A 72,089-nucleotide genomic window follows, 5' to 3' on the forward strand; every position below is an offset into this window, starting at 1 on the left:
AAAACTTCAATTCCTTAATTTAATCTCCAAAACACTAATTTTCAAATTTAATTTTCCAAACTTTAATTCTCAAATAATTTTCCAAAATTCCAATTTTTAGATTTAATTTTTAAGAAATCTCATACCCAAATAATTTTTCCAAGTTCCAATTTTCTAATTTAGTTCTTAAAACTTCAATTTTCAATTGAGTTTCAAAACTTGATTTTCAAAATTTGTCTTTCAGATGATTTTAAATCTTTAAAATTTATTTATTTGATTTGTTTATTCGCCTAATTTAATTATGTTATTTATTCATCTTTCATATGATTATTTATTTATTTATTCTATTATTTTACTATATTTTATTTGTTTATTTATTTATTTATTTATTATTATTATTATTATTATTATTATTATTATTTTCTTCTTTCTTTCTTTTTTCTCTTCTTCATTAAAATTTTGATTCACTAAAACCTAATTTTTAATAAACGTGTTGTCATTTTTCATTTAGGCATGCATCTTGTGATCTTCTTTGGTTTTTAATTATTTTCTCGTTTTTCACTATTTTAATAAGCACGAAAAAAATTTTCATAATTCCAAAATAATGGAATTTTTGAGATTAATTCATGCAAGATCGAATGGGCTTTGGTGGGGGCCCTACATATGAGTTTTCTTTTTTGATTGTCAATTGTTATGCTTAATGAATTTTGCTCAATTTTTGTTTTGCTCTTTGATATGCATGTGATGATTTTATACTTGAGCTAACCCCATTTTCATGATAGCGCACTATTGTAGCCAAGGTATGCTCTCACTCCCACTTTGCTTACTCTTACGCGTGATTCATTTTATTATTTGATTATTTTATTGGTATCCATTGATTCCCTTATTAATTGTCACAATTGTTTCACCTTATTTAGTAGAGACCTTATTATAGAGCTTAGAGGGGTGTTATGGTCTTTCACCGTACCTTCCCAATAAATAACCTGACCCCAAACCCAAACTCGGTTTTTCATAGACTTTTCTTTTCCGAACAAGGAGTCACACTTAGGGTTTTCTTTCTCATTTCGTTTTCTCTTACAAAATAAAAATAAATAAATAAAATTAAGTGACAACTTCGAGTTATTTTCTAAAAAAAAAAAATGAATCATTTTCAAAAAAAAAAAAAAAAATGAGCTCGCCATCAAGTGGAAGCGCGTGAGTTGAAATGCGGGGTCCATAGCAGGGTTAAAGATTTAGGGATTTAGGGTTTCAGGATAATATTTTTAACCTTAAGATTAGCATTTTATATTCGTTAATTAGTTTTGAACGTTTTAAATTTTTTTAAAAGATCTCAATATAGATTAGGGCTTGTTATTAATTTATTTTTTTTAGATAAAAAAGATTGGAAATTTATGAACATAGGTAGATTTATTGATGAAGAACAACATGTCCCTAATTTAGAACCATAAGAAAGTTAGCTATGAAGGACATGTTGTTCCCTATCACAAGTAAGCTATCCACATAGACAAGAAAGTAAATGGTGATATTGTTGCAATTGTAAATAAAAAGAAAGGGATCTTCTCAATGAGACATGGGAGACTTGCACTATTTTCTTAGCGTCGAAGCTCTCTCCATGCCTCAAGGGTTACTACTCACTCATCATAGATGTATATGGGATCTTCTCACTTGCACCAAACTAGATGGTGCCAAGGATGTTACTATACAACTCTCTACCCCTACCTCCTTTACTCTTCATGATAGCTCGCCCAATTCATGCACTATCCAACTGAGATTCACTAGTCAACAGGTAAGCGTCTACTTCGCTATTTTAAGCACACTATCCATCATGGTCTTCTCCTTAAGTGTCATCAACCTTTGGCTCTAACGACCTTTTTTTATGTTGATTAGGCTAGCAAAAGGGATGACAGGACCTCTACTGCTACATATATTGTCTACCTTGGTGGTAATGTTATATCTTGATGCTCTTGCAAGCAAAAGTTTGTTGCTCAATCTTCCATGGAGATTGAATGTCATGTCCTTGCTTTCACAGCTACAAAAGTCCTTTGGCTCAAATATCTTTTGGGTGAATTTAGCCTTCAACTCCTTAAGACACCTATTATAAATTGTGACAACATTGGTGCAACCTACCTTTCTTTCAATTCTATTTTTTACTCAAAAATGAAGCACATTGCTATCAACTTTCACTTTGTGTGTGATCATGTTGTTAGTGGGAATCTCATCGTATCATATATCTCTACCAAAGATCAACTTGCAAGTGCTTTGATCAAGTCTTTGAGTTGACAACTCTTTCTTCAGCTTCAAGCAAAGATTGGTGTCTTTGATGGGAGCACCATCTTGCAATGGCGTAATAGTGCAAAATCCCATCCTTACGATCTTGCATATTCACATCCTAATATTCAAGCCTCACTACCTCAGTCAAAATCTCTAAATGGATGAAATTATGCAATAATCAATGACTAATTACATGGGTCAATTATAAATCATTCAGGCATAATTTATTGTATCATTTTTGTGTCTAATATTCTTACTATGTATTTATATAGTGTATTGACTGTTAATGAATACAAGCTTTCTAATCAGTATTATTTTTTTCTGTTAGCCCCAAATGTATGACTTTATTGTTTCTTTTATATGAAAATGACAGAAATCTAGAACCCCTCACTCTTGCCTCAATCTTCAACAAAGGCCAACCACAAATCATACAAAAACGACAAAAGTAAAAGAAAACAGATTGAACCAGCTAAGCCATGACATCAGTTTCTCGACCTCCAAGACTGTTGACGCGTGTTATGAAAAGTCGTTTATATCCCATTCAGCCACAAGTGTCACACCACCGCAAAGCCCTTAAAACATCCAATATTTCTCTCTTTGCAGTGACTGCTAGTTAGTGATGAAACAAACTGAGCTTGTCTTCATCCCACTTCCGATCATTGGCCACCTTTCGCCTACAATGGAGATTGCAAAGCTGCTTACTCAGCGAGACCCCCGATTCTCAATCACGATCTTCATCATGAAGTTTCCGTTTGGGTCCATTGATAGTATGACCACGGACTCTGATTCCATACGTTTCGTCACACTTCCTCCTGTAGAGATCAGCTCCGGAGCGACGCCGTCTGTTCCCTTCATCTCTGAATTCCTCAAAGCTCAGACACCACTCGTCAGAGACGCAGTCCACTAGCTCACTCGCTCCAACTCGGTTCGGCTCGCTGGGTTCGTTATTGACATGCTCTGCACCCACATGATTGGAAAGATGATTGGATGGGCTCCACAAGTAGAGGTTTTAGCCCACTCAGCTATTGGAGGATTTGTTTCTCATTGTGGATGAAATTCTCTCCTACAAAGCATATGATATGGTGTTCCAGTAGCCACATGATCAATGTATGCAGAACAACAAATCAACGCATTTCAAATGGTGAAAGATTTAAGGTTGGCAATAGAAATTAAAATATATTATAATAAGGATAATATTGTAAGTGCTCATGAGATTGAAAACCGATTAAAGAATTTAATGAGCATTAATAGTGAAGTGAGGAAGAAAATGAATGAAATGCAACAAATAAGTAGAAGAGTTAGCACTCTTTTTTAGGTCATTTTATTGAAAACATGATGACCAATATTCCATAACCTAATGTTTTGGATTATTACTTTATGAAATGCTTTATTTCAATGCTGATGTAATTTCTTTGATTTCAAAATTTATAAAAAAGTTCATTATCTTTTTATCATTTAATGAAAAAAGATTAAAATGACATAAATTTAATCATATGCAGATCTCGGTTGTTAACGAATGCACAATTAATTATCTTCGTGTAGGGAGTTAAAATAAATAATAAAACAAACAATATAATTAATAATTAACAAAACTATTAAAATTGTTTTATTAAGGTGATAGTAATAGTACCATTGGGAATTTCCCGATCCAATTTGAGCTTGGACTCCTAAAAGTCCATTTTATTATAGTGAGTGCTAGAATTTGTTCACTTGGGTCACTATTAATGTTGGAAAGAGAAATATCCAAGGTGGTATTAATTGTCTAACATACATAATTAAATAATAATTAATAGGGAAGGACTCTTTCAAGACCTATTAAATTAAAATAAAAATAAAAAAATTCAACAAAATTAGGTGAATAAACAAATTAAATAATAAATTTTATATAAACATAAAAAATATTTTTTTTAAAATGAGGACGTCACGTGCTTTTAAAAACTGAAATTCCATATAATAAAAAAGTTTTTAACTTGAGAATTTTAACCTATTTTTTGTTTTTATGGTAAATTTTTTCTATTTATATAAGAATTTTTTAGTTTAATTTTGTAGAACATTAACCATAAGTGAACTCTTCGGTTCATATTATTTTATTATTTTTCCTTTTTATGTTTCCTTTTCAATAGGAGTTGATATAAATACCCTTCCCTACATCGAACTACCCTTAATTGTCATGTAGTGTCTAATTTTTCATATCCTCACATGTGACATTCGGCAACCATGTGGTGCATCTAATATATTCCCAATAATTTTTATATCTCTATGCATGACATTTGACAACTCCAAAGTATGACATGTGACGCTTCTAGTATATTCCTAAATTAATACTTATAGTTTAGTTTATGTAATTTTTTTCTAGTCCATTTGCATAGTTTTGAGGTTATCCAACTTTTCTAATTATTTTAAATTATTGGAAACTTAATTATTTTACTAATGTTTTACTTTTTTTCTAATTATTTTAAATTTAATTGGATTTTTAATTGTTTTATTTGTTTTACTAAGGTTTTACTTTCTCTAATTATTTATAATTTAATTGAATTTTTAATAATTTAATTTATTTATTTTCAAAAATCGAAAAAAAAAAGTATCTAAAATTCCAAGATGTTACACAATCAATGTAAAGAAAACGAAAATGTAAAAGAAATTTTATATAATTCCAAATAACATATCATTTTTTTTTTCACGAAAATCAATACTAATTCCCCTAACCTCAAAGAAACGCACAATTTTTTTGAAAAATTTATTGTTAAAAAACTTAATCATCAACTAACATAATATAAAAAATAAATAAATAACCATTACTATTAATTATTTAGCTAAAATTATAATTTGATATTCCTTAAAATTGTATATATCATTATTATTATTATTATTATTATTATTCCTCATTATATTAATTTAATTAATCTATTCTTAAATTTAGGTTGAGTTAGTAAATTTCCCATTTACCTAAAATTATAAACTTCAAAACTTGATTCTAAAAATATACCAATTTAATTTCATTAAACCAAGATTTTATTTTATTTATTAATTTAAAACTAAACATTTTATTATACCATCCCATTACAATTTTATTTTTTTAATAAATCCTCACTGATTGCATTAAATTCCCCACCAACATTCAAACATCACTATAACTTTCTTTTATTATTTTATCATACCATCCCATCACTCCTCCTATATCTTGTTGGAATGGATCTTCGTTTGCAGCATCAAATTCTCCACTAGCATTCAAACATCACTGCCACACCTATGGTCATCACACGTTTTCCAACACCTACATCATACACTGTAACAGCTCGAATTAATTTCCAAGGTTATAATCGTAAATTAGAAATACAAAAAAAATAAATAATTTTAATAAGAGTAGAAACGTTTTTTTGTATTTAAAAACCCCATAAATTACATTTTTCTTCTCTTCTCTTTACATAAATCCTTTTTGTATAGAGATCAGGGGAATTAGAGAACGAAGGGTTGAAGATCAATTTTTTAAACAAGATTATTAACCTTGAGATTAGTATTTTATATTTATTAATTAGTTTTAGACATTTTAATTTTTTTTTTGAAAGTCTGGATATAGATTAAGGTTTATTATTTAAATTTTTTTAGATAAAAATGATTAAAAATTTATGAACATAGGTAGATTTATTAATAAAGAACAACACATCTCTAATTTAGCACCTTAAGAAAGTTAGTTATGAAAGACATGTTCAATCACAAGTCATCAATATAGACAAAAAATAAATAAATATGACATTGTTGTTGCAATTGTAAATAAAAAGAGATGAATTTTCTTAATAAAAGACAATGGAGACTTACATTATTTTCTTGTCATCTAAGCTATCTCCGTGCCTCAAGGGTTACTACCCACTCATCATATATATGTATAGGTGTAGATCCTAAAATTTGTCATAATTTTATTTTTATATTAATTTTGACCTTAATTTTGTTTTTAAATTTTAAATTTCGATTACATATAATATTTTTAATCCACTCATCATTTAATTTTTAATTTTTATTATTTTATATATTATTTTATTATTACTATTATTTTTTTCTTTCTTTTTCTTTTTTTCTTTTCCTTTTTTCTTTCTTTCCTCTCTCCTCTCTCATCATTGCCCCACGCCAAGCCTATAGCTCCCTCTCTCAGTCACTTCCAAATTCTCTCTCCTCTCACTTTTCTTTTTCTTTTCGATTTTTTTTGCTTCCCCCAAAAAAAGAGCTCAGAAAATTTTGCAATTATGTTGGTTTACAAATTTATGACACGAGGAGTATAGAATTTTATAAAAAAAAAAAGTGAGACTCGAAAAACTGTAAATAGAGTATTGAAGTTGTTGTAAACTTATTTGGGCACACATTTTATTACCTTCTTTTATTGATTTCTATAAATATTTTTTTTGTATATATTTATTGAGTGTACATAATTGAATATTGAACAAATTAAAAATTTTGTTTAAATAAAAGGATTAATTCAGTAAACATGTTTTAATAAAATAATAATTTTAAAATATTTTTCTTAATAAAAGAAAATTTTTTATTAATAAAAATTTAGAAAAATGCTTTTAGAAAAATCCAAAAATTTTATTTTAATAGAATTTGAAAATTTGTTTTTAATAATGATTGTCCAAAAATTTATTTGTTTAATAAAAAGTGCCCAAAAATTATTTTGTAAACAAAATTGTCCCAAAAATTCTTTTGTAAATAAAGTTATATTTTTTTTAATAATTTGTCTAAGTCACTTTGATGGTAATGTTATCTCTTGATTTGCAAACAAATGTTTGTTGCTCAATCTTCCACGGAGTTTGAATATTAGACCCTTACTTGCACAGTTGCCAAAGTCCTTTGGCTCAAATCTCTTTTGGGTGAACTTAGTCTTCAACTCCCTAAGACACTTATTATAAATTGTGACAACATTCGCGCTACTTACCTTTCTATCAACTCCTTTTCACTCAAAAATGAAATACATTGCTATCAACTTTCACTTTGTGTGTGATCATGTTGTCAATGGGTATCTCATCGGATCATATATCTCTACCAAAAATCAACTTGCAAATGCTTTGATTAAGCCTTTGAGTCGACAACTCTTTCTTCGAATTCGATCCAATATTGATGTCTCTGATGGGAGCACCATCTTGCAGTGGCGTAATTGTGCTGAATCTTATCCCTGCAATCTTGCAGCTTCACATCCTGATATTCAAGCCTCACAAACTTAACCAAAATCCCTAAATGGATGAAATTCTGTTGTAATCAATGACTAATTACATGGGTCAACTATAAATCATTCTGCCATAATTTATGATATCATTTTTGTAATTTTCTGTGCATAATATTCACTCTGTATTTATACAGTGTCTTGACCAAAAATGAACACAAGCTTTCTCATCATTATTATTTTTTCTGTTAGTCCCAAATGTATAACTTTATTGTTTGTTTTATATGAAAATGTTAGCCCTAAATGTATGACTTTATTGTTTGTTTTTTATGAAAATGACAGAAATCTAGAAGCACTCACTTTTGCCTCAATTTTCAACAAAGGCCAACACAAATCATACAAAAACGACAAGTAAAGGAAAATAGATTGAAACAGCTAAGCCATGACATCAGTTTCTCGGCAACCAAGACTAATCAGGCTGGTTAGGAAAAGTCATTTATAACCCATTCGGCCACAAGTATTAAGTATCACCCCACCGCAAAGCCCTCCAAACATCCAATATTTTTCTCTTTGCAGTGACTGCTAGTTAGCGATGAAACAAACTGAGCTTGTCTTCATCCCAGTTCCGATCATTAGCCACCTTTCGCCTACAGTGGAGATTGCAAAGCTGCTTACTCAGCGAGACCCCCGATTCTCAATCACGATCTTCATCATGAAGTTTCCGTTTGGGTCCATTGATAGTATGACCACGGACTCTGATTCCATACGTTTCGTCACACTTCCTCCTGTAGAGATCAGCTCCGGAGCGACGACGCCTGGTCCCTCCATGTCTGAATTCATCAAAGCTCAGACACTACTCGTCAGAGACGCAGTCCACGAGCTCACTCGCTCCAACTCGGTTCGGCTCGCTGGGTTCGTTATTGACGTGATGTGCACCCACATGATTGATGTGGCCGATGAGTTTGGGGTGCCTTCCTATCTCTTCTCCACTTCCAGCGCCGCTTCTCTTGGCTTCCTGTTGCATCTTCAGTTCCTCCATGACTATGAGGGCTTGAATCTTGATGAGTTCAAGGACTCGGATGCTGAGTTGCAGGTTCCGAGTTATGCTAACTCGGTTCCAGGTAAGGTCTTCCCTCCTATGATTTTTGACAAGGGAGTCGATGGCGCTGCAGGGCATATGTGTCATATGAGAAGATTAAGACAAGCCAAGGGTGTTATGGTAAATACATTTATTGATCTTGAATCACATGCTATTCAATCATTTTCTGGCAGTACAGTACCGCCAGTGTATCCCGTTGGACCCATTCTCAACACTAGAACGGGATTTGGTGAGGATCAACAAAATGCAAGTGCCATCATGAGCTGGCTTGATGATCAGCCTCCATCGTCTGTGGTTTTCCTATGCTTCGGGGGCATGGGAAGCTTTGGTGCGGATCAGATCAAGGAGATAGCATATGGGTTAGAGCGCAGTGGGCATCGCTTCTTGTGGTCCCTTCGCCAAGCTCCCCCAAAGGGTAAAATGGCATTTCCGAGAGACTATGAAAATATTGAGGAAGTTCTACCAGACGGGTTTTTACATCGGACGGCTAGAATTGGAAAGATAATTGGATGGGCTCCACAAGTAGCGGTTTTAGCCCACACAGCTGTTGGAGGATTTGTTTCTCACTGTGGATGGAATTCTCTCCTCGAAAGCATATGGTACGGTGTTCCAGTAGCCACATGGCCAATATATGCGGAACAACAAATCAACGCTTTCCAAATGGTGAAAGATTTAGGATTGGCAGTTGAAATTAAAATTGATTATAATAAGGATAACAACTATATTGTAAATGCTCATGAGATTGAAAATGGATTAAAGAATTTGATGAGCATTAATAGTGAAGTGAGGAAGAAAATGAATGAAATGCAACAAATAAGTAGAAGAGTTATAATAGATGGTGGATCCTCGCACTCTTCTTTAGGTCATTTTATTGAAAACGTAATAACCAATATTCCATAACCTAATGTATCGGATCGTTATTTTATCATATGTTTTTATTTCAATGTTGATGTAATTTCTTTGATTTCGAAATTTATAAGAAAGTTTGTTCTCTTTTTATCATTTAGTGAAGAAAGTTTAAAATGATATAAATTTAATCATATGTAGATCTCAGTTGTTAATGAATGCATAATTGATAATCTTCCGTATAGGGAGTTAAGTTAATAATAAAATAAACAATATAATTAACAATCAACAAAGCTATTAAAATTGTTTGTTTTATTAAGATTGATAGTAATAATACCATTGGGAATTTGATGGTCCAATTTGAGCTTGGACACCTAAAAGTCTATTTTATTATAGTAAGTACTAGAATTTGTTCAATTGGGTCTATATTAAGGTTGGAAAGAGAAATGTCCAAGATGATCATTAATTTTGTAACATACATAATTAAGTAATAATTCATAGGAAATGACTTTTTCAAGACCTATTAAATTAAAATTAAAATTCAAAAAAAAAAATGTTAGGCGAATAAACAAAATAATAACTTTTATATGAATATAAAAAAACTTTTATTAAAAAAAATGAGGAGTTCACATGCTTTCAAAAACTGAAATTCCATGTAATAAAAATGCTTTCAACTTCAAAATTTTAATCTATTGTTTTTTTGAAGGGAAATTTTTCCTATTTATATAAGAATTTTTAGTAATTTTTTAGTTTAATTATGTAGGACATGGTCCTTAAGCAAACTCTTGGGGTCATATTATTTTATTATTTTTCCCCGTTATGTTTCCTTTTCAAATAGGAGTTGACATAAATACCCTTCTCTTGTCATGTAGTGTCCAATTCTTCACATCCTCATATGTGACATTCGACAACCATGTGGTGCTTCTAATATATTCCCAATAATTCTTTATATCTCTATGCATGATTGTAGACCCCCATTTGGGGCTCACTTTCTGTAGCTAATTGTTGACAGGTGTCACAATCTCAAGGAACCACGTGTCACCTCGTAATTGGCCTTCATTGAATCAGGTAATGGAGTTGGAGGAGTCAATAAATGGTTGACACCTGGAGGGGAATATTGAGAGATGGGTACGTTCTGTTAGAGGGGGGGAGCGTCTCCTGCAGCTGAGAGAGGTTGCTTTTTGGACGTGTTTTGCAGAGAGGTGTGAGGTGTCTGGGAGAGCAGGCCGTTAGAGATATTTATTTTGGGGGATAGCGGCAGAGAGAGGGGGGTTTTTTTTTAGTGTGTTCTGGAGCTTGAGAGAAAAGCTACCAGAGGGAGGGAACCAGGGGGATTTTCGGGAGCTTGGAGAAAACCAGAGCTCAAGAGGGAGGTCAGCTGAAGAAGAGAGATGGCTTGCTGATCTCTGGCTAACCTAGCTGGAGACGATTATTTTCAGGTATGTTTATTGTGGATTTCTCATTCTCTTCAACCGGTAAGTTTTTCTTCTCTTGTTTTTGTTGATTCTTGGATGATTTTTGGTTGTTTGGGAGTAAGCATGCTCATATCTCTCTGTTTAATGTTTTTTGTTGAGGACCCGTTTAGCTCTGTTTCAGCTTCTCCATGAGATATCTATAACCATGTTTTGATTTTTGTTTGGTACTCATTTGATTTCACCCACCCTCATATGAGCTCATTGCAATATATATGAAATGAGGCTTGTATGAATTCATGTTGTTCCTATTGCTTGCACTCTGTTTTTGTTGTCTACCCTGTTTCTGGTACCCATACCTGGACTGTGTTATTTTCCTCATTTCCACCTTTGGAAGCAAGGAGTTACAGAGGATCATTTCCAGTAGGAGAGTGCTTGGTGAATACTTAGGCACAAAGACGACGTGTTCATCAGGGTAAGATGGTCCTGAGTGTGCAGTTGCTGGGTGGATGCGTTGCCTGATACTATTGCCATGTGACACCAGAAAAATTGTCTCCTCATTTGAAAAGAATCTTGCTGGGCAAAAGGTTCTTTGACTATGGGACTGACGAGTCTTGACCGGAGTTATGCTCATCCATGCACAGTTATGAAACACCAGATATGACTGTGTAATATTGAGATGTCCCACCGGTGGTATTGAAGGTGCTGGATGGGTTTTGGTACATGCCGGATGAGCAGAGAAATCCACTTCAGGAGTTTCAGGATGCCCACATTCCAGGTGCCCTTTTTCTTTGATGTTAATGACATATCAGATCAAACCCCAAATCAGCCACACATGTTGCCATCGGAGAAAGCTTTTGCAGTTACTGTTTCTGCCCTTGGCATTGGAAAATAAAGATGGAGTTGTTGTTTATGATGGAAAGGGAAGTATGCTCTGATAAACTGGAATTTAAATAAATTGAAGTGGGAACTGGTGGACATGGGTAGCCTTAAATGGAACACTCTTGAATTCTCAATCTGTCAACCATCCTGATTCTGGAAAGAGGCATTGGGGTGATCCAATTGAGCTTGCAAGTGGAGACATAATAGCTCTTAGGACAACCTCAAAAATACGTGTTCAAATTGTATCTGAAACCAAATGTCAGGGGACTTGGTATAGCATCATATCCCATGGCTTTGCGTCGCGGAGGAAAGAAGCTTCCTATGGAAGATGTGTGTTATTACCATTGGCCACTTCTTGGGATTGATCAGTTTGGACTGTTTGGCATCAGTGATGGACATGGTGGGGCAGCAGCTACAAAATCTGCCAGCAAAATTCTGCCCGAGATGGTTGCTTCGATATTGTCAGATTCATTGAGGAAGGTCCCAGAAAGCCTACAGCAGCTGCAGTGGCAGCAAAACTCATCGCCTCAACATCCTCATACCCATTTCTTTTAATTACACATAGCCTCATTCAACATACCCATATCTCCCTTTATTGCTTCATCACCTCTCCCATTCACTTTCATCATGCATGAGCCCTTTACGTACCTCTCTCATAATTCATTTCACTAATAAATTTTCATACTTACCAATACCCATCTCGCCCATTTTCTCATTGCCTTCCCTTGCAAACTCCATTTCTTACTTCTACCTCAAATACATGCATGGCCATCCACTCACTATACCCTTATGCACCATTTATCACACCCCATACACACTGAACTTATTCCCCTTCCACCGCATTCCTTCATACCAATCTTTCTCTTTCTACATCTTATATACCCCCCATACCCCATGCATATACCCATCAAACCTTTATGCACTACATGGTGATGTATCTCAGCATCAAAGGAAGAGGGCGTTAGATGGTTTCCATAAAGGAAAATTCACCATGCATGTTGCTACTGACGTTGCGGCACGTGGGCTTGGTATTTCCAACGTTGATTTAATTATCCACTATGAATTGCCCAATGGTTCGGATGCTTTTGTGCATTGCTTTGGTGGTATTGGCAGTGTAGGAAAAGAGGAGACTGTTGTGCTACACTCAGAAATGGCAAAGAAAGGGTGATAAGGGAACCTGTATTCTCTTTGGGGATGCTGCTGGTGTTGTACTGGTACAAGCCTATGATAGCGTGCAAGATGGTTTATCTGTTTTTGATTTGCATTATACTTCTGGTGGTCATTCCTCCTCACAATCGTAGTAAAATAACTATGGGGTTTTCCAAGATTTAGTCGTGATTGTGCCACTGGTCAGAGGAGATTTCATCCAGGAACCAGCTCAGATCAGAATGATGATATTACAGATACATGCTTCCAAATGATGCTTCAACTCCATGATGTTTACGACCCTGATGTGATAAATGTGAAGATAAAAATTGTCTCTAGCTCACGATGTGGAGTAGTGGCGGCTGAAGCCAAGAACTGCTCAATTTTACATGCTTCAGGTTGTGCATTCTGGACCCTACAAAAGCTGACCCATTAACATGCTCGCCACCACCTACCTATTTTCTTAATCGTCAAACAGCAAGCAAAGCTGTCCTCAAACGACGCCGGCGGCGAAACGCCTCCGCCATCATCAAAGCACCAGTCCAACCATTGGAACTTCTGGTGTTTTCTACTCTTCAGTGGAAGATGAATCCAGTGACCCCAACTCCGTTTTTTTTTTTTTTTATCACATTATAAGGAAGCTTGGATTGAAGACCCGCTTGCATTGGGAGTTTCTGGAGAGGTCCGACGGCTAGCAGTGGGGGTTAAGCAACAGGGTCATTTTACATTGTTGGGTCTAAGCCATTTAAGATTCCTTGCCACTGAAGACCAGATGAGAAAGAGCTACCGTGAAATTGCGTTGAAGCATCATCCTGACAGGCAGGCTGCTCTCATTCTTGCTGAGGAAACTGAAGCTGCAAAGCAAGCAAAGAATGAACGAAATAGAGGAACTCCTATTTTCTTGCCTACTGCCACTTATCCTATGTTCCCAGAGAAACTTGCCATGGAGGGAATGAGCTTGAAACAAGGAGAGTTTTGCAATGCTGTTACTGTATCTGTTGTACTGCATTCTGATGGCAGCATTGCAGAATGCTCAGTAGATAGCTCCGTCATCAAGCCAACCTATATGCTGACATATGAGAGTGCATCTGAATTTCTTCATTTGAACTTGGAGGAGGAGATTGAATTGGAAATTCTATCTGAGGTTACAGCTCTCCAGTTGTGATGGCGTCGAAATCAGGGTGTAATTGACACATCCACATCAAAAACATGTATCAAGGTGGCTAATCCAGGTGATCCAGAGCCATCAATAAATCTTTCTGTTGAAGACCAGGCTGATCCTGCAATGCGACATGCTAACTGAAGATGATGATGTCCCTCTACTGATGGCTGATGATGAGATAAAATTTGAAGTATGGTGTACTGGTAACAGAGAATTAGGAATATGCTATGAAGCGGGGTACAGTTGACTGTGGAGCTTAACATATGACTGATTCGAGAGTTGTTGGGCTTGGTGTTTCATTCTGCATTGAAAGCGGCCTTGAAGATGCTAATGTCACTCGTCCTATTCCAGTTGAGCAAGCAATGCTGAATGCTAATTCATCATCATATGGAGAATTGACGTCTCCCAATGGCTCCTTGATAGCTGCAGGCAGTGAAGGGTGAGCAGTCCTCATAACATGTGACTACTCAAGCACCCATTCCCACAGCATGGCCACCTTAGTATAACCACCTTCTGAGCCACGTGCCATCCTCCAAAGTTCTTTCCCCTTTGATTTCAAAAATAAATAAATTCCTAACCTCGTTTTCAAATAATTTTCCAACTTATGGTTTTTAAATGACTCCAAGCCATCAAATTTTCTTCCTTAGAATTTTTAGATACCAACATCTCATTTTTAATAAAATTTGGTTGCCTTTTTCTTTTTGGCGAGCCACTTTCAAATTTTCTTTGATTTTCAAAATGTTTTAAAATAAGTGTGAATTTATTTTTCGTAATTCTTGGTGATAGAATTTACGAAATTAATTCATACAAAAATAAACGGGCTTTGGTGGGGGCCCCACATCAAATAAATTTTCATCAAAATAAAAGTGAATTTGAAATAATACCATGCATGATATTGGTGTTTCTTTATCTGGTTGGGTGATATGAGTGATACACTTTATGTTCATTACTATGCACTAACCCCATTTTGTGATAGCACGTTGCCGTTTGCTGATCAGGTATGCATCCACTTCCACTTTGGTTATTCTCTTTGCATATTTTGATACCCATATGTGCATGATCGATTCGAGTGTTCATTGTTTTCCTCATCATTGCCATAATTGCTTCATTTTATTAGTAGAGACCCGACTTTAGGGACTTAGAGGGGTGCTACGGTCTGTACCGTACCTTCCCGATAAGTAACCTGACCCCCGAACCCGATCCGGTTTTTCGCAGTCCACCTTTTCCAAAAATAAGGAGTCACACTTAGGGTTTTTCTTTCTTATTTTGTTTACCCTTTAAAAATAAAACAAAAATAAGTGGCGACTCCAAGTCATTTTCTTTTCAAACAATAAAATCAATTTTTCAAATAAAAATCGAGCTCGCCATCGAATGGGAAACGCATTGAGCCGAAATGCGGGGTCCACAATGATATTTGATAACTTCAAAGTGTGACATGTGACACTTCTAGTGCATCCCTAAATTAATACTGATAGTTTAGTTGATGTAATTCTTTTCTAGCCCATTTGCATATGTTGAGATTATTCAACTTTTCTAATTATTTTAAATTGTTAGGAATTTAATTATTTTACTAATGTTTTACTTTCTCTAATTATTTTTAATCTAATTGGATTTTTAATTGTTTTATTTATTTTACTAAGGTTTTACTTTCTCTAATTATTTTAAATTAAATTGGATTTTTAATCATTTAATTTATTTATTTTCAAAAATTGAAAAAAAAAATCTTATCTAAAAATCCAAGATGTTAATCAATGTAGCAAAAAAAAAAAAAGTAAAAGAAATTTTATATAATTCCAAATAACATATAATTTTAATTTGTTTTTTTTTTCTTCATGAAATCAATACTAATTCCCCTAACCTCAAAGAAACACACAAATTTTTAGAACAAATTACTATTAAAAGACTTAATCATCACCTAACATAATATATATATATATATATATATATATATATATATATAACCATTACTATTAATTATTTAGTTGAAATTATAATTTGATATTCCTAAAAATTGGATATATCATTATTATTATTATTATTATTATTATTCCTCATTATATTAATTTAATTAATCTATTCTTAAATTTAGATTGAGTTAGTAAATTTCCCATTTACTTAAAATTATTAACTTCAAAACTTGATTCTAAAAATATACCAATTTGATTTTATTAAACCAAGAGTTTATTTTATTTATTAATTTAAAACTAAACATTTTATCATACCATCTCATTACTCTTTTCTTTTCTTTTTTCTTTTAATAAATACTCATTGATAGCATCAAATCCAACAATTAAACACCACTGTAACTTTCTTTTATTATTTTATAAGAAAGTTTATTCTCTTTTTATCATTTAACGAAGAAAGTTTAAAAGGATATAAATTTAATCATATGCAAATTTCGGTTGTTAATGAATACACAATTGATTACCTTCGTGTAGGGAGTTAAAATAAATAATATAATTAATAATTAACAAAACTATTAAAATTGTTTTATTAAGGTGATAGTAATAGTACAATTGGGAATTTTAAGATCGAATTTGAACTTGGACTCCTAAAAGTCTATTTTATTATAATGAGTACTAGAATTTGTTCACTTGGGTCACTATTAACGTTGGAAAGAGAAATGTCCAAGATGGTCATTAATTGTGTAACATACATAATTAAATAATAATTAATAGGGAATGACTCTTTCAAGACCTATTAAATTTTAAAAAATCAAAAATTAAAAAAAAGGTGAATAAACAAATTAAATAATAACTTTGAATAAACAAAATAATAATTTTTATATAAATATAAAAAAAAAAGTTATTAAGAAAAATGAGGATGTCAGCTGCTTTCAAAAACTGAAATTCCATGTAATAAAAAGCTTTTAACTTGAAAATTTTAACCTATTTTTTGTTTTGATGGTAAAGTTTTCCTATTTATATAAGAATTTTTTAGTTTAATTTTGTAGAACATTAACCTTAAGCCAACTCTTTGGTTCACATTATGAAGTGACATAAATACCCTTTCAAATAGGAGTTGACATAAATACCCTTCCCTACATTATGAAGTGATCGAACTACCCTTAATTGTCATCAAAATTTTAGGTATTTACCTCTTGTCATGTAGTGTCCAAGTTTTCATATCCTCACATGTGACATTCGACGACCATGTGGTGCTTCTAATATATTCCCAATTATTCTTTATATCTCTATGCATGACATTTGACTACTCCAAAGTGTGACATGTGACACTTCTAGTATATCCCTAAATTAATACTTATAGTTTAGTTGATGTAATTCTTTTCTAGTCCATTTGCATAGTATTGAGGTTATTCAACTTTTCGATTCTTTAAATTATGGGGAATTTAATTATTTTACTAATGTTTTACTGTCTCTAATTATTTTAAATTTAATTGGATTTTTAACTATTTTATTTGTTTTACTAAGGTTTTACTTTCTCTAATTATTTATAATTTAATTGAAATTTTAATTATTTAATTTATTTATTTTCAATTTTTTTTTTTTTAAAAAAAATCTTATCTAAAAATCCAAGATGCACAATCAATGTAGAGAAAAAAAAAGTAAAAGAAATTTGATATAATTCCAAATAACATATAATTTTTTTTTCATGAAAATCAATACTAATTCCCCAGCACAAATTTTAAAAAAAAATTATTGTTAAAGAACTTAATCATCACCTAACATTATATGATAAAAAAAATTAACCATTACTATTAATTATTTAGCTAAAATTATAATTTGATATTCCTAAAAATTGTATATATCATTATTATTATTATTCCTGATTATATTAATTTAATTAATCTATTCTTAAATTTAGGTTGAGTTAGTAAATGTCCCATTCGTGTTTAGGTTTAAGTTCACCTGTTGATCTTCCTTCAGCATCACCATCTTATAGGGGCGTAATAGTGCAGAATCTCATCCCTATAATCTTATAGATTCACATCCCAATATTATAGCCTCACCAACTCAATCAAGATCTCCAAATGGATGAAATTCTACAATAATCAATGACCAATTACACGGGTAAACTATAAATCATTTAGCCATAAGTTATGACATCATTTTTATAGCTTTCTGTACATAATATTCATGTTTTGTATTTATATAGTGTATTGACTATAAATGAATACAAGCTTTCACATTAGTATTATGTATTTATTATTTTTTTTGTTAACCCCAAATGTATAATTTTATTGCAAGTGTATAATATTCATACTCTGTATTTATATAGTGTATTGATTGTAAATGAATTCAAGCTTTCTCATCAATAATATTTTTTTCTATTAGCCCTAAATGTATAATTTTGTTGTTTGTTTTATATGAAAATGGTAGAAATCTAGAACCACTCACTCTTGCCTCGATCTTCAACAAAGGCCAACCACAAATCATACAAAAGCGACGAGTACTAGCTATAATAACATTTATATTAATATAAAAAACTTTTATTAAAAAAAAAAAAATGAGGACCTCACATGATTTCAAAATATGAAATTCCATGTGATGAAAAGATAATTTTTTTCTTATTTATATAAGAATTTTTGGTAATTTTTTAGTTTAATTTGTGGAAGCTTGAACAAACTCTTCAAGTCACATTGTTTTGTTATTTTTCCTTTTTTATGTTTCTTTTTCAAATATTAATTAATGTAAATATCCTTCTCTACATTATGAAGTGATCGAACTAATGAATTTTCGTTTGCAACATCAAATTCTCCACGAGGATTCAAACATCACTGAAATACTTAAGGTCATCACATGTTTTTCAACACCTCCATCATACACTATAACACCCCAAATTAATTTTTAAGGTTAGAAACGCAAATTAGAAATACAAAAAATAAGTAAATAAATAAATACTTTTAATAAGAGTAGAAAGTTCTTTTTGTATTTAAAAACCCTATAAATTATATTTTTCTTGTCATCTCTTTACATAAACCCTTTGTGCATAGAGATTAGAGAAATTAGGAAACGCAGTGTTGAAGATTCAGGAATTTAGGGTTTGAAGATTAGTTTTTTGGATAAGATTTTTAACCTTGAGATTAGCATTTTATATTAATTAATTAATTAATTTTGAATATTTTTTTTAAAAAAATTGAAAGATCTCATATAGATTAGGGTTTCTTATTTATTTATTTTTTAAATAAAAAAGATTGGGAATTTATGAACATAGGTAGATTTATTGATGAAGAATAACATGTCCCTAATTTAGTACCATAAGAAAATTAACTATGAAGGACATATTGTTCTTTGTTACAAGTAAGTTATTCACATAGACAAGAAAGTAAATGGTGACATTGTTGCAATTGTAAATAAAAAAAAAGGGATTTTCTTAGTGAGACATGGGAGACTTGCACTATTTTCATGGCATCGAAGCTCTCTCCATGCCTCAAGGGTTACTGCTCACTCATCATAGATATATATGGGATCTTCTCACTTGCACCAAACTAGATGGTGCCAAGGAGGTTATTATTCAACTCTCTTCCCCTACCTCCTTTACTCTTCATAATAGCTTGCCCATTTCATGCACTATCCAATTGAGATCCACTGGTCAACAAATAAGTGTCTATGTCGCTATCTTAAGCACACTATCCATCATGGCCTTCTCCTTAAGTGTCATCAACCTTTGGCTCTAACGACCTTTTTTTATGTTGACTAGGCTGGCAAGAGGGATGACAGGACCTCTACTACTACATATATTGTCTACCTTGGTGGTAAAGTTATCTCTTGGTGCTATCACAAGAAAAAGTATGTTGCTCAATCTTCCATGGAGGATGAATATCATGTCCTTGCTTGCACAGCTGTAGAATTCCTTTTTCTCAAATCTTTTTTGGGTGAACTTAGCCTTCAACTCTCTAAGACACCTATTATAAATTGTGACAACTTTGGTGCTACCTACCTTTCTATCAATTCTATTTTTCACTCAAAAATGAAGCACATTGCTATCAACTTTCACTTTATGCGTGATCATGTTATCAGTGGGAATTTCATCGTATCATATATATATCTACTAAAGATCAACTTGCAGATGCTTTGACTAAGTCTTTGAGTTAACAACTCTTTCTTCAGCTTCGAGCAAAGCTTGGTGTCTTTTATGGGAGCACCATCTTGCAGTGGCGTAATAGTGCAAAATCCCATCCTTACGATCTTACATATTCACATCCCAATATTCAAGCCTCACTGGGCTCAATCAAAATCTCCAAATGGATGAAATTCTGCAATAATCAATGACTAATTTACATGGGTCAATTATAAATCATTCCGGCATAATTTATGGTATCATTTTTGTAATTTTTTGTGCATAATATTCTTACTATGTATTTATATATATAGTGTATTGACTGTAAATGAATACAAGCTTTCTAATAAGTATTGTTTGTTTTATATGAAAATGACATAAATCTAGAACCACTCACTCTTGCCTCAATCTTCAACAAAGGCCACGACAAAAGTAAAAGAAAATAGATTGAACTAGCTAAGCCATGACATCAGTTTCTCGACCTCCAAGACTGTTAGGCGTGTTATGAAGAGTTGTTGCAATGACTGCTAGTTAGTGATGAAACAAACTGAGCTTGTCTTCATCCCATTTCCGATCATTGGCCATCTTTCGCCTACAGTGGAGATTGCAAAGTTGCTTACTCAGTGAGACCCCCGATTCTCAATCACGATCTTCATCATGAAGTTTCCGTTTGGATCCATTGATAGTATGACCACGGACTCTGATTCCATACGTTTCATCACACTTCCTCCTGTATAGATTAGCTTCAGAGCGACGCTGTCTGTTCCCTTCATATTTGAATTCCTCAAAGCTCAGATACTACTCGTCAGAGACGCAGTCCAGTAGCTCACTCGCTCCAACTCGGTTCGGCTCGCTGGGTTCGTTATTAACATGCTTTTAACCCACATGATTGGAAAGGTGATTATATGAGCTCCACAAGTAGCGATTTTAGCCCACTCAGCTGTTGGAGGATTTGTTTCTCATTGTAGATGGAATTCTCTCCTAGAAAGCATATGGTATGGTGTTCATGTAGCCACATGACCAATGTACGTGGAACAACAAATCAACGCATTTCAAATGGTGAAAGATTTAAGGTTGGCAATAGAAATTAAAATATGTAATAAGGATAACATTTATATCGTAAGTGCTCATGAGATTGAAAATGGATTAAAGAATTTAATGAGCATTAATAGTCAAGTGAGGAAGAAAATGAATGAGATGCAACACATAAGTAGAAGAGTTATAATAGATGGTGGATCCTCGTGCTCTTCTTTAGGTTATTTTATTGAAAACATGATGACCAATATTTCATTACCTAATGTATCGGATTGTTACTTTATCATATGCTTTATTTCAATGTTGATGTAATTTCTTTGATTTCAATTTTTTTTTTAAAAAAATTGTTCTCTTTTTATCATTTAATGAAGAAAGTTTAAAATGACAAATTTAATCATATACAAATCTCGGTTGTTAACGAATGTACAATTGATTATCTTCGTGTAGGGAGTTAAAATAAATAATAAAGTAAATAATATTATTAATAATCAACAAAGCTATTAAAATTGTTTTATTAAGGTGATAGTAATAATACCATTGAGAATTTGACGATCCAATTTGAGTTTGTACTCCTAAAAGTCTATTTTATTATAGTGAGTACTATAATTTGTTCACTTGGGTCACTACTAATGTTGGAAAGAGAAATTTCCAAGATGGTCATTAATTTTCTAATATACATAATTAAATAATAATTAATAGGGAATGACTCTTTCAAGACCTATTAAATAAAAAAATTCAGAAAAATTATATGAATAAACAAATTAAATAATAACTTGGTATAAACAAAATAATAACTTTTATATAAACATAAAAAAATATTTTAAAAAAATGAGGGGGTGCTTTCAAAAACTGAAATTCCATGTAATAAAAAAGCTTTTAACTTGAAATTTTTAACCTATTTTTTTGTTTTGATGGTAAATTTTTCCTATTTATATAAGAATTTTTTAGTTTAATTTTGTAGAATATTAACCATAAGCAAACTCTTCGGTTCATATTATTTTATTATTTTTTCCTTTTCATGTTTCCTTTTCAAATAGGAGTTGACATAAATACCCTTCCCTACATCGAACTACCCTTAATTGTCATGTAGTGTCCAATTTTTCATATCCTCACATGTCACATTCGGCGACCATGTGGTGCTTCTAATATATTCCCAATTATTCTTTATATCTCTATGCATGACATTTGACTACTCCAAAGTGTGACATGTGACACTTCTAGTATATCCCTAAATTAATACTTATAGTTTAGTTAATATAATTCTTTTCTAGTCCATTTGCATAGTTTTGAGGTTATTCAACTTTTCAATTATTTTAAATTATTGGAAACTTAATTATTTTACTAATGTTTTACTTTTTCAAATTATTTTAAATTTAATTGGATTTTTAATTGTTTTATTTGTTTTACTAAGGTTTTACTTTCTCTAATTATTTATAATTTAATTGAATTTTTAATTATTTAATTTATTTATTTTCAAAAATCGAAAAAAAATTCTTATCTAAAAATCCAAGATGTTACATAGAGGACAAAAATGGAAAAGAAATTTTATATAATTCCAAATAACATATCATTCTTTTTCACGAAAATCAAAACTAAGTCCCCTAACCTCAAAGAAACGCACAATTTTTTTGAAAAATTTATTGTTAAAGAACTTAATCATCACCTAACATAATATTATAATAATAATAATAATAATAATAATAATAATAATAATAATAACCATTACAATTAATTATTTAGCTAAAATTATTATTTCATATTCCTAAAAATTGTATATATTATTATTATTATTATTATTATTCATTATATTAATTTAATTAATCTATTCTTGAATTTAGGTTGAGTTAGTAAATTTCCCATTTACCTAAAATTATTAACTTCAAAACTTGATTCTAAAAATATACCAATTTGATTTCATTAAACCAAGATTTTTTTTATTTATTAATTTAAAACTAAACATTTTATTATACCATCTCATTACTCTTTTTTCTTTTTTTTAATAAATCCTCATTGATAGCATTAAATTCCTCACCAACATTCAAACATCACTATAACTTTCTTTTATTATTTTATCATACCACCCCATTACTCCTCCTACATCTTGTTGGAATGGATCTTCATTTGCAGCATCAAATTCTCCACTAGCATTCAGACATCACTGCAACACCTATGGTCATCACACGTTTTCCAACACCTACATCATACACTGTAACAGCTCGAATTAATTTCCAAGGTTTGAATCGTAAATTAGAAATACAAAAAAAAAAAAAAAAAAATTAATATGAGTAGAAACGTTTTTGTATTTAAAAACCCTATAAATTATATTATTCTTCTCTTCTCTTTACATAAACCCTTTTTGTATAGAGATCAGGGGAATCAAAGAACGGAGGGTTGAAGATCAATTTTTTAAATAAGATTATTAACCTTGAAATTAGTATTTTATATTTGTTAATTAGTTTTGAACATTTTTAAAAAAGTTTAAAAGATCTCAATATAGATTAGAGTTTGTTATTTAATTTTTATTTAGATAAAAAAGATTTGAAATTTATGAACATAGGTAGATTTATTAACGGAGAACAACATGTCTCTAATTTAGTACCTTAAGAAAGTTAGCTATGAAGGACATGTTGTTCCCTATCACAAGTAAGTCATTCATAGGGATGGCAATGGGGTGGGTTTTTTTGGGTACCCGCCCCGCTCCTAATGGGATGAGGTTTAATTTTAATAAACGGATTTGGGACGGGTTTGAGAATTTTTTTAAAAACCCGAGATAGGTTCGGACTGGTTCGAGTATTGCCCCACCCCACCCCGCCTTGCCCCAATTATATATAAAATTAATTTTTAAATTTAATTTAATTTAAAATTTAAAATTAATTTAATTTCATTTCTATTTTACTATTTTTAATATATAGATAATAATAAAATATTTTTAATAAAATAAGTTATAAAAAATATAATAATTTAATTATTTTAATATAATTAAAAATTTTAAAAGTAATTCAAAAAAAATTCAAAAAAGAGCCAAAATTCTTGGCTTGAAGGCATATGCAAACATGAGTTCCAAAAAAAACTTCTAGCAATCAAGATGCCACTACAATACGCTTGGAGGAAATTTCAGCCACACAACAATCCCATTAAGATGCTATAATACAACTAAATAGCAAACTTGATGAGATCATGAAGTTATTAGAAAAGAGTCAAGAAAAATGCCAATTGAAGAGGAGATTGCAAGTCATCAATTTAGATAGTCGTCAAGTCGATCACGCGAAGAACAAGACAATTTTATGATGGGGAATCAAAGAAGGGCCAAACTTTTTGAGCTAGATGATGATGTGACAAAAAATGTACGTCTTGAAGTTGCTGAATTTTATGGAAAACTAAATCCAACAGCTTTTCTTGATTGGATTATGTCAATGGAAGATTACTTTGATTGGTATGCAATGCCCGAAAATAGAAAAGTTTGTTTTGTGAAAGCAAAGTTGAAAGGAGCAACACGTCTATGGTGGCATAATATTGAGAATCAAGCTCATAGAACCGGCCAACCGCCTATTGACACATGGGACGAGATGAAGTTGAAAATGAAGGAGCACTTTCTCCCAACTGATTATGAACAACTTATGTATACAAAATTGTTTTCCCTTAAACAAGGTACCAAGTCCGTTGAAGAATATACAGAAGAATTCCATGAATTGAGCATTCGAAATCAAGTGTGGGAAAGTGATGCTCAACTTGCAGCCCGCTACAAAGCTGGACTTGGAATGGAGATTCAACTTGAGATGATAACTGCACACACTTATACCGTAGATGACGTTTATCAACTAGCCCTCAAAATAGAAGAAGGCCTCAAATTTCGGGTTTCCAGGTGTCCAAGTTCACAAATTGGGAACACTTTCTCCAACAGGACAGCAAGCAAACCTTTAAGCACATCAAACTTCAGAACTCCTAATCATGTGAATGGTGGGGACAACACTCAACAAACTTCGAATGTGGCTCATCATAATGGTAATAAGGGTAAAAATTCAATGAGCAATGGAGATAGAAAAGTAGACGCGACTCCTTTATGCTTTAAGTGTGGTGGGCATGGTCATTATGCTGTTGTATGCCCAACCAAAGGTTTACACTTTTGTGTTGAAGAACCAGAATCTGAATTGGAAAGTTACCTAAAGAAATAAGAGACCTACAATGAAAATGAAGTTAGTGAAGAATGTGACTACTATGATGGTATGACGGAAGGACATAGTCTTGTAGTATGACCTTTATTAACCGTTCCAAAAGTAAAAGGAGAAGAAGATTGGCGACGTATTAGCATTTTCCAAACACGTATTTCTTGCCAAAGGTGATTATGCATCATGATCATTGATGGAGGTAGCAGTTTGAACATAGCTTCACAAGAACTTGTTGAGAAGCTAAACCTTAAAATAGAGAGACATCCAAATCCATTCAGAGTAGCATGGGTTAATGACACCTCTATCCCAGTAAGTTTTTGTTGTTTAGTAACATTCCTTTTTGGTAAGGACTTTGAAGAGTCTGTATGGTGTGAGGTCTTACCCATTAAAGTAAGTCATATTTTACTTGGAAGACCTTGGCTCTTTGATAGAAGAGTTCAACATGACGGCTATGAAAATACATATGCTCTCATACATAACGGACGGAAGAAAATCCTTCATCCAATGAAAGAAGTCCCTCCAATGAAGAAGTCAGATGAGAATGCACAACCAAAAAAGGTACTTACTATGTGTCAATTTGAAAATGAGAGCAAGGAAACTAAAGTTATTTTTGCTTTAATGGCTCGGAAAGTGGAAGAATTTAAAGAACGAGATAAGGAATATCCAGCAAACGTACGTAAAATCCTTGATGACTTTTATGACTTGTGGCCTGCAGAGTTACCTAATCAACTCCCTCCTATGCATGACGTACAACATGCCATTGATTTGATTCCCGGTGCATCATTACCAAATTTACCAGCCTACAGAATGAATCCAACAGAGCATGCTGAATTGAAAAGGCAAGTTGATGAATTACTTACCAAAGGCTTTATTCGTGAAAGCCTAAGTCCTTGTGGAGTTCCTGCCCTACTAACACCAAAGAAGGATGGATCATGGCGGATGTGTGTGGATAGTCGTGCAATCAACAAAATCACAATCAAGTATCGATTTCCAATTCCAAGACTTGATGACATGCTAGATATGATGGTTGGATCAGTAATCTTCTCAAAGATTGATCTAAGAAGTGGATATCATCAAATACGTATTAGACCAGGAAATGAATGGAAGACATCTTTCAAAACTAAGGATGGATTGTATGAGTGGTTAGTCATGCCGTTTGGACTAACCAATGCTCCAAGTACCTTCATGCAGATTATGACGCATGTATTAAAACCTTTTATTGGACGGTTTGTTGTTGTCTATTTTGATGATATTCTTATCTATAGTCGATCTTGTGAAGATCATGAGGAACACTCGAAGCAAGTAATGCGCACTCTTAGGGCTGAAAAATTTTACATTAATTTGAAAAAATGTACTTTCATGAGCCCTAGTATTGTATTTCTTGGCTTTGTTGTGTCTTCTAAGGGTATTAAAACAGATCTAAAGAAGATAAAAGCTATTGTTGATTGGCCAGTACCAACAAATATCCATGAGGTGCGAAGCTTCCATGGAATGGCTACATTCTATCGACGATTTATTCAAAATTTCAGCTCCATTATGGCCCCAATTACTGAATGCATGAAACCTGGTTTATTTATTTGGACCAAGGCGGCCAACAAGGCATTTGAAAAAATCAAATCCAAGATGGTGAACCTTCTTAGCCCATGTCCTGAGATCGAGTATGTTCTTGATGATCAACTTGTGTCTACTCGACAAGGTGGATACCAAAAATTTTTGGTAAAATGGCGAGGCAAACCACACTCTGAGAATACATGGAGTACGACAACGGATTTTCAGAAGCTTAACCTCGATCTTTATGAGTTGTATCAAGCATCTAACTCGTCGAAGCCGAGTTCTTTCAAGTCGGGGAGAATTGATGGGGGAAAGCCTTTTAAAGTTTATTCAATGAAGAAAGGGAAGACCTAAGTAAATTTTAAGTAGGATTAATATTAATTAGAATTGAATTGAGATTGGTATTTGTTGGAGTCTAATTAGGATTAGCTAGTTGAGTTATAATATAATTAGAATTTGAGTCATAATAGGTTATTAGAGTCCTAGTAGACTTTGGATTTCTTAAAGAAGCCTATAAATAGACTAATCAATGTAAATCAAAGGAATGAATTTGATGAATAATATTATAATTTCTTTCATTGCAAGGTTGCAACCCTCAATGGTGAGATTCCATTGATTTTCTTCTAGGTGAGACTCCTAAAAAGCCTTAGTGAGACTCTAAAGTTTTTTCCATCTTTTCTTCATTGTTTCTTCTTTCTCTCTATTTTTTATCTTATAATTTTCTCTACCATAAAGTTTATTCCTTGTTCCTCTCCTTACATCCTAAAAATAAAACCCGCGGGTATGAGAATTTATCATACCTGCCTCGCCCTGCCTCGTTTAATTTTTTAAATGGGACGAGAATGAGAATTGTTTTGAATAAACGGGACGGGGTTGGGATGGGGGCGACCCGTCCCGAACCCACCCCGTTGCCATCCCTAGTCATCCATATAGACAAGAAAGTAAATATGACATTATTGTTGCAATTGTAAATAAAAAGAGATGGATTTTCTCAATGAAAGACAAGGGAGACTTGCATTATTTTCTTGGCATCGAAGTTGTCTCCATGCCTCAAGGGTTACTACTCATCATAGATATGTACGGGTGTAAACCCTAAAATTTGTCATAATTTTATTTTTGCATTAATTTTGACCATAATTTTATTCTTAAATTTTAAATCTCAATTACATATGATATTTTTGACTTACTCACTATTTAATTCTTAATTTTTATTATTTTTATGTTGTTTTATTTTATTTTATTATTACTATTTTTTTTCTTCCTTTTCTTTATTTTCTCTCTCCTCTCTCTTCCACCTACCCCCATTCCCCGCCATACCCCCCTCTCTCAGTCACTTCCAAATTCTCTCTCCTCTCACTTTCCTTTTTCTTTTGGATTTTTGATTCCTGGGAAAAAAGGGCCAAGCAGATTTTTTTTTTTTTGTTTTTTTTTCTGTCTCACTTTCTTTGCCTGCCAACACACAGCCGATGGCCGGTCCCATTTTTTTCTTCCATCTTTTTTCTTAGCCCCAACACCACTCTCCACTGCCACATGACCACACTCCCTCCCACTCTTCACCCTAGCCTTTTCTTTTTTATTTATTTATTTATTTTATTCTTCCATGCCACTTCCCATCTCTCCATCGCCATTGTCGATGGCGTAACACCAGAGCCATTTCCAACGCCCCTCCATCCCTTTTTTTCTCCCATTTTTTTTTTATTGTCTTCATTTTTTTTGTTATTTTATTTTGTTTTTGTTTTTCAAAAAGCCATCAACCCTTATCGCCGTCGGCGAAACCACCAGTCAGTAGCCATCAACGAGCCACTATCCGCCGATGATCCCCTCTTCTTTTCTCTCATTCCCTCACTTTCCCATCACACTCATTTTTCATTATTATTATTATTATTATTATTATTATTATTATTCAATATTTGATTTTAATAGTAATTATTGTTTGTGATATTTGAATTATTGAATTAATATGAAATTTTTGAACTTTGTTAATTAATATAGAATTTAGGTTAATTTGTTGTTGGTAAATTAATATGAAATTTAGAATAATTTATTGTTGGTGAATTAATTTGAAATTTGTTAATTTGGCTTTGATTAGTTGATAATTTATATGGTTGTACTCAATTGAATTATTTAATTTAGATATGATATAATATTATGATATATTTTGGACGTGGGTTTGCATATTAAATTGAGTTGATTTTGGTTGTGAATTTAGGTTTGTATATTAAATTAGGATTGGATTATGAGATATTAAATTTAAGCCTAGTAGAATTTATTTTAATTTATCTAATTTTAGGTTTGGTTGATTGTGTTTGTATTTTGGTTATTAATTTGGATATTTTGGGTTAAGACCTATAGTAATTTAAGCTCATTTTAATTGACGAAATTTATTAGACTAATTTGAAATTTGAATTTGGGTTTAAATATTTGTTTGAGATTTTGTACTTGTATGGATATTTACTTTGGGTTATTTTTGTTTTTGCATAGACTCATTCTGTAATTTTGTTGGTTGAATACAAATTTATGACATATGAAGTATAGAATTTCATGAGAGAAAGTGAGACTTGAAAAGCTGTAAATAGAGCATTGAACTTGTTGTAAGCTTATTTGGGTACACATTTTATTATCTTCTTTTATTTTATTTTAATTTTATTGGTTTCTATAAATATTTATTTGTATATATTTATTGAGTGTGTACAGAATTGAATATCAAACAAATCAGAAATTTTGTTTAAATAAGAGGAATAATTCAGTAAACATGTTTTAATAAAATAATAATTTAAAAATATTCTTTCTTAATAAAAGAAAGTTTTTTTTATTAATAAAAATTCATAAAAATGCTTTTATAAAAATCTAAAAAAATTATTTTAATAGAATTTGAAAATTTGTTTTTAATAATGATTGTCCAAAAATTTCTTTGTTAAATAAAAAATGTCCAAAAATTGTTTTGTAAATAAAGGTGTCCCAAAAATTAATTTTTAATTAAAAATTCTTTTGCAAATAAAGTTATATTTTTTTAAAATAATTTGTATAAGTCACCTTGGTGGTGATGTTATCTCTTAGTTCACAAGCAAATGTCTGTTGCTCAATCTTCCACAGAGTTTGTATATCAAGCCCTTGCTTGCACAGTTGCCGAAGTCCTTTGGTTCAAATCTCTTTTGGGTGAACTTAGTCTTCAACTCCCTAAGACACTTATTATAAATTGTGACAACATTCGTGCTACCTACCTTTTTATCGATTTTTTTTCACTCAAAAATGAAATACATTACTATCAACTTTCACTTTGTGTGTGATCATGTTATCAATAGGAATCTCATCATACCATATATCTCTACCAAAGATCAACTTGCAAATGCTTTGACTAAGCCTTTGAGTCGACAACTCTTTCTTCGGATTCGATCCAAGATTGGTGTCTCTAATGGGAGCACCATCTTGCAGCGGAGTAATAGTGTAGAATCTCGTTCCTACAATCTTGCAGCTTCACATCCTGATATTCAAGCCTCACAAACTCAACCAAAATCTCTAAATGGATGAAATTTCTGTTGTAATCAATGACTAATTACATGGGTCAACTATAAATCATTCGGCCATAATTTATGATATCATTTTTGTAATTTTCTGTGCATAATATTTACTCTGTATTTATATAGTGTCATGACCGTAAATGAACACAAGCTTTCTCATCAGTATTATTTTTTTCAATGTATGACTTTATTGTTTGTTTTATATGGAAATGACAGAAATCTAGAAGCACTCACTCTTGCCTCAATTTTCAACAATGGCGGACACAAATCTTACGAAAACGACAAGTAAAAGAAAATAGATTGAAACAGCTAAGCCATGACATCTGTTTCTCGGCCCCAAGACTAATCAGGCTGGTTATGAAAAGTCGTTTATAACCCATTCAGCCACTAGTATAATCACACCACCGCACAGCCCTCATAACATCAATATTTCTCTCTTTGCAGTGACTGGTAGTTAGTGATGAAACAAACTGAGCTTGTCTTCATCCCACTTCCGATCATTGGCCACCTTTCACCTACAGTGGAGATGGCAAAGCTGCTTACTCAGCGAGACCCCCGATTCTCAATCACGATCTTCATCATGAAGTTTCCGTTTGGGTCCATTGATAGTATGACCACGGACTCTGATTCCATACGTTTCGTCACACTTCCTCCTGTAGAGTTCAGCTCCGGAGCGACGACGCCTGGTCCCTTCATGTCTGAATTCATCAAAGCTCAGACACTACTCGTCAGAGACGCAGTCCACGAGCTCACTCGCTCCAACTCGGTTCGGCTCGCTGGGTTCGTTATTGACGCGCTCTGCACCCACATGATTGATGTGGCCGATGAGTTTGGGGTGCCTTCCTATCTCTTCTCCACTTCCAGCGCCGCTTCTCTTGGCTTCCTGTTGCATCTTCAGTTCCTCCATGATTATGAGGGCTTGAATCTTGATGAGTTCAAGAACCCGGATGCTGAGTTGCAGGTTCCGAGTTATGCTAACTCGGTTCCAGGTAAGGTCTTCCCTCCTATGATTTTTTACAAGGAACTCGGTGGGGCTCCGGGGTATATGTATCATATGAGGAGATTAAGACAAGCCAAGGGTGTTATGGTAAATACATTTATTGATCTTGAATCACATGCTATTCAATCATTTTCTGGGAGTAAAATACCGCCGGTGTATCCCGTTGGACCCAGTCTCAACACCCAAATGGGATATGGTGGGGATCAACAAGATGCTAGTGCCATCATGAGCTGGCTTGATGATCAGCCTCCATCGTCAGTTGTTTTCCTTTGCTTCGGGAGCATAGGAAGCTTTGGTGCGGATCAGATCAAGGAGATAGCATATGGGTTAGAGCGCAGTGGGCATCGCTTCTTGTGGTCCCTTCGCCAAGCTCCCCCAAACGGTAAAATGGCATTTCCAAGGGACTACGAAAATATTGAGGAAGTTCTACCGGAAGGGTTTTTACCGCGGACGGCTGGAATTGGAAAGATGATTGGATGGGCCCCACAAGTAGCGGTTTTAGCTCACTCAGCTGTTGGAGGATTTGTTTCTCATTGTGGATGGAATTCTTTGCTAGAAAGCATATGGAATGGTGTTCCAGTAGCCACATGGCCAATGTATGCGGAACAACAAATCAATGCATTTCAAATGGTGAAAGATTTACGATTAGCAGTAGAAATTAAAATGGATTATGATAAGGATAACAGCTATATTGTAAATGCTCATGAGATTGAAAACGGATTAAAGAAATTGATGAGCATTAATAGTGAAGTGAGGAAGAAAATGAATGAAATGCAACAAATAAGTAGAAGAGTTATGATAGATGGTGGATCCTCGCACTCTTTTTTAGGTCATTTTATTGAAAACGTAATGACTAATATTCCATAACCTAATGCATCGTATCGTTATTTTATCATATGTTTTTATTTCAATGCTGGTGTAATTTCTTTGATTTCGAAATCTATAAGAAAGTTTGTTCTCGTTTTATCATTTAGTGAAAAAAGTTTAAAATGACATAAATTTAATCTTATGCAGACGTTAGTTGTTCATGAATGCACAATTGATAATCTTCCGTGTAGGGAGTTAAGTTAATAATAAAATAAACAATATAATTTACAATCAACAAAGCTATTAAAATTGTTTTATTAAGGTCAATAGTAATAGTACCATTGAGAATTTGATGGTCCAATTTGAGTTTGGACTCCTAAAAGTCTATTTTATTATAGTAAGTACTAGAATTTGTTCAATTGGGTCCCTATTAAGGTTGGAAAGAGAAATGTTCAAGATGATCATTAATTTTGTAACATACATAATTAAGTAATAATTAATAGGAAATGACTTTTTCAAGACCTATTAAATTAAAATTCAAATTCAAAAAAAAAAAAAAAAAGTTAGGTGAATAAACAAAATAATAACTTTTATATAAATAAAAAAATTATTAAAAAAAAATGAGGAGTTCACGTGCTTTCAAAAATTCCATGTAATAAAAATGCTTTTAACTTCAAAATTTTAATCTATTGTTTTTTTGAAGGGAAATTTTTCTTATTTATATAAGAATTTTTAGTAATTTTTTAGTTTAATTATGTAGGACATGGACCTTAAGCAAACTCTTCGGGTCATATTATTTTATTATTTTTCCCCGTTATGTTTCCTTTTCAAATAGGAGTTGACATAAGTACCCTTCTCTACATACACTATGAAGTGATCGGACTGCCCTCAATTGTCATCAAAATTTCATGTATTTACCTCATGTAGCATCCAATTCTTCACATCCTCATGTGTGACATTCGACAAGTTTTTCAACACCTACATCATACACTATAACACCCCAAATTAATTTTTAAGGTTAGAAATGCAAATTAGAAATACAATAAATAAATAAATAAATAATTTTAATAAGAGTAGAAAGTTCTTTTTGTATTTAAAAACCCTATAAAATATATTTTTCTTGTCATCTCTTTACATAAACTCTTTGTGCATAGAGATAAGAGAAATTAAGAAACGCGGGACTGAAGATTTAGGGATTTAAGGTTTGAAGATCAGTTTTTTGGTTAATATTTTTAACCTTAAGCTTAGCATTTTATATTCATTAATTAATTTTGAATATTTAAAAAAAAATTGAAAGATCTCAATATAGATTAGGGTTTGTTATTTAATTTTTTTTTTTTTAGATAAAAAAGATTGGAAATTTATGAACATAGGTAGATTTATTGATGAAGAATAACATGTCCCTAATTTAGTACTATAAGAAAGTCAGCTATGAAGGACATATCGTTCCCTCTCACAAGTAAGTTATTCACATAGACAAGAAAGTAAATGGTGACATTGTTGCAATTGTAAATAAAAAGAGAGGGATCTTCTCAGTGAGACATGGGAGACTTGCACTATTTTCATGGCATCGAAGCTCTCTCCATGCCTCAAGGGTTACTACTCACTCATCATAAATATATATGGGATCTTCTCACTTGCACCAAACTAGATGGTGCCAAGGAGGTTATTATACAACTCTCTACACCTACCTCCTTTACTCTTCATGATAGCTTGCCCATTTCATGCACTGGTCAACAAGTAAGTGTCTACTTCGCTATCTTAAGCACACTATCCATCATGGTATTCTCCTTAAGTGTCATCAACCTTTGGCTCTAACGACCTTTTTTTTATGTTGACTAGGCTGGCAAGAGGGATGACAGGACATCTACTACTACATATATTGTCTACCTTGGTGGTAAAGTTATCTCTTGGTGCTCTTGCAAGCAAAAGTCTGTTGTTCAATCTTCTGTGGAGGTTGAATATCATGTCCTTGCTTGCATAGCAATAGAATTCCTTTGGCTCAAATCTCTTTTGGGTGAACTTAGCCTTCAACTCTCTAAGACACCTATTATAAATTGTGACAACTTTGGTGCTACCTACATTTCTATCAATTCTATTTTTCACTAAAAAAATGAAGCACATTGCTATCAACTTTCACTTTATGCGCGATCATGTTATCAGTGGGAATCTCATCGTATCATATATATACCTACTAAAGATCAATTTGCAAATGCTTTGACTAAGGTGGTGTTTGTTTTTTTGGCTTTTTGCTGAAAACCATTTAGTTTTAGAATTTAGGTTGTTTGTTTTTTTACTTTTTCATGACTTATTATAAACTTTTTACTAAATAGAAAAAGCCAAAATATGTGGCTTTTTCTAAATAGAAAAAATAACACAATAGTTTTTCTTTACTTTTTAATACTTAATAGAAATAAAATACTACAAAAACAAACAACTTAATATTTAATACTATTAAGTATTAAGGTTCTATTTAGAATTAAGTAAAAAAACAAACACCACCTTTTGAGTTGACAACTCTTTCTTCAGCTTTCGAGCAAAGATTGGTGTCTTTTATGGGAGCACCATCTTGCAATGGCATAATAGTGCAAAATCCCATCCTTACTATCTTTCATATTCACATCCCAATATTCAAGCCTCACTAGCTCAGTCACAATCTCTAAATGGATGAAATTCTGCAATAATCAATGACTAATTACATGGGTCAATTATAAATCATTCAGGCATAATTTATGGTATCATTTTTGTAATTTTTTGTGCATAATATTCTTACTATGTATTTATATATATAGTGTATTGATTGTAAATGAATACAAGCTTTCTAATAAGTATTATTTTTTTCTGTTAGCCCCAAATGTATGACTTTATTGTTTGTTTTATATGAAAATGACAGAAATCTAGAACCACTCACTCTTGCCTCAATCTTCAACAAAGGCCACGACAAAAGTAAAAGAAAATAGATTGAACCAACTAAGCCATGACATCAGTTTCTCGACCTCCAAGACTGTTAGGCGTGTTATGAAAAGTCGTTGCAGTGACTGCTAGTTAGTGATGAAACAAACTGAGCTTGTCTTCATCCCATTTTCCAATCGTTGGCCACCTTTCGCCTACAGTGGAGATTGCAAAGTTGCTTACTCAGTGAGACCCCCGATTCTCAATCACGATCTTCATCATGAAATTTCCGTTTGGATCCATTGATAGTATGACCACGGACTCTGATTCCATACGTTTCATCACACTTCTCCCTATAGAGATCAACTCTGGAGCGATGCCGTCTGTTCCATTCATCTCTGAATTCCTCAAAGCTCAAATACTACTCGTCAGAGACGCAGTCCACTAGCTCACTCGCTCCAACTCGGTTCGGCTTGCTGGGTTCGTTATTGACATGCTCTGTACCCACATGATTGGAAAGGTGATTAGGCTCCACAAGTAGCGATTTTAGCCCACTCAGCTATTGGAGGATTTGTTTCTCATTGTAGATGGAATTCTCTCCTAGAAAGCATATGGTATGGTGTTCATGTAGCCACATGACCAATGTACGTGGAACAACAAATCAACGCATTTCAAATGTACAATTGATCATCTTCGTGTAGGGAGTTAAAATAAATAATAAAGTAAACAATATTATTAATAATCAACAAAGCTACTAAAATTGTTTTATTAAGGTGAGAGTAATAATACCATTGGGAATTTGACCATCCAATTTGAGTTTGTACTCCTAAAAGTCTATTTTATTATAGTGAGTACTAGAATTTGTTCACTTGGGTCTAGGGATGGCAACGGGGCAGGTTTTTTTTTTGTACCCACCCCGCCCCGCCCCACCCCTATCCTAATAGGATGGGGTTTAAATTTAATAAACGGGTTTGGAACGGGCATGAGATTTTTTTTAAACCCGTGGCGGGTTCGGGTATTGCCCCGCCCCGCCCCGCCCCGCCCTGCCCTAATTATATATAAAATTAATTTTAAAATTTAATTTAATTTAAATTTTAAAATTAATTTACTTTAAAATTTTATTTTACTATTTTTAATATATAGATAATAATAATAAAAATTTAATAAAATAAGTTATAAAAAATACAATTATTTTATTATTTAAAAAATATATTTATTTTAATGTAATTAAAAAATTTTAAAGTAATTAAAAAAAAAAAAAAAAAACTAAACGGGGCGGTGATGGGAATTGTTTTTAATAAATGGGGCGGGGTTAGCATGGAGGCGACTCGCCCTGTTGCCATTCATACTTGGGTCACTATTAATGTTGGAAAGAGAAATGTCCAAGATGGTCATTAATTGTCTAATATACATAATTAAATAATAATTAATAGGGAATGACTCTTTCAAGACCTATTAAATAAAAATAAAAATAAAAAAATTCAAAAAAATTATGTGAATAAAAAAATTAAATAATAACTTGGAATAAACAAAATAGTAACTTTTATATAAACATAAAAAAATATATTTTAAAGAAAATGAGGACGTGCTTTCAAAAACTGAAATTCCATGTAATAAAAAAGCTTTTAACTTGAAAATTTTAACCTATTTTTTGTTTTGATGGTAAATTTTTTCTATTTATATAAGATTTTTTTAGTTTAATTTTGTAGAACATTAACCATAAGCGAACTCTTCGGTTCATGTTATTTTATTATTTTTTCCTTTTTTATGTTTTTCAAATAGGAGTTGACATAAATACCCCTCCCTACATCGAGCTACCCTTAATTGTCATGTAGTGTCCAATTTTTCATATCCTCACATGTGACATTCGGCGGCCATGTGGTGCTTCTAATATATTCCCAATAATTCTTTATATCTCTATGCATGACATTTGACAACTCCAAAGTATGACATGTGACGCTTCTAGTATATCCTTAAATTAATACTTATAGTTTAGTTAATGTAATTTTTTTCTAGTCCATTTGCAAAGTTTTGAGGTTATCCAACTTTTCTAATTATTTTAAATTATTGGAAACTTAATTATTTTACTAACGTTTTGCTTTTTCTAATTATTTTAAATTTAATTGGATTTTTAATTGTTTTATTTGTTTTACTAAGGTTTTACTTTCTCCAATTATTTATAATTTGATTGAATTTTTAATTATTTAATTTATTTATTTTCAAAAATAAAAAAAAAAAAATCTAAAAATCCAAAATGTTACACAATCAATGTAGAGAAAAAAAAAGTTAAAGAAATTTTATTTAATTCCAAATAACTTATCACTTTTTTTTTCACGAAAATCAATACTAATTCCCCTAACCTCAAAGAAACGCACAATTTTTTTGAAAAAATTATTATTAAAGAACTTAATCATCATCTAACATAAAATAAATAAATAAATAAATAACCATTACTATTAATTATTTAGCTAAAATTATAATTTGATATTCCTGAAAATGGTATATATCATTATTATTATTATTATTATTATTCCTTATTATATTAATTTAATTAATCTATTCTTAAATTTAGGTTGAGTTAGTTAATTTCCCATTTACCTAAAATTATTAACTTCAAAACTTGATTCTAAAAATATACCAATTTGATTTCATTAAACCAAGATTTTATTTTATTTATTAATTTAAAACTAAACATTTTATTATACCATCTCATTACTCATTTTTTTTTTTAATAAATCCTCATTGATAGCATTAAATTCCTCACCAACATTCAAACATCACTATAACTTTCTTTTATTATTTTATCATACCATCCCATTACTCCTATACCTTGTTGGAATGGATCTTCGTTTGCAGCATCCAATTCTCCACTAGCATTCAAACATCACTGAGACACCTACATCATATACTGTAACAGCTCGAATTAATTTCCGAGGTTATAATGGTAAATTAGAAATACAAAAAAATGAAATAATTTTAATAAGAGTAGAAACGTTTTTTGTATTTAAAAACCCTATAAATTACATTTTTCTTCTCTTCTCTTTACATAAACCCTTTTTGTATAGAGATAAAGGGGAATTAGAGAACAGAGGCTTGAAGATCAATTTTTTAAACAAGATTATTAACCTTGAGATTAGTATTTTATATTTATTAATTAGTTTTAGACATTTTAGAATTTTTTTGAAAGATCTCGATATAGATTAAGGTTTGTTATTTAAATTTTTTTTAGATAAAAAAAAATTGAAAATTTATGATCATAAGTAGATTTATTAATGAAAAACAACACGTCTCTAATTTAGCACCTTAAGAAAGTTAGCTATGAAGGACATGTTGTTCAATCACAAGTCATCCATATAGACAAAAAAGTAAATATGACATTGTTGTTGCAATTGTAACTAAAAAGAGATGGATTTTCTTAATCAAAGACAATGGAGACTTGCATCATTTTTTTGGCATCGAAGTTATCTCTATGCCTCAAGGGTTACTACTCACTCATCATAGATACGTACAGGTGTAGACCCTAAAATTTGTTTTAATTTTATTTTTATATTAATTTTGATCATAATTTTATTCTTAAATTTTAAATCTCGAATAAATATGATATTTTTTACCCATGCACTATTTAATTCTTATTTTTTATTATTTTATTATTACTATTATTTTTTTCTTTCTTTTTATTTTCTTCCTTTTTTTTTCTTTCTTTTCTCTCTCCTCTCTCCTTTCTCCTCTCTCCTCCACCTACCGCCCATTCTCCTGCCCATACATGTGAAGTATTAAATTTCATGGGAGAAAGTGAGACTTGAAAAGCTGTAAATAGAGCATTAAACTTGTTGTAAGCTTATTTGGATACATATTTTATTACCTTATTTTAATTTTATTGGTTTCTATAAATATTTATTTTTATATATTTATTGAGTGTGTACAGAATTGAATATCAAACAAATAAAAAAATTTGTTTAAATAAGAGGAATAATTCAGTAAACATGTTTTAATAAAATAATAATTTTAAAATATTCTTCTTAATAAAAGAAAGTTTTTTTATTAATAAAAATTTATAAAAATGCTTTTATAAAAATCCAAAAAAATTGTTTTAATAGAATTTGAAAATTTGTTTTTAATAATGATTGTCCAAAAATTTCTTTGTTAAATAAAAAATGTCCAAAAATTGTTTTGTAAATAAAGGTGTCCCAAAAATTAATTTTTAATTAAAAATTCTTTTGCAAAAGTTTGTTTTTTTTTTTTTAATAATTTGTATAAGTCACTTTGGTGGTAATGTTATCTCTTGGTTCGCAAACAAAATGTCTGTTGCTCAATCTTCCACGGAGTTTGTATATCAAGCCCTTGCTTGCACAGTTGTCGAAGTCCTTTGGCTCAAATCTCTTTTGGGTGAACTTAGCCTTCAACTCCCTAGGACACTTATTATAAATTGTGACAACATTCGTGCTACCTACCTTTCTATCAATTTCTTTTCACTCAAAAATGAAATACATTGCTATCAACTTTCACTTTGTGTGTGATCATGTTGTCAATGAGAATCTCATCATACCATATATCTCTACCAAAGATCAACTTGCAAATGCTTTAACTAAGCCTTTGAGTCAACAACTCTTTCTTCAGATTAGATCCGAGATTGGTATCTCTAATGGGAGCACCATCTTGCAGTGGTGTAATAGTGTATAATCTCGTTCCTGCAATCTTGCAGCTTCACATCCTGATATTCAAGCCTCACAAACTCAACCAAAATCTCTAAATGGGTGAAATTTTTGTTGTAATCAATGACTAATTACATGGGTCAACTATAAATCATTCGGCCATAATTTATGATATCATTTTTGTAATTTTTTGTGCATAATATTCACTCTGTATTTATATAATTTCTTGACCGTAAATGAACACAAGCTTTCTCATCAGTATTATGTTTTTTTCTGTTAGCCCCAAATATTGTTTTTTTTTTATATGAAAATGACAGAAATCTAGAAGCACTGACTCTTGCCTCAATTTTCAACAAAGGCCGACACAAATCTTACAAAAACGACAAGTAAAAGAAAATAGATTGAAACAGCTAAGCATGACATCAGTTTCTCGGCCCCCAAGACTAATCAGGCTGGTTATGAAAAGTCGTTTGTAACCCATTCAGCCACAAGTATAAGTGTCACACCACCGCAAAGCCCTCAAAACATCCAATATTTCTCTCTTTGCAGTGACTGCTAGTTAGTGATGAAACAAACTGAGCTTGTCTTCATCCCACTTCCGATCATTGGCCACCTTACGCCTACAGTGGAGATGGCAAAGCTGCTTACTCAGCGAGACCCCCGATTCTCAATCACGATCTTCATCATGAAGTTTCCGTTTGGGTCCATTGATAGTATGACCACGGACTCTGATTCCATACGTTTCGTCACACTTCCTCCTGTAGAGATCAGCTCTGGAGCGACGACGCTTGGTCCCTTCATCTCTGAATTCATCAAAGCTCAGACACTACTCGTCAGAGACGCAGTCCACGAGCTCACTCGCTCCAACTCGGTTCGGCTCGCTGGGTTCGTTATTGACGCGCTCTGCACCCACATGATTGATGTGGCCGATGAGTTTGGGGTGCCTTCCTATCTCTTCTCCACTTCCAGCGCCGCTTCTCTTGGCTTCCTGTTGCATCTTCAGTTCCTCCATGATTATGAGGGCTTGAATCTTGATGAGTTTAAGGACTCGGATGCTGAGTTGCAGGTTCCAAGTTATGCTAACTCGGTTCCAGGTAAGGTCTTCCCTCCTATGATTTTTGACAAGGGAGTCGATGGCGCTGCAGGGCATATATATCATATGAGAAGATTAAGACAAGCCAAGGGTGTTTTGGTAAATACATTTATTGATCTTGAATCACATGCTATTCAATCATTTTCTGGGAGTAAAATACCGCCGGTGTATCCCGTTGGACCCATTCTCAACACCCAAATGGGATATGGTGGGTGTCAACAAGATGCTAGTGCCATCATGAGCTGGCTTGATGATCAGCCTCCATCGTCAGTTGTTTTCCTTTGCTTCGGGAGCATAGGAAGCTTTGGTGCGGATCAGATCAAGGAGATAGCATATGGGTTAGAGCGCAGTGGGCATCGCTTCTTGTGGTCCCTTCGCCAACCTCCCCCGAAGGGTAAAATGGCATTTCCGAGAGACTATGAAAATATTGAGGAAGTTCTACCAGAAGGGTTTTTACATCGGACGGCTAGAATTGGAAAGATAATTGGATGGGCTCCACAAGTAGCGGTTTTAGCCCACACAGCTGTTGGAGGATTTGTTTCTCATTGTGGATGGAATTCTCTCCTCGAAAGCATATGGTACGGTGTTCCAGTAGCCACATGGCCAATATATGCGGAACAACACATCAACGCGTTCCAAATGGTGAAAGATTTAGGATTGGCAGTAGAAATTAAAATTGATTATAATAAGGATAACAACTATATTGTAAATGCTCATGAGATTGAAAACGGATTAAAGAATTTGATGAGCATTAATAGTGAAGTGAGAAAGAAAATGAATGAAATGCAACAAATAAGTAGAAGAGTTATGATAGATGGTGGATCCTCGCACTCTTCTTTAGGTCATTTTATTGAAAACGTGATGGCCAATATTCCGTAATCTAATGTTTGGGATTGTTCCTTTATCATATATTTTTATTTTGAATGCTGATGTAATTTATTTAATTTCGAAGTTTATAAGAAAGTTTGTTCTCTTTTTATCATTTAGTGAAGCAAGTTCGAAAGGACATAAATTTAATTATATGCAGATTTCAATTGTTAATGAATATATAATTGATTATCTTTGTGTATAGGGAGTTAAGTTAATAATAAAATAAATAATATAATTAAGAATCAACAAAACTATTAAAATTATTTTATTAAGGTGAATAGTAAATTGGGAATTTGACTATCTAATTTGAGCCTGGACTCCTAAAAGTCTATTTTAATATAGTGAGTACTAGAATTTGTTCAATTGGGTCACCATTAAAGTTGGAAAGAGAAATGTTCAAGGTGGTCATTATTTTGTGTGACACACATAATTAAGTAATATTTAATAGGAAATGACTCTTTCAAGACCTATTAAATTAAATAAAAAAAGTTAGGTGAATAAATGAATTAATAACTTTTATATAAATATAAAAAAATAATTAAAAAAATTGAGGACTTCACGTGCTTTCAAAAACCGAAATTCCATGTGTTAAAAAAGCTTTAAACTTCAAAATTTTAACCTATTTTTTGTTTTGAAGGTAATTTTTTCCTATTTATATAAGAATTTTTAGTAATTTTTTTGTTTAATATTGTAGAACATGTACCTTAAGCAAACTCTTCGGGTTACATGATTTTATTATTTTTTCTTTTTATATTTTCTTTTCAAATGCGAGTTCACATAAATACCCTTCTCTACATTATGAAGTGATCAAACTGCCCTTCATTGTCATTAAAAGTTTAGATATTTATCTCATGTCATATAGTGTTCAATTCTTAGTAGCTTTATATGTGAAATTTGACAACTATGTGGTATTTCTGATATATTCCCAATAATTATTGATATATCTATATATGACATTTGACAACCCCCTAAATGTGACACTTTTAGCACATCCTTAAGTTAATACTTATAGTCTAGTTAATATAATTCTTTTCTAGCCCATTTCATAGTTTTGAGGTCATTCAACTATTCTAATTATTTTAAATTATTAGGAATTTAATTATTTTACTTTCTATAATTATTTATAATTTAATTGGATTTTTAATTAATTAATTAATTAATTAATTTTCAAAAATGGGAAAAAAAATTCTATGTTACACAATGTATGTAGAGAAACAAAAGAATATTTTATATATTTGGAAATAATATATAAAAGAATATATATATATATATTTCAAAATCAATACTATTCCCTTTACTTCAAAGAAACAAATTTTTTTGAAGATTTTATTATTGAAGAACTTAATCCTCACTTTACATAATATAAAGAAATAACCATTACTATTAATTATTTAATTAAAATTATAATTTGACATTCCTAAAAATTATATATTATTATTATTATTATTATTATTATTATTATTATTCATTATATTAATTTAATTAATCTATTCTTAAATTTAGATAGAGTTAGTAAATTTCCCATTTACCTAAAATTATTAACTTCAAAGTTTGATTCTAACAATATACCAATTTGATTTCATTAAACCAAGATTTTATTTTATTTATTAATTTAAAACTAAACATTTTATCATACCATCTCATTGCTCTTTTTTTCTTCTTTTTTTTTTATTAATAAATCTTCATTGATAGCATCAAATTCCCCACCAACATTCAAACATCATTATAACTTCCTTTTATTATTTGATCATACCACCCCATTACTCCTATATCTAACCTACATCATACACTGTAACACCCTTAAGGTTAGAATTGTAAATTAGAAATAAAAAAATTTAATAATTTTAATTAGAGTAGAAATGTCCTTTTTTATTTAAAAACCCTATAAATTAAAATTTTCTTATCCTCTTTTTTTTTTTCACAAAAATCCCTTTTACATAGATTAGAAGGTTGAGAACGGAAGGTCGAAAAAGATCAAAGAAAGTGTGTTTTCATACAATCATATGAGAATAATCACAAAATAAAAATCCTTTAAAAATAATTCAAGTTTTATGCATTCATCGATCAAAGGTAGAACTTAGGATGGTCAAATGTGGTACCTATATCATTAAAAAGGTAATATTTGAATAATCAATTGTAGTACTTTTGATCAAAAAATGTATAAAATACTAATTATTTTTAAATAACTAATTGAAATTTGCATTTTATAAATTTGGGTTCCTATTTTGTGGTTTTTTTTTTCATATGAGTGTATGAAAACACATTTTTTTCTCTAAATTTTAAGGAATTTAAGATTTGAAGATCAATTTTTTTTGTAAAATTTTTAACCCTTAAATTTATATTTTATACTTGTTAATTAGTTTTGAACATTTAAAAAAATATATATTGAAAGATCTCAATTTAGATTAAGATTTGTTATTTTAGATAATAAAAAAAGATTGGAAATTTATGAATATAGGTAGATTTAAATAGATTTAGACAAATAAATAAATACAATAAAATAAATTATAATTTCGGAAGTGAAAAAAAAAAAACGTGTGGATGTGTGTTGCATGGAAGTTGAGAGTTAAAAAAAAAAAATGTGTTTACATGTGATTTTTGGAAGTACGAATAGGGAGAAAAGAAAAGACAAAATAATAATAATAATAATAATAATAATAATAATAATAATAATAAGAGAAAAAAAATGGTTATGCGGGTTGAGATTGTATGGTGGAAATAATTTTCTTGTGTTTGAATGGAACTCTCAAAAGTGATGTAGGAAGGAGATCACCATCATGTTTATGATCTCGGTCAGGTAAGCATGGTTCCAACTCCCAAACATGTCAAACTACATAAACAATTTAGGTGGTGTTTGTTTTTTTAGCTTTTTACTGAAAATCATTTAGTTTTAGAATTTAGGTTGTTTGTTTTTTTACTTTTTCATAACTTATTATAAACTTTTTACTAAATAGAAAAAGCCAAAATATGTGGCTTTTTCTAAATAGAAAAAAATAATACAATGGTTTTTTTTTTTTTACTTTTTAATACTTAATAGAAATAAATTACTACAAAAACAAACAACCTAATTGTGGACCCCGCATTTCGGCTCAATGCGTTTTCCACTTGATGGCAAGTTTGATTTTTATTTTGAAAAATGATTTTATTTATTCAAAAATGACTTGGAGTTGCTACTTATTTTTGTTTTTTTGAAATGGTAAACAAAATAAGAAAGAAAACCCTAAGTGTGACTCCTTATTTTGAAAAAGGTGATCTACGAAAAACCGGATCGGGTTCGGGGGTCAGGTTACTTATTGGGAAAATACGGTAAAGACCGTAGCACCCCTCTAAGTCCCTAAAGTCGGGTCTCTACTAATAGAATGAAGCTGACATGGCAATCAATGAATACCCAAAGTGATCATGCACATATGGGAATCAAAACACTTAATAAAGAACGACCGAAGTGAGGATGGGGCATACCTTGGAGTCAAACGATCAATGCACTATTAAGAAAGAGGGTTAGCACATAATTAAAGAATAATCTCAAACATGTCATAGAGCAGAATGAATCAATCATGTGTGATAATCAAATCAATCAATCAATCAATCAATCATAAAATCACTTATGTAGGGCCCCCACCAAAGCCCGTTTATTTTTGCATGAATTAATTCCATAAATTCCATTATTCGGAATTACGGAATTTAAATTCATGTTTATTTTAAAATATTTTAAAATTATGAAAAATTCGAAGGTGGCTCGCCGAAAGGAAAATGACGGCCAAATTTTATTGAAAATGAGACTCTTGGGTGATCCTAAAATTTCTAAGGATGAAAAATGAGAAAATTGGAATTAGAGAAAGATATTTACAAAAATGAGATTTGAGAAATCATTTTCAAAAACAAAGGTGATGGAACAGTAGGTGGCATGTGGTCCAGAGATGACCATGCATGCCATGCGAGAGTAGGTCTGAGGGTAAGAGTACTGGAATTGGGGTGTAAGATAGCCAATAGGAATGGAGTGAATTAAAAGACCCAGCAGTAAACAACTTCATGAGGCCTTCCTTTGTGGACGTGTAACTGCCATTATCAGCTTTCTCACTACCTTTATCCTTTCATCTGAAGCAAAGTTCTGCCCTACAAAGTCAAACTCTTTGGGCACCATTATATCTTGCTGTAAGAGCATCATCAGGTGTATCAACACTCGCCATAACCTTGAGATGTCATATCTGATCAGCCCGAGACATGAAGGTCTCCAAATCATCGCTCAGAGCCAATGGGACAAGGGCCTGTTTTCCCAAGATCACTTTACCTATAGACCCATTGAGTGAAATCCAGTCATCTTCTTTGATTACTTTGTTTCCAACTATAATTACCTTCTCAATGTCATTTATACAGATTTCAGAGCAGCCAGAAACACAACATTTTCCCCATTCACAGGCTATAACAGCTGCGTGAGATATCATGCCACCCCTGGCTGTCAGGATCCCTACAGTAGCATGAAGAAGATATCCGTGCTATCATTTCCCATCGTTGACCACTCTTCATCAGTAAACCCATTGAGAGCCTCATTAAAACCTCTGCTCAGCCTCTGGCTAAGCGCTCGCAGTGCTGCAGGTCGACTACCCCAACCAGTGACATTAGACTGAGAAACCTCCTAGGCTTATCCTTGTCAATCCAATGAGCTCTGTCAATCATGGCCAAGCTTGAGAGCACCCGCTGGGAGTAACAGATATCAGGAAGCTTCTCTGGTCGGCCATTTAATCCTCTAGATTTGACTTGTCGTTCACATAACCACCACCTAAGGAGGTCCTTGTCAACATGACGTAGAGAACCCGTCAAAGCAAGAGCACCGACCTAATAGAATGACTGCCCTGCATGGGATTCTGCACCAAGTGTACATCCCAAACCCACCATCCGGATTTTTTGCAACTCATGATGTAATTCACAACCTTCTCAACATCAAGTAAGTTGGATAGAAGCCCACACCAAACTGTATAATCGTGCCCACATCAGTGCCAGTAACTGAAGCTTCCATGAGTTCCTCATGAAGGTTACGTGGTGTGAAAATATAGGCATGATGGGTTTCAAAGATATGGGCATCTTTAGTGGATCGGGTGGTAGGAGAGATGAATTGGCGACCATTGGAATATGGTGATGAAATTATGAGGGATGAATGGTGGGTGACGGGTATATGGAATGGAGAGATAAGTTGGATAGATGAGTGATAGGTAGGGTGGAGTGTGAGGCTGCAGGGAAAGAAGAGGTTGTAGTGGTGGGATTAGATGGGTATGTGCATGGGGATAGGATATGTGCAGGATTATGGGTATGTTCATGGAGTTAATAGAATGGGTAATGGGGATGGGTGTGAAGAGTAATAGGAATAATGGGAATGCATGAGGAGGATGGTATGGAGAATGGGATAGCATGGCAGTGGGTATGAAAAAAATATGGAGGCAAGGATGGTTAGGTGATTTGTATGGTTGGATGAGGATTTGTGGTTGAATGGAAGTGGGAAACATGAACACAGGAGTGAGCGTAATGGACGACAGTGAGCATGGAATTAGTGGACTGGTGGTGGGAGTTAATGAGGTGAGAACATGTACTGGATACGCGGAATTTCTGCTGATACCGAGCTGCTTAGCATTTGCCTTGGCTCTTCAAAGACTAACGTGGACTAAATACACTAAAGGATGACAAATTGGTAGCCAATACGGCATGGGCCCAGGGAGCTACTCGTCCTTCTTGGAGGATTTCATGTTAGTCCATGTCAGTCCCATGCATCTTGTTTTGGGCTAAACAGTGATCATCACATACAGCTAGCTACTGAAGAGCGTTCTCAAGGCCAAAAAAAATGTTGAACCCTTTTGCACTATTGCCTGGACTCCCATGAAGCCACCACCTCGATGAGAAAGGACTTTTGGGACCTTCATTCCCAGCATGTAGACTTGCAGTTCGCACCAGCCTGATTATCATGGAATAGAGTTCCTTCATAGAGGATGTAAGTAATGACGTGAAGGCGAAGAACTAGCCAAAGCTAATGGCACGCGCGCCAAGATGGCTATGCATGCGGATTCTGATGCCGAGTAATAGAATTTTCCTCACGCGTGCTAAGATATGCTTGTTCTTTCCATCAAGTGTTATTTTTACCAACCCGAAATCAGAACTTCAGTAGTAAAGCCATTTTCGAACAAGATGCTGCTGGATTTTAAATCTCAAAGCATAACACGATGACCTGAGTCCTTAGGCAAACACAACACCATGAGCTTAAAAGCTCTGTGATATTCTGGAAATACCCCTCGGATGTTGCTTAGAGACTAAGCCTTTATCATCATAGCTTTCGTTTCCTGAGCTTATATTATCAGATGAAGAGGCACCCACCAAAGCACACCACCCACAAACACCAAGTGGTATAAAATAGAGAGGAAAACTGATAAACAAAGCAGAAATAGGTGGAATGAGAGCTGTTTAAACAAAGCCTGGTTTCATGAGTTATCAACAGGCTTACAAGCTGGTGAGTGAGAGAATGGATTCAAGGTGAAATGATAGGATGAGTGACCTTCAGAACTTACCAGATTCATATTATTTCTCTCAACACAAACGAAGAAGCAACAAGTAGATATCTAGTCATAGCGAATCCAATGGAAGTATAAAGAACAATAGGAGTAGCCATATGATAACCACACACAAATAGCCAAATGATACCCAGCAATCAATAGAGGGGAGCATACAACAAGAGAATAATGGAGATAAGTAAGAAACATACCTGGAGATGCTCCTCCAAAAAAAATGAACCAAGAAACCCCTCTCTAAGGCGTCCTCTGTTCCTAGCTTTCTCTCTACAGCAAAACGAGCTTTTCTTGCTCAAAGGTCCTCCTCCTCCCAGTTACTCCCTGTTCTTTTTCTTTCACTCTCTCAAGATAACTCTCTCTAGCAGCCTTCCCCTAAGCTTCGGGAATCTCCCCCCTCCCCAAAGCTCTCTGCTACTACTCACAATGCTCTCCCCCCAAAATCCCAGCTCTGTTGCTTCCTCTCAAGAATCCTTCTTTCCAAAAACAACCAAACCAAAGCTCTGCCTCCTAAAGATTTTTCTGCCACCTTCCTCTTCTAGGCAGATATCCCCACTACCTGCTTTGCCCCTACAACAATATCTCTGGAAAAAGCCACACCAGCAGCCCCACTCTCCTGCAGCCCCCTTAATAGAAAAAGATCCCCTCAAAATATCCCTCAGCTGGCAGAAAAAGTACCCCTCTCCTACGCTCCTCTCAACAACCAAATATTCTTCTGATTCCCTTTTTTCAGGTGTCAATCTCTAATTGGTCCATCAATTCCACTATTTTGATCCCATATTGACTAATCCGGGAGTGACACGTGGCCATGCAAGATGGTGACACTTGTCAAGCATCAGCTGCAAGAATGACTCCCAAAATGGGGGTCTACACTAATATTTAATACTATTAAGTATAAGATTCTATTTAGAATTAAGTAAAAAAACAAACACCACCTTAGTTTCTTTTCTTTTTCAAGGCATAAAAAGGAAATAAATTGAGGTAAAGCACACCCCAACACAGAAAAGGGAAAGTAAAAGAGAAAGATTATGAACTTTGAACCTCATCACCTTTCTGGGCATAGTCACCTTCCTTTCTAGAGAAGGCCACCATTGATCTAATTGCTACCAATGCCTCCTGCATCTAAATTTTCCCAATGTTTCTCTTTTATACAGAACAGAGTGTTGATCTTTAACGTTTCTTAGTTGTCGCCTGTCTTGTGAGGTATTCACTGGGCAGTTCCAAGAGATCCCAGAACAAATGGTTATAGCTTTTGAGGGATTCAGCAGGGGCACTAGAAGTGCTTATGGTACTCTGCACTGCTAGCACCTCTTTGGGTGATCTAGATTGAATGAATGTTCTGCAGAGCTGAGGGATCATCTTTGTTGTTTAGCCTCTTTAAGGATCTCTCCCATTAAGGGGTTTGCTATCCAATTAGGAAGAAAATTAAAAATAATGAACCGGGATTTCCTTGCACTACCTGAGGAAATCCTAGAAATCAGATCAGCCGAGGTGGGAGAAAAGTGTTTCCAACAAAAGTTTGTACCTTGAGGGTGGTAAACAATAGTGGAAAGGGCAGAATGGAGATTGCAAGTGCAGGGCGGAATTTGGGTAAACCATGTTTCAGGACTGAGTGCATTACTTAAGTAACTCAACATGTAAGTTTCAAAGCCTAATTGGCATCAATAGGGATATCAGAGAACTTTCCAAAAACAAGAACCTAGAGAGAAGACAGAGAATGGAATTTATCTCACATTCTGACATTCATTAGTCAATCTCCGTTTTCTTAAAGGATCCTAGTGCTCTTCTCAGTCTTAAGAACCCAAAGGCTAGCTAGCATAGGACAATTCCACAAGACTGCCTTCAGGGCCCCTCCAATCAGCTGAATATAGCCATCACATCGAGGATGCCCCTCAAGGTCCCCCATACAATCCCAGCTAAGGAGAAAAACCTCTACAACAGCTCGAGAGCAACCTAGAATGAAGAAAACAATGATTTATTGTCTCCCCACACTCTGTTCAGTTAATGATCTTTACTAGCAGCTCTAAATAGGGCTTTATTGAGTGAGTATTTAATTATGAAGGTTCAAGGGAAATGGTATTCAGGGTCTCTAAGGTTGGTTGTCACGCACAAATTTTCTCCTCAATTTTTGCATGTTGTGATACACTTAGTCCTCTAAGCTAGCCTATGTTCACTCACATGAGATTGCAACAAGGGAAGTAAAGAAAAAGGACAAGACAACACAAGGTTAAAAGGTGACTCCCAACTTGTATTACTTCAACACAAAGTTTACAAGAACACTGAACCTTTCTCTCAAGCAAGGCCCCCACACTCTACCTTGGTGAGTTCATACTTTGAATGGCTGGTGGGCACACTATTTATAGGCTTCATCAACTAGTAACTTCCCATGTTTATGAGAACAACCTATTTGAATTCAAATTCAAACCCTTTTAAATTTAAATTCAATTTGCAATTTCAAATTTCTTCAGCCATCTCCATGCTTCAACCATTTGCCACATGTCCCTTAATCGATTCAAAGCCCTCTGTTGCTACCATCTATTAGCAACATGCAATGTTTGCCCCCTGATCAATGTCACTTGTCTCTAAGCTCAACAATCCATGCCACCATCTTAGGAACTACATACTTGCAAATGTGTTTGTCACTTAGTGCTTGTTGGGGAGATTGGTTTGGCTTGTACCAAGTATCTTCCTATCTCAATCTACATGTTGGCCTATTGTGTGACAAGCCCTTGTCAGTGGTCCCCTACTTGGGCTTACCCTAATGCCAAGGTGGTTTCCTTGCTTAGGTGGGTTCCAATGCCAAGGAGTCCTCCATGTATCATGCATTGTATTAGACCATACTTATTATCAAGCCCATGTGCCTTAGCTCACTCAAATGTCTAATTAGCTATTTGTGTGTCCAGCCCATTGCTTTTGTGTCTAGGTAACCCATGGGCTTGTCAAGCCCTCTCTTAGCCTACATACTTGCAACTTGCCTTGGTGCACTAAGCCCTCTCTTAGCTCATGAGCCATGTTCCTATGTTGGTCCATGTGCATGTCAACCTAACCAATCCTTCTAACTTGAGGCAACCATGCTCATCCATGCGCCATAGTTATGCCTACTATGTATGGTATTGTTCCCATGTGTGCATGCTAGCAAGGCTCATGTGTAAGGCACCCTCATGTTATGCTCTTAGTGTGGCCTATCTCGAGCCACCATCACCACCCTTAAGTCATGCTTAGAGCACCATTTTCAAAGTGCTTAAAGGAGAATTATGGGTGTTTAAGCAGGCATAATGATTTTTCTATAAAAATTAAAAATTTGAAAAATCAAAATTCCATTTGGAAATCCCATCTCAAGGTCTCCACTTCCAAGGACAAATACTAGTAACCCAAAATATCACACTTGAATTTTGGCTGTGTCAGGCCACACCACGTGCTTCCCACGCGTGCTTTCCTGTGTGCTGCGTGCTGTGTGCTACCCCCACATTCTAGCAAAGTGTGCTGCACCTCAAGCCTCCACATGATCCCCCGTAAGCCTTAGTTACCATCTTGCCTTGCTCAATAGGCACTCATAGGTGCAAGAAGCCACCCTGTGAGGCCTTGGTGCTACATTGTCCGAGTCAAGGTGCTGGTAGTAGTCCTTTGGCTGGAGTGTGTAAAAACCAATCAAAAAACGCAAGGATATTTTTCAAGGTTTCATTTTTCCATATGGATTGGGAAATTTACAAGGTATTTGCTAATGTTTGATGTGGGGAGTTGAGTTTGAAGACTTGCATTCCATCTCTTTATACCTTGGAAATCAACAAAAAGTATTGCAGCAAATTATTGGTGCCAGGAAGGTGGGTTGATGCCACACTAAACTCCACGTTCAATTAGGAGATTCCATGATTGTGAAATGGAAGAAATGAGGAGTTTTCGAGCCTACATTTACCTGAAGCATGCATGTGGAATGACAAACCTGTTTGGAATTCAATGAAGAAATGTTCTTCATTTTTTCTTTCTTTATTTTTCTATAATCCTTGGCTCAATTAGGGCTTCTCACATCTGCTATGTGGGGTTCTTGGGTACTGTTGAACTGGCATTACTCATGCTAAAAGGTGGAGTTGGTGACTCATATTCTTCTGCACTGTGAGGTAGTGAGGGATCTCTGTGCTTCAGTTTTTTTCTTTGTTCAAGATTTTTTTATCTTGCTTTGTCCTATGAAAAACTCTCAAGGTTTTTGGATAGGAAGCTGTACAGAAAGGAGGAAATTTTGGAGATGGTGCCATTGTGTTTTATTTTTTTTCCTCTTTTGTGGGTGTGTGGAATTGTTTATGGAATGAGAGGAATTGAAGAGCTCTTAAAGGGATAGAGATATCCATTCTGAAGTCAAAAGATATATTTCACAACTCTTGCCTATTGTGTTTGTTCCTGAGGAAGAAGGAATATCTCTTCTTGATTTTGTGGATAGGGTGTGGTCGGTTCCTTTTATTTGTTTTCCCTTTTTTTTTTCCATGCTGATCATTTGTTCTTCTATATACAGCCTGTGTGCTACTGCTAATCCTCCTTTTAGCACTTAATAATACATATTTTATCACTTAACAAAAGAATTAGAAAAAATCCATATATGCCTGAGTTGAACCCTATCATTTTTTTATAACAACTCTAAAGCAAGTCATTAATGTTCACCTTTTTAGTCGCTAGCCCAGTAAAGGTCCTGATTTGCAAAGGAGGCTTGCAAAGGAGCCTCCGATAGCATTTATTTATTTTTATCTTAAATCTAAATAGACCCTAAACTTAAGTCTAGTACTTATTAGTGTTAAGTATTAAGTTTATAGCAACCACCCCTCAGTCTTTCAAATAGACCAAGAAGTGGAGTAGGAGATGGGGCTCATATGATGGACGGCCTGTTCTACTCAGACAAGTAGGTAAACCTATTTGTTACATCATGCTAGCAAGGGGTCTCTGAGACATGTACACCTCATGCATTGCAGCACATGGCACAACAATGACAATGTTGGTATCAAATCTGTCTTCTGTTTTTGCATAAAGTGGCAATGCATAATGGAAATGAATTAGGAATCCATGACAAAACCTTGCTATCATGCTTAGGAACACATGGCAGCCCATGCCTCATTCAACATGATATTTTTTTCCAAGAACTTTGAATCAATGTATAATGAATGGCTGAGAGGGCAACAACCAACAGAAACCCAGAACAGCAGGGAGCCCATGTTATGTTGCTTCGGGTAGGATGGTCCTTGCCACCTGGTTTGCCCCACTTTGCCCAATTTTGTCCAATTTCAGTTCTGTGACTGCAATGACTCCTCAAGCTGCATATGATAGTTCCAAGCATCCAGTTGATGTTCATTAAGTCACAGACTCACAACAGAGCAATGGAATTTCATCTGACAAAACGTCAATAACAGTTCAGAACCAACAACTATCTGCACAAGAAGAACACAGGAAAGCAAGAATGTAAGGAATTTTATCATGTTAAAACTAATCAAGGGCCCATAAATTGACCACCAGAGTACCTCACTATGGGCCTATGGCTGCCTCAGTCACCCACCCTCATCAAGGATCCCTCAAGTGATGCTTCTCCTCATCACTTGTTTTGGCCCGACTACACCTTAATCTACTTCTAAGTTCTTTGGTTGTTCTCACACTCTTTGAAAAGCTTTTCAGTCCTCTTTAGTCATCAAATCACTGTCATGTCATCCAAAAGGACGTTGTACTTGTCCTTTAGATAGTGGGGGATGTAGTCCTATAAAGGAGGCATTACTTTAAATAATCAGGGCTCTACTTGGGACATAGTCAAATCTCCGCAATGAACTTCAAAAGCACAACAGAGTTTCTCATAAATTCATGAAAGTTTGTCAATAAGGCTCTAGCACCAATGCTCCTACATCATTTTGAGTAAAGGCCTGAGCCCTGTAATCCATTCAATGATCACTCTAGATCATCTGTGGAGCAGTTTCCCCTTATTAAGTCTCCAGTTTCAATTCAGAGTGCATCACCTACCTATGACAAACATTGTCAATGATTTTCTTCTTCTGCCATGGATATGCTAACAATCAAGGGATCTCCTATCATGTGTCTTTCTAACACTTGCCAAAATCTAATGATTCTCATTAAAGTATATTGCTTTGACAATGGCCGAAATGTTCCGGCATTGTGGTTGAGATGTACTATTGTCATCCAGTTGTATCATGGATAGTCACTATGCCGACAGTTGAGGGGGCTCTTGCCATTTATAGAATATGTTTGTTCCTATTGTTAACCCAAGATTTACTTTAACCTAATTTTAATGATAACAATACAAAGTTGTTGGATTTAATGTTTTAATCTCAAGTCTGATAGCTGAAATTACTTGGAAGTCAGCTTGGATCAATCAAGCAAAAGCAATCTCACCCAATGCTAGGGAACTGAAGGAGACTTGATAAAGACCCATGAAGACCTAGATTAGGTTTCATTAGTCTTAAGGCCATTGACTAGGACCTATGCAATCATGGGGCCATTTTTAAAATCAATTATGCACAACCTAGACTCTTTCAAAGACTTTTTTTATCACACTTACTTGAAGGAAAGCAAAACTGAGTCTTGAAATTCCTTTTGAAATTCATCATTAATGTATTGGTCCAAGTTTTAAAAGGTCATAAGACCATGTTTTGAGCCTCTTTACAAAGCTGAAAAATCAATTTTTGCAGGCATGAGTCATTAATTCAACTAGATGGTCAATCGGATTGAATGCATAAAAATTCTGATTCAAAAATTCTTCCTAAAATATCCCATACCTACCTTCACTTTGACCAAATAGTCGACCAGATGGTAATTAAGCCTCTTACAGCTTCCTGCAAGTGTATTTAATGCTAATGTCTAGTCATCAAGTTGACCACATGGAGAACTGGATGCTGGGCAGAATGCCTCTAAGAGCATGTTTCTTTCTAAAACCTACAAATATGATCCTAGGGATGCATATATAAGGCACAAGACATTTGCAAATCATTATTACTTTGTGTCCTAACTTTCTAGACCATCACTTGTAACCCTTATCGATTGCACCTAAGTTTAAGCATTTCAACTTGTATATCTACTCTTCAAGAGAGTTCCTCTCCTTCCTTTCTTCATTGTAAACGCGTAAGAATTGTGTGAGAAGCCTGTGAGGATGGGAGTATAGCATCAAAATCTATAAAGGTCCCTTGGTACTCAAAGAAATGAAGTGCATGAGATTGATTTTTGGTTAGAAAACCTTTTACAACAGTCAAATATTTCTCAAGGTTTGAAAGAAGCTTGGGAGTGTGGACGTATGAAGGATTTGTCGAACCACAATAGAACCCTTGTTCGCATTTTCTCTTTTTTGTCTCTTTTCTTTTCTGCACTTTACATTATTGTTTTGCGTAATTAGTTTAAATTTCATAAACTAAAACAAGAATTCAAAAAATCATTTCACGCAATTCACCATCATGTGTTTTTAGTAAGTTTGTTCATTTTCAAACATCACCCACAATTACGAGAGATCTATCACAAGAATCAAGTTAAAGTCAGCTATATATGTGAGAATTGTTATCAAATATGTGGTCATCATTTATGCAAGCATACATCCTTGTACTTGTTGCCAGCTTAAATCCCTATAGCAGGGACCAAGAGGTCTCCTTAACTGGCTCCATGTTTCCATGGTTAAGTGTTGATGTTGGGGCACCTTACTATCATCAAGAATTGTTCAAGCAGTCTAGGCTTGGTTCTCAATATGCGAGTGCTAGTCAATAAACCTAACAGAGCCAACCATCATGAATGTACATCCACAAAGAAAGTGATTAGAATAGGATTATAAGCTCAATGATAATTCTAACACTTCATCAGAAAACAAGATACAAAATGAACATTAGAAGGCACTGATTACTATTTGCCAAAATCCTGACATCTAGATCTGAACCTTTTTTTTAATAACTTGACAATGATCAAATCAAGTTTCAAAATGTTAGGTAGTAATATTAGAAAATAATATCATAACTCTTTCCAGATGCTATACAATTTACAATTACATTACTTAAGGCAAGTGAAAGAATTAACGATATATTTGCATTCCAAATTCATGTGCATTGCAGATAACTAATCCAGAGTGAATCCTCAGAAACTAGTAGAAGCTGTAGGAAGCTCGTGGCATACCTGCAACCGAGTAAAATCGACCTTCATCTCTCCTTGGCAAGCCCTTCATCTTTCCCTCAGATCAATATCAATGCAGACGTCTGCCTCATCCATCTCAGTCCTCAGGAAACTCCATTTCCTACTCCCATCACAACCCCTTTCCTTACCTCGCCCACGGTCCCAACTCTTCTCCCCAACTTCCGCAGCATCTTCAAAATTAAACCAACGCTCAACAACCGATGTAGTTGATTCCGAGACCTGCCTCACCATGCTCACAAGCGGTGTATCCATCCACACTGAGCCCAAGAACAGAACATAGCTCGGGCTCTTCAGCAGCCACCCCTGATGCAACCAAGTGGGTTCGACCCCATACGCTCCAACTCCCTACCCTGCTTACAAAACCAGAATATTCGCGGCCCATATCACTGTAATTTGGGTGGAATGTCACACTTCTTCATCTGTTTCACGAAATCAAACCACATTTTCGGATCCTCCATTACACCAGCCAACTCGCCGGACTAGGAACCGGTAAACGCAGCCTCATTAAGCTCAATTCCATCAAAACCCATTTGCCCAGAAATCTCAAAACCCTCCTCAGCCCCAAATTTACCATCAAAACACATGTTTCTGCTGCTGATAATGATTCAGGATTATGCAGGTTGATTTGTTGTGGAGAGACCCTGATTTCTTCATGGAAATTCAATGTTTCGATTACTGATTGTGGGTAGTGGGTTTAAAATAGTGATGAGATCAAAAAATGGGGAAATGGGATTAACGGCGTCACCATTAAGGGCTCTCGTATGAATTGCCGCATGGATTTCTCACTATGTCGCCTTTGTCCAATGTTTTGGGTCCTGTTTTTAATGTAACTGTTTTACGTGGAAGTGTTTCATTCGGAGAGTGTTTTGGGGGGAAAACATATCTATTAAGGTCAATTTGATAGCAATTCTAAGGAGTTTTTTTTACCAAAAAATTGTTTTTGAAAAAAAATAAGTATTTTTTAAAATTTGAAAAATCATTTATATTAGAAAATCACTTGTAATGTTTTCTGAATAAACATTCGATAGGTAATTCTCCTAAAAACATTATTGGAGTAACACTTCTAATAGAAACATTTCGAGTAAAAACATCGTCAAACGTACTTTTAAGTGTTTTTTCAAAGAACACTATAAGTAATTTTTTAATACTATAAGTGATTTTTCATATTTTTAAAAGTATTTTTTTAATTTTGTTAAACATCTATGTGTTTTCAAAAATAGTTTTTATGTTAAAAGCATTTTTTAGAATTAGGTTGCAAAAGTTGGATTTATTTTAACCCCAAGTTATAATAATAATAATAATAACCTACATATGTGTGTAGTTTATCAACCTCAAGAGTTTCAATTGTTCGATAAAAAGGGAAATCTAAAGTAACATGTTGCTCACTTCATAGAAACTTGTAATACTATAGGCACAGAGGGTGACCTCTTAGTCAAACAATTGGTTCGCTCCCTCTAAGGAAACGATTTTGATCAACATAGCGAACAATGCACCTAAGTACATTAATAGTTAGAACCAAATGGAACACTAATTCCTCGATCGCTTCTATATTATTTGATATAGTAAGCATGATGGAATTTATGAATACCAAGCAATGGAAAGACAAGTCATGACTACATCAACCGCTAAAATTCCTTAAGCCTTAACTCCAAGGATAGATTATCTAGGTGTTTGATTGATGTTATAAATTGCATAGTAATAAGGGCAAAAATAACATCCTTAGCTTGATTTACACATTAAAGAAACTCCCAAATTAGTCAATTTTGCACTACCTTGTATATGCTTATTTTTCTCACTTTTTCTTCTAGTTTTTTATTTTTACAACCTTATTATATGAATAATGATGAGCTTGAGATCCACTTGGGACATCCTAAATGCAAGGATGAGGCATCAATTGAACTAGAAAACTAATGTTGCATGGAGCTCTTATGTGTTGTCCTTGTTCGACAAATAAAATGTTTTGAAGTGGTTAAAGTGATTAGAAATGTCCAAAAAAAATATAAACTATATATATATATATATATATATATATATATATATATATATATATATATATATATATATTAGGATTTTTCACTTCTCAAACTTAAATCTAACCAAGTTTCAAAATTTTTGGAAGTCATTTTCTCAAGGAGCCAACTAGAGGAAGAAGAGTGATGCTCCTATCACAAAGGAAGCCACAAGGGCATCACACCTACAACTACCAACCTTTTCTCCAACGAGCACGTAAATTGAAGCCATAAGGGTGCCACATCCTGTGGTGACACCCTTGAGCCTTAAGTGGCACCCCTTAGAGTTAGCCTTGTAGGAATGGATTGAGCCCACTTGTTTTAACCAGTTCTAACCCACACTTGGATTTTCCACTTGCATTAGAGATGTTTCCACATGGCAAGAGACTTAAGACTAGTTTGAGAAGCTATAAAAGAAAAAGATTGGTAGTCATCTAAGGGGTTCGTTCAGATTTTCTTATTTGAGGGGAAGTTCTTAATTGTTCTTAAAGTCAACATTGGGATAAAAGAGATCTTGGGACCACTTTTAATTTTAAGTTTCTTTAAATTTGTGTTCTCATTTTAGATTATTCTCTTTCTTTTTTCTCTTGAATTGGTTTTCATTTAACATACAATTGAATCATTTTCTTTTTCATTGATTTTTGAAATTTTATATTTGAGTTTAATTTCTAATGTTCAATTTCTTGTTTTCTAATTTATTCTTTCAATTTAATTTTCCTTCAATGATTTGTGAGTAGTTATTTAGGTTGAGGAAAGGGTGTCTTAGGGCATCTCTTTCTACCATTTGAATAACCCTTTGCTCATGAGGTATTCATAGTTCAAAGCAACTTGTCATTTGGATCCATTTTATCTAATTGAAGGTACCATATCTTAGAATTTGCCAATTGGAGTTTAGGGGCCCCTTTAGGGTATTCCAAGAACTCAATGTTGAAGTTATTTGGACTTAGAATGGTCATTATTGAGCCCTTACTACTATAATTTGGCAAATAGATGAGGTATTGGGCATTATGAAATCATATTATTTTTATATATTTGGAAATTGAGGCTTAAGGGTCCCTTTAAGGTATTCTAAGCACTTATGGGAAAGCCATTTTGACTTGGAACAATCATTATTGAGCCCTTAATGTTGTAATTTGACAAATAATTAAAGTTTTGGGAAGTTTAAATATTTTACATGGGAATCCAATTGATAGATTGATGATTTCAAATTAATTTAAGTGTTTTTATTGAAAATATTCTAACTAAAGGAACCTTTAGGTGTCTTAGTTGTGATGATAGAAGTAAAGGTCATTCCATGATGAGAAAGGGAACCCAAAGAATTTTTCCTCTCCTCAATAGTTAGTTAGATTTAGTTAAGACACTTTAACTAGTTCTTATTTTCTACACAACTTTTCAACAACCTTCTAGTCAAAGCAAGATTCAAGAGAGAGTTTTCCATTAAATCTATCTTTTATCCTCTAAATCTCTCCTTTATACCTACATTCTAAGATCACATCCCTAAGGTTCAATGCTTGACTCACCAAGTTCTTTTTAAAGATACAATCACATCCTTGTGCTTTGGGAACCACCATTTTCTTTATACACATTTGAGAGCAATCAATGTCAATTGTGGAGATGTGTATATAGGAAATGCATTAAGGGCTTCTATACATTCTCCAAGGGACACAACCTCACACCTTCAAAGAGCTGGCTACTCGAGAAAATGACATGAAACTTAGCATAGCCAACCATGGTGTAAAGAAAGTTCTTATTGTTGACCTATTAAGGGAGAAAAATGATGGGAAGATGATTGATAAGACCTCAAAGAAACTCATCCAAGAGTCAATGATAGTGCATGCCACTCCTATCAAAATCTTAACATAAGATAAAACGAAAAAAGTAAGAGAGGTTGGACCAACCTAGGAAAAAGAAGGGTGTTACTTAATAGAGGAAAATAAATACCTTTTCCCCTCATTCTAATGTGCCTAGCATGTTGGAAAACCTACTCTAAAAAAAGGTTATCAAATTACCCAAGTATTAGCGCCTAGAAGAAATGGTTCATGTTGATGATTGAAAGTACTACCATTACCACCAAATCATTAATTACTAAGTGGAGAAATGTTTCATCTTAAAATATCTCATAATGAACCTTTCAAAACAAAGAAGAATTCATTTGGATCTTGATATGGTAGTAGAGTTAAATCATGCTACTATCATATTTGGGTCATTCAATCCTATTCCTTTGCACGCTCTACCTAGGACACCAAGAGCATGTAGGGAATTCCAGATTTCTCCGTTCTCAGGCCTTAGATCATTAAGGTGCATGAAATACTATCATAAGTTATTAGCATTTCAAGATTATCTCTATCATCCTTGATTTACATATTAGGAGGCAGTACATTATAGCCTCAAATAGATTGCCTAAGTTCATGAATTACCTATAAATAAATCATCTACTTGCAAGGAACCCATGACTTGGATCTTCTATGCAACTCCTAATATACCCAAGTCATGTATAATGCAAGAAATGTTAGGTTTGATTGCTTAACATATATAATACATAAATAAGATAAAGAAATGAGAACTAGAATTATAATATAAATATTAATGATTCCTTTTATTGTTACATCATGACATGCTTTTAAGGGCTCTATCATAACAATTTTCCACAGAGAGACAAGCCACCACAGATGAGTTAAAAAAGTTCAATTTTGGTATAATACCTAAGGCCAATCTTCATTAGTGTACTTTTAAGTCCTTTTGAAAAGAAAAGTTTTTGTGAATTATTATTCAAATATAAGAATGTCTTTGTCTGGAGATACAAAGAAATGTTTGGTCTTGATGCCAAGGTTGAAATGCCTTAACTCATGATTAAACATGGAGTTCGCCCAATTAAGTAAGCTTAAAGTCGATTTCAATAGGAATTTTTTTCATAAATAAAAACAAAAATCGACAAAAAAAAATCGACGTTGGTTTCATTAGGGAGGTAAAATACCCAAAATAGATTGTGAACATCATCGCAATTAAGAAAAAGAATGACTAGATCCATATTTGTGTAAATTTTAGATATTTAAACAATTTATGTCCAAAAGGTGGCACTTACCAATCATGATACTCATGGTCAATGCAACTATTGGCCATGAAGCTTTATATTTCATGGATGAATCATTAAGGTATAATCAAATATAGATGGCACTAAGGAATGAAAAGCTTAATGCATTTAGTATTTTGAAGGCATTTACTATGACAAAGTAATGTCTTTTAGACTAAAGAAAGCAAATGCAACACTCCAACATGCCATGTAGAGAATCTTCAATGACCTACTTCATAAGAATGTTGAGTACTATGTTGATGATCTAGTAGTAAAGTCAAGGAAAAGAAAAGACCACCTACAAGATCTTCGTATGGTGTTTGATAGATTAAAAAGGTACCAACTCAAGATGAACCCACTCAAATGTGCTTTCAGTATTGCTTTTAACAAGTTTCTAAGGTTCATTGTTTGACACAACAACATTGAAGTTGACCAATCCAAAATCATGGCCATTTAAGATATGCCCGAGTAAAGGAATCTACAAGAGCTCAAAAGTCTCTAAAGATGTCTTGCTTTTATTTGACAATTTATTTCAAACCTTACAAGATGATGTGAACCCTTAAACTAGCTTATGAAGAAAGACATCCCATTATATAAGACTAAGAAAGTCATAATGCCTTCTAAAGCATTAAGAAGTACCTAGCTAATCCACCAATTATAGGCGTTCCTATGGCATGAATGCTCTCTTAGGGCATTACATGGACAAAAAAAATAAAAAATAAAAAACAAAGAAAAGACATTGCATTACTTAAGTCGAACTCTAATTTAAGTAGATCTAAATTACTCTTTAATATAAGAGACTTATCTCACCCTAATCTTCTCAACAAAAAAACTAAGACCTTACATACAGGTGTATATTGACATCTAATAACACATGTTGATTGTGTTAACTATGTGGTGTCAAATTTATTTTTTTTAAAGATGATTGGTGAGATAAGGGTTACTACTCATTAAGTATGAAATAATCTACATCCTTCAAAAGGCAATCAAAAGACAGACAGTTGCAAACTTCTTAGTAGATCATCCTATCCCCATAAATTGGGAAATCTTAGATGATCTTCATGATGTAGAGATGTTTTACATTGGCCTTTTTCCTTTATGGATGATGTTCTTTGATGTATCAACATGCTATGATGGAATAGGTGCAAGTGTTATGTTCATCTCACCACAAAGACAAATACTATCATATTCATTTATCCTTAGTAAGCGATATTGTAAAAATGTAGCTAAGTATGAAGCCTTGACTGTTGGGCTACAAATGGTAATCAAAATGAAAGTCACAAAATTGGATATATGTAGAGACTCTGAGTTTATCAATTAATTTTTAACTTTGTACGAAGTTAAAAGTGATAACCTAATTGCTTACTTCCAATATGCTACCCGATTAATGGAAAAGTTTGAGCAAATCTTATTGGTTCATATTTTATGAAAAAAAAAAAAAACAAATATAGATGTTCTTGCTAATTTAGCTACAAGTTTAGCACTACTTAAGTAAGAAACAATAAACATTCCAGTCTGCCATAAAAGTGTATTGCTGCCATTATCAATAATACTATAAGAAAAAGTGAATGCAATATCAGTACTCACTATTAACATTGAAGATTGGCGAAAATTGTTGATTGATTACTTAGAGCATGCGAAACTATCAAATGAACTAAGACATCAAACATAAATATGAAGCATGCTTTATTTATTATAAAGAAACATTATATCAATGCTCATTAGATAGAGTACTTCTTTGATGCTTAGGAGAAAAAAAGACGAGCCAAGCAATTGAAGAAGCTCATTGTATGATCTATTGGGTTTATCAATCAAGTCCAAAGCTTTATTTTTTTAAATCAAAAGAATGGGTTACTATTGGTTAATTATAGTTAAGGATTGCATGAAATATGCTAAGTGTCAAGAACGTCAATTCCATGCAAACTTTATACACCAAATCCTTGAGTAGATCCATCTTATAGTTGTGTCATGGCCCCATTCCATGCTTACATATTAGTAACAATAGATTATTTTTATAAATAAGCAGACTCACTTAAGAGAGTGAAGAAAGAAACTATGGTGAACTTCATTCATAGCAATATCATCTATCATTATGGGGTACTACTAAACACAATCACTAATAATAGGAAATCCTTCTATAAAATATTGATGAATAGTCTCTATAAAAAGTTTGGTTTCAAACAAAATAATCCATTAATGTACAATAAACCAACCAATGGTATTCCAGAAGCACTTACAAGACCTTTTGCAACCTATGGAAAGCAATTGTTGATAGGTCAAAAAGAGATTGGCATAAACGAGTAGGAAAACACTCTAAGCATATCTAATAACATATCAAACAAACCCACAAATAACCCATGGCGTATAAGCATTGCTACCCATTGAGTATTCAATTCCTTAATTAAGGATCGTTATACATGAAGGACTAACTTATGAAGATAATGTCAAGTTATAACTTCAAGAGTTAGAAGTACTAGACAAAAAGTAGCTTGCAGTCCAACAATACTTAGAGTGTTATCAAGTACGTTTTTAAAGAAATTTAAATAAAATGTTTGCCCTCATTCCTTCCAAGTTGGTGATCTGGTTCTTGCTACTCATAAACCCATTATTATCACACATAAGATTAGTAGCAAATTTACAGTGAAGTTGGATAAGCCTTATGTGGTGCTAGAATTTTATATCAATAGTCCTTATAAGATTGTTGTTGAAGATGGATTTTGAGTTGGCTCCATCAATGGAAAATTTTTAATGTTTTACTATGCTTAAGTCATACCATGCTCCTATTATGCATGAACATAAATTAAACCAAAAAAAATGTTTGTTAAGTTGAAAACCTGAAAATGATACTTATGCAAAAGTTATGAAATGCTCACAAGATTAAATTCTTTAGTCTTGACAAAAGTTCAAGCATTGAAAGAACTTTGAACTAACTTTGACTTGGTCCCCTATTTATGAAGTGTACATAGGCAATTAGGAAACTACCTAAGTTTAGTCACCACCACAAATAAAATAAAGGAACATCAAACATAATCAAATAGTGTCTCATTTTGTTAATGAGTTTGGATAGAAAATGCTAGGCTTATTACATCTTAGTAGAAAACAAAAGAAAGAAAGAAACATTAAAACTAAAGAAGAATGCAAAATAATCACACCCGCACTAAGCTCACAATCTCATCATGCTAATTCCCTAAGACTTCTCATAGTGTCTCTAAGGTCTTAGCATTAGCATCAGTAAACACAAGGGTTTAGGTGATGGTGACTTGTTCTTCCCTCAAATGTGAAATGACACCACTTATTAGCTAAATTCTCATCAATCTTTAGGATTGAGTCATGAAGTCACTAAATTTGTAAACCTCATTGTTCCAACTCCCTCTTAAGTGTATTATGCTTAGTCTTAAGAGTAGTTAAGTTAGTTTTTAATGATTGCTGTTGCTTTGCCTCTACAATCTTAAAGCTTAAAGCATTAGCAAGCTGAGGTGCAATAATAGCTAAATGTTAACTTTGTACTTTTAGAAATATCTTTATGATTTACACCCACCATGTACTTCTCAACCTAAAATTTTAATGGTGAAGAGTCCACTCTAGTTTTCACAATAGCATAAAAAATCTTATCAATTTTTCCTTTCAATGATGGGAGGCACTCATTAGAAGACCTAAGAATCATTTCTTTAATGTTCCCTCCAATCATAAGAGTTGTTTTATGATACACATTAAGAATGATTTATTCTAGGTCAAATGTATTAATAAACTCATAATAAGCCTAGGGTTGTAAGGTGTGGAGAGTGTTGATTGGAAATTAAACTTATAGTGGCCAAAATGGTCAATTCATCATACGTTGTTAATTGTGGTATCTTGACCTTGAGCTTCAACTAGAACATTACTAAAGATATTAGTAATACCTTTGTCACCTAAATGAGGATGGAGGAAAGGTTGTGGAATGACAAAGTGATTTTCTCACTGGATGGTCAAGTTAAAGGACATCAACCACCTAGTATCAGTACATTTTTAACAAACTAAACCTTAAGAGAAACCTTATTACCTTCATTAATGAGTTGATTTTCTCTCCTCATCTAAGGTAAGATATTAATTCTATTAGTGTCATTCCAAAAAAAAAAAAAAAGGATAATTAAAAAAATTAATAACCTTTTTACCATTGAGGTCCCTTGGCTATGTAGAGACTAGGACTTTAGAAAAGAAGATGTTTGTATCATGCAAATGAGAGTTAGCCTCACCATAGTACACAAAGTTAGGTCTAGTCTTTTGGCATTTGAAATGACATTTGCTTGTATCTTCTGACTTGCCATCTAGTAAATTGAAGATATTTTCATTGTCATCTTACTTAAGAGTATGGTTATAGTGATCATCAACATCATCAAATATGGTTCCCTCATGCTCTAAGTGTATAGAGGAATTAGCTCAATGGTCACCCATTGAGCAACCAAAGGAGGTTCTTGAGTCAACCAAGTGTTTTGTTGAAGTCCCCCTCAATATCAACCTTAGTACTCCTACTTGTAGAGATATCTAAGCTAATCTTGTGTGTTATGCTCTCTAAGGGTTTTGTGGGTATTTGTTGAGAAGGCTAGGAAGATACTCCATATAAATAGTGAGAGCTTCCTTCTCAGGCACTCTTGACCCCCAACAGGCATAAGCCTTGGTGATTGAGAACTCCTTAAGGTTGTAACAATTTGGTAAACTGACTATACAAAGGATACCAAGCTTGATGCATTACTCCTAATGCCAATACACCTCTTATAAAATTTTGATGCAAGAAACCTTTAGCAAACTCCTAGGAACATCTTGAGGATACCCAAACTACCTACTAAATTGATGAAAATAATACGATTGAATTGCTTAATAGTTGTCTTATCATAAATATAAATAACTAAAGTGGAGGCTTATAAGGTAAGCAGTTCACATAGCTGTAGTAGATTTTTCATCAACTAAGTTTATGAGCTCATTTTGTTGTACCTTCAAATGGTCCAACACCACACCTATGGTCCCGTATTTTGACATGCATTCCCACTCGATGACGAGACTCACTATTTTGTTTTGTAAAAAACTAATTGTATAAATATTGGAGTCACCACTTATTTTCATTTTATTTTATTTTTTAAAGGAAAATAAAATAAGAAAGAAAAACCCTAAGTATGACTCCTGAAAGAAAAGACAAGTCTATGAAAACCAAGTTGGGTCCAAGGATCAAGTTACCTATCAGGAAGGCACAACGAAGGACTGTAGCACCTCTCTAAATCCTAAAAACTAGATCTCAATTGAGTAAGTTGAGATAATTATGGAAATTAATGGGTAAATAAGTGGATACCATAAATCAGATAAACACATCAAAATAGAATTAACATAATTCATTAGTTAAATAAAAAAAAAAACATACCTAATTTGCATTCCAAGTGCTTCAAGAAAACATAAAAGTTAAGTAGCAAGTAATAAATATTAAGTTGCACTATAAGCATTACATATCAATATAATTCCAACACATCAAGCAAACAATTTGCAAGCAAAGTTCAACCATAGACTTTAATTTAAATAAAAAGGTAAAGGAGAAAGTTTGCATACCTGATTTAGCAAGCATAGTGTTTTTTCTAAAGATTTATAAAATACAACAACATTGACTTTAAAAAGCAAACTTAAATCTAATCAATTACATGCATATCAATAAATAATTAAATATGATTAAAGGAACACAATCAATTTCAAAACCACACAAAATCATAATGTAACTTGGGACTATTTTGTTTGGTTAATCCTATATTGCTCTTGAACTAAATGATTCCTAATATTGTAAAGAGTTGAAATATTCCCTAAATAATTTAAGCCTTAGTTTAAGAATTCATCATTTAAGTAGATCAAAATTCATATAAAAGAATCCAAAATTCCTTTTTAAAATCATTTGATATGTTGGGACTTATTGGGTCCCATTTCAATTTCCACGAATTTATCCATAAGTCTCCATTAACTGGAGTAATGAAATTCAATTCAATAATATCATTTTTAAAACTTTTTTAAAACATGCTTACCAAATGAAATTAGGTAGCATCCATTTTTAGAGAATAAAAGTTTTATTATCTTAAGGAACTAGGTTATTTTAAATGGAAAACCGAATTATTATAAAATGAATCAAAACTGATTTCTAAAATAGTAGATCATTTAACATGTATAAAATGTCATTTTTGAAGTTCTATGATTTAAGAAAGCAAGGGTGAGAGTTTGTAAAACATTAAAGACATTTTATGTCTCATAAAAGAATGGGAAATCATGTTTTCCTAAAATAGGGGAACATTATTTCAAAGCCCATTATCATGTGATTAGTCCAAGGGCTTTAAAAAAATACCGAATTTTTTATCTTCTCAATCAAAGTTTAAAGCTAATAAAATTCAATAATTTTAGATTATTATGATAGAAAACTATACATTAATATTTTGTTCTTTCTTATGTCCTTGTAAAATTATAATTTGTTGATTATTTAAATTAATTGTCTACAATCACTTGCATTAAAATATCAGTTTGTTATATTATATAATCAATTAATTAAAACTATTCTAATTATTTCCTTTTTCTAGCTTAAACTATAAAATCTGAGTGTTCTAACCTTCCTTAACCTTTTTTGCATCCATCCTTATATCCTAGAATAATGATTCATTCATTTGTTCCACATTTATCAAGCCATTTCAATATTAATCTAAAAGTCTCTCAATATCACCAAAAATTCATCACAAAAATTTACAAGTGAACATGATAATATCCATAAAAACATTTAAAGAAATAGAATTTGATCATTATTGACATTCCAAAATACAATTAGAAAAAGGAAAGACTTACATTATGAACAAGAATTTTGAATGTGATATTCAGTTACTTCCAAAATATACAGTTCACATTAAGTTATTTATTCAATTTCATATGATTGATGAAATCTAAAACCAATTCCCACAATATTTAAGAGAATTTTCAAACTTGAATGAAAAATTGATAAATTACATTTTCAAGATAAATTAATCAACATCATTCAATGGTTATTTGTTGGATGTCACCTAAATTCAAAATCAAAGAATACCAAAGTAAGATTAAATTTGTATAAATCAATTTTCAGCTTAATTAAATCATTTCAAAACGATACATTTACATCTCAATTTAATTAGACCATTCTAAATTAGTGAAAACATGATATGGACTTCAATCAAAGTAAATCAATTCAAATAAACAGAGACGTAGCATGAATTTCAACTTGATCAAATTAACTCATATTTAACAAAAGTATTAATGCAAAACAATAGAAATAAATATGGATTTATTGAGTGATTAAATTAATAAAGGCTCATAATGGCATAATTTAGATTTCCATTTGAATTTAATTAAAGTAGAATCAACAAGGACAAAGGTGAAAAACCTAGATATCTAATTTTATTGATTTGATATTAATCATGAGGAATAAACCTAATTTCCTAATCAAAATAAATTAATTCACATCAACTGAATCTAGATTTTTAATCATACTAAACCAACATGAATTGACAAAACAAATTTATTACCTGATTAAATAAAAATGAATCATGTTAACAAAATCTGAACTTCCAATCACATTAAATTAATACAAATCTGCCAAGACAAACCTAATTTTTCAATTAAATTGAATTCATTCATGCTAATAGAATTTGAAGTAGAAAATTCAAGGTGGATTATAAACCAAAATTCCTAGATAGCAATAAATCCATTCAAATCATCAAAGATGTAGTTGAAATTTCTGATTATATTAAAAATTATTCTAAAACCATTAGACAATCATTATAAAATAAAATTTAGAATGATTAAATTTATTGGAATCAATGAAACTATAAATTCATTGCCTTAGGTTTCCCAGAATTAACAAGAATTTAAAGAAAATTACAATCCTAATATATAATTTAATTAAACTGTTATAGATCACTAAAAAAAAATAAAAAAAATAAAAACCTTTAAGAGAAGTTCTCAATCCTGGATTCTAAAATACCTAAATCAGCTCTCAATGATTGAAACTAAAAAAAAAAAAAAGACAATTTAGAATCATGTGACTATTACATCAAGATAGATCAATGAAAAATTTGACAAAAATGATGTTTAAAGGTTCCAAAAGAATGATAAAAATATATAAAGAAAACAGAATCCACAAATAATTCATCCTAATGTTTCAAGATAATTAGAGCAATATAGATTAAAAGGTTTATTATACTGTACCCCCAACCTATACCATGTCTTGCATGTTGCCCCCTTGAGTTCAAAATCGAGCAATGTACCTCTATACTTTATAATTGCATGCAATGTGCATTTTCTAAGTCACAACGTTACATTTTTGGATAGAATGGCATGTGTTCTCTACGTGACCAATGGTAATATGATCATTTTCTTAATAAGTGAAGGCAAAAAGATTATTCCATTTTAACCTTAATCTGCAACTCTCCTCTTCTCCATCTCTTCTCCTACATTGATCGTTTCTTCCCTTGTTGCTTGGTAAAGCCCCAAGCCGAAACCCTCATCCCCCAAGGAAGCTAATGCAAGGTTGGTATTGAAAATGAGACATAGAGTTCAATGGTAACTTTTTGACTTCCAATTCTTTAATGGGTAGCATATCGGGAAAGAGGGTTAAGGTTTTGTTTTGCTCTTTCAAAAAATTTGGGGAAATTTTGGGAGGATAAAACTCAGCCAAATTGAGGGTTAAGGTTTCATTTGATGTTTCAAAAGAGTGAGGGAGACTTTAGGTCAAATTTTGGGATTTTAGGGCTAGAGAAATTATTTGGCAATTTTGCAAATTTCCACCTCAAGGACAAAGAGGAACAATGGACAAGGAAAAATTACGTGGGGTTTTTGGCAATAGCTTTGTGGGATTGGGATTTTAGGGCTTCGAAGGGAAGGACGAACGGGAAAAGAGAACTTCGGCTTGGGGATTCACCAATAGCAATAAGGGAAGAAATGGTTGATCAACCGGGAATAAGAGGGTTGCAATTTGAGAAATAAATGACCGTTTTACCCTTGATCACACGGAAAACACATGTCATTCCGTCCAAAAATGTAACGTTGTGACTCAGAAAATGCACATTACATGCAATTATAAAGCATAGAGAGTACATTACTCGATTTTGAACTCAATGGGGCAATGTGCAAAACACGGTATAGGTTGGAGGGGTAAATAGTATGATCTAATCACTAAAAAAATCATCGAAAAAAAAAAAGAAAAAAAAAAGTGATTAGGATCATCATAAAAAAAATAAAAAACAGAGATTACAAAAATTCATTTCAGTATTCCAAGGCAACACATCACAAAATAGATGAACAAAAACAATCAAAAGCTTTCTAATAATCTGATCTAAATCGACATATATAAAAATTGCCATAAATAATATTTCAAGATCCCACATAAATTCAAGGTAGAAAATACAGAGACCACAAAAAAAAATCATTCCAAAATTCCAACATAACCAAAACCAATATAGATTAATGATGGATGAACGAAATATAAACGCAAGCTCTAAAGTAATCTGATTTAAACAAAAAAAAACAAGAACAATGAAACCAAAGGATCATAGGCTTAATTTTCATAAAGACATGAAGAGATTTAAAGAAATTGGAACCTAAAAAGAAGATGCAGTATGCAAAAATCCAATGGCCTAAAACTCTATGGCATAACAATTTCTATCGAAGCTCTCAATCTTCACTTCTCTCTTTTAAAACTCTAAAAAAAAAAATCCTCTCTTCTCTCAAGTTCCCACTCAGTAGAGATTAAGAACGTCATAGCCAAAAATGGTTTTCCCCCTCTTTCTCTTTTTTGTCCAGCTTTCTCTCAACAGAGAATCAAAGAAAAACCAAAAGATCTTTTTTTTATTTTTTTTATTTTTTATCCGTTGAGCTAGAAGAATGGCCAAAGATCTCCAACCCTTTAACAGAGATGGTTTCTCATTCTCTTATACCGTCTCTAGAAGATTCCATAAAACAGGTCAGTGGTCACTTCTTATGCGTGTGATTGTTTTTCTTTGGCGTGTGTTTTCTCTATTTTTTTGTTTCTCATAGGTTGGGAATTCGGTTTAATTCCCTACAACTGGTATCAGAACCTAGGGTTAGGTTTGAGTGGGAGCAATGGCAGAGGAAGCAGGAAAGATATCTAGAATAGAAAAGTTTGATGGCACAGACTTTGCATATTGGAGGATGCAGATTGAAGATTATCTCTATGGGAGGAAATTGCATCTGCCCCTTTTGGGGACAAAACCTAAGAATATGAAGGTTGAGGAATGGGCACTTCTTGACAGACAGGTTCTAGGAGTTATTAGGTTAACTCTATCTAAGTTTGTTGCACACAATGTTGTAAAGGAGAAGACCACAGCAGATCTGATGAAGGCTTTGTCCGGTATGTATGAAAAGTCGTCCGCAAACAATAAGGTGCATTTGATGAAGAAATTGTTCAATTTGAAGATGGCAGAGAATGCATCACTAGCACAACATCTGAATGAATTTAATACAATCACAAATCAATTGTCGTATGTAGAAATTGATTTTGATAATGAGATTCATGCTTTGATCGTCTTGGCTTCTTTGCCAAACAGTTGGAAGGCAATGAGGATGGCAGTAAGCAATTCTATGGGAAAGGAAAAACTCAAGTACAATGATATACAAGATTTAATTTTGGCTGAGGAGATTCGCCGAAGAGATGCAGACGAAACCTCAGGATCTGGTTCTGCCCTAAACCTTGAGACAAGAGGCAAAGGTAATGACAGAAATTCAAACCG

At 33.2% G+C, this 72,089-nt stretch overlaps 3 protein-coding genes across 3 annotated transcripts; all 3 read left to right on the forward strand.

Annotated features, from left to right (window-relative positions):
* The first annotated feature begins 7,921 nt into the window (after positions 1 to 7,921).
* Positions 7,922 to 9,470, forward strand: LOC117927351 (UDP-glucose flavonoid 3-O-glucosyltransferase 6-like). Its single transcript, XM_034846845.1, has 2 exons — positions 7,922 to 8,520; positions 8,677 to 9,470. The coding sequence occupies exons 1-2, from the start codon at positions 7,992 to 7,994 to the stop codon at positions 9,396 to 9,398; spliced, it is 1,251 nt and encodes a 416-aa protein (XP_034702736.1). The 5' UTR covers positions 7,922 to 7,991; the 3' UTR covers positions 9,399 to 9,470.
* Positions 9,471 to 30,658: 21,188 nt separating this feature from the next.
* Positions 30,659 to 32,206, forward strand: LOC117926146 (anthocyanidin 3-O-glucosyltransferase 2-like). The gene has a single exon (XM_034845226.1). The coding sequence runs from the start codon at positions 30,698 to 30,700 to the stop codon at positions 32,102 to 32,104; it is 1,407 nt and encodes a 468-aa protein (XP_034701117.1). The 5' UTR covers positions 30,659 to 30,697; the 3' UTR covers positions 32,105 to 32,206.
* A 7,882-nt stretch (positions 32,207 to 40,088) lies between these two features.
* LOC117926182 (anthocyanidin 3-O-glucosyltransferase 2-like) lies at positions 40,089 to 41,667 on the forward strand. The gene has a single exon (XM_034845261.1). It carries the CDS (start codon positions 40,154 to 40,156, stop codon positions 41,558 to 41,560), a length of 1,407 nt encoding a protein of 468 aa, XP_034701152.1. The 5' UTR covers positions 40,089 to 40,153; the 3' UTR covers positions 41,561 to 41,667.
* Positions 41,668 to 72,089: the final 30,422 nt, after the last annotated feature.

The sequence above is a fragment of the Vitis riparia genome, chromosome 12 (assembly GCF_004353265.1).
Source record: "Vitis riparia cultivar Riparia Gloire de Montpellier isolate 1030 chromosome 12, EGFV_Vit.rip_1.0, whole genome shotgun sequence".
Lineage (NCBI taxonomy): Eukaryota > Viridiplantae > Streptophyta > Magnoliopsida > Vitales > Vitaceae > Vitis > Vitis riparia.

Excerpts from the sequence above, each read along its gene's own strand:
- LOC117927351 (XM_034846845.1), top strand. The coding sequence starts at position 7,992 with ATGAAACAAACTGAGCTTGTCTTCATCCCAGTTCCGATCATTAGCCAC. Across the intron at positions 8,521-8,676 it reads TTATGCTAACTCGGTTCCAG|TACCGCCAGTGTATCCCGTT; the intron begins GTAAGGTCTTCC and ends CTGGCAGTACAG.
- LOC117926146 (XM_034845226.1), top strand. The coding sequence starts at position 30,698 with ATGAAACAAACTGAGCTTGTCTTCATCCCACTTCCGATCATTGGCCAC.
- LOC117926182 (XM_034845261.1), top strand. The coding sequence starts at position 40,154 with ATGAAACAAACTGAGCTTGTCTTCATCCCACTTCCGATCATTGGCCAC.